General features: G+C 40.7%; 3 protein-coding genes across 6 annotated transcripts in view; 2 read left to right on the plus strand and 1 right to left on the minus strand.

The window, feature by feature from the left end:
• TTC26 (tetratricopeptide repeat domain 26) overlaps positions 1–5,880 on the minus strand; it is a 53,775-nt gene extending 47,895 nt beyond the window's left edge. For all 4 annotated transcript variants that reach the window (XM_027896749.1, XM_027896748.1, XM_027896747.1 and 1 more), the window contains exons 1-3: positions 5,817–5,880; positions 5,559–5,696; positions 5,126–5,218 (exon numbers count right to left, since the gene is read on the minus strand). In XM_027896749.1, the coding sequence (XP_027752550.1) occupies positions 5,126–5,218; positions 5,559–5,696; positions 5,817–5,819 (234 nt within the window). In that variant the 5' untranslated portion in view covers positions 5,820–5,880. The remainder of the gene's footprint in view (positions 1–5,125; positions 5,219–5,558; positions 5,697–5,816) is intronic.
• A 7,803-nt stretch (positions 5,881–13,683) lies between these two features.
• On the plus strand, positions 13,684–57,719 carry GUCY2C (guanylate cyclase 2C). The gene is made up of 27 exons (XM_027896751.1): positions 13,684–13,936; positions 14,802–14,914; positions 16,641–16,708; positions 18,177–18,392; positions 20,758–20,879; positions 21,756–21,852; positions 24,526–24,655; positions 25,871–26,006; positions 27,583–27,668; positions 28,103–28,214; positions 32,179–32,260; positions 34,537–34,642; positions 35,158–35,220; positions 35,780–35,851; positions 36,781–36,885; positions 38,056–38,142; positions 42,192–42,324; positions 44,119–44,256; positions 47,778–47,866; positions 48,600–48,691; positions 50,273–50,431; positions 51,828–52,020; positions 52,406–52,580; positions 53,495–53,593; positions 54,371–54,465; positions 55,108–55,184; positions 56,880–57,719. Exons 1-27 carry the CDS (start codon positions 13,726–13,728, stop codon positions 57,052–57,054), a joined length of 3,231 nt encoding a protein of 1,076 aa, XP_027752552.1. The 5' UTR covers positions 13,684–13,725; the 3' UTR covers positions 57,055–57,719.
• A 3,344-nt stretch (positions 57,720–61,063) lies between these two features.
• Positions 61,064–71,834, plus strand: part of PLBD1 (phospholipase B domain containing 1) — a 38,566-nt gene continuing 27,795 nt past the window's right edge. Inside the window, exons 1-2 of the mRNA XM_027896752.1 lie at positions 61,064–61,259; positions 68,154–68,373. Of these exons, the coding sequence (XP_027752553.1) occupies positions 61,181–61,259; positions 68,154–68,373 (299 nt within the window). The 5' untranslated portion in view covers positions 61,064–61,180. The remainder of the gene's footprint in view (positions 61,260–68,153; positions 68,374–71,834) is intronic.

The following is a 71,834-nucleotide window of genomic DNA, read 5'->3' on the forward strand; positions in this document are numbered from 1 at the left end:
GTCTCTTTCAGCTAGGGCTTCAGGCAGATTAATTAGAAAAGACAAAGTGCATAAACACAAATCAAGTTCTGGCTTGGCCATTCAAAGCAAGCAGTAACTAAAGAGTGCTTGAGCTGTACCAACATGGATCTATAGAAACACAGGAAATAAAAATTAGGACCATTAGTGCTCCTTATCCTGTAGTTCTGAGCCTTGTGTCCAGACTCTCTGCTCTTGTCCCTTTCCTCACTGAAATGCATTCAACATCAGTGGTTCAAAGACTACTTCACAAGGGCTTTTCCCGCTCCTCTCCAAATTAACCAACAAAACCAAACAAACTAAATACTCTGAAACCCTTCCTAACAGTCAGCCTTGTGGCATCCTTTTGCCATCCAGGAGTACAACTTCTTGCTATTCACCCTGCTCCACCTCATCCCCCTATCATGAACACATGCGGTTTTCCTCAAAAGCAGCCTGCCAGGATGATTGCCTACAACTACAGACACAATGCTGAGGCCATCTCAGTGCCCTCATCACTTGTCTGGATTCTCCAACTCTATAAACACAGATCCCGAAAAGCCAATAAACAGGCCAGCTATACAGCTGCCCCACAAGTGCTCAAAGGAGGTGTGGAGATACCCATCATAACCTGGCTAGAGTAATAACAGAGAAGCCTAGAAAACTCCCACAGCTAAAAATCCATCTTCTAATTTGAGCTTCAGCTGTCAGTAACTTGAACGTACCTGTATTATAACACTTCCCACAGAACTACTCAAGCAAGACCAGATACTACTCATGGATAAATCATTACCCTAGTACTGTCCTAGTCCTTCCATGAGTTACTATCTAAAATTATCGTTAGCAAAGTCAGGGTGGCAATAGGTCTTGTACATTGAAAAGGTGGAATGGTTCCTCTCCTAGAAGGGAGATGGCAGACTGGAGAGTCTGTCTGCATGTAGTTTGTGAGATTTTGACAGAAACAATGCATTAAAGGCTCTGGCCCAGGGATCATGCTTTGCTCTCATGTGTGCAGCTGAGGGGCCAAAATGGCATTACCATGTCTAACAGCTGTACCATGATAGAATCCTGTGTGCTTAAAGCCCAGTCAGAGGGTGCAGACTGCAAATGTGAAATTTGTTCTTGAATCCAACCAAGCAGTGCACCTGCCCATCCCAATTCCTCTCCTAAATTTTAAATACCTCAAATATATGTATAATATTATATAGATATAATAATACCCTCCCTTTCCTCAGCCCCAGCTGCTTCAATTTACCAGATCAGGCAGCTTAGAAACAGAATCATTGGACTGATGTTCTGATTCTGGTCCTTGGGTGACAGGGAGAAATTTTTCAGGAAAGGTTTAAGATTAGAGCTATGAACAAGTCAAGGCAGAAAGACAGGTGAGTTTTTCTCCATTAGGGACAATAGATGTGGAAGACTCCAGAAAACTAGGGAAGCTCTGGTTGCCATATGATGCCAGGAAGACACAAGCCACTTAGTGTTAGTAAAAATAAGTTTGTCAGAGAAGAAAGTGAGTCAGTCCCCAGAGAAGGGCTGCACTGTGACTGCTGGAAGAGTCGAGCCCAGCGCAATACCATTTGTAAACTGGTGTACGGCGGTAGGAATGATCCTATCAGACCAGTGTCAGTGGCATAATCTTTCAGAAAGGCATCTACTACTAAGGAGGGGAAAGCATGACCCTCATGAAGCTGAGGTTAGTGCTCTACTTAGAGCATCCTTGACTGTTTTTTGTGTGCCTGTGGTAAGAGAATGTGAATTCTCTCACACGAATGTGACAGAGATTTTGCTGTCACACTTTCTGGAAATATTCTTGGAACTGAAGGTCTGTGTGTTTTTCACTTTTTCCCCATTTCTCCCAGTGATGGATGATGGTCACCTCACCCCAATTCCCAAGCTTGTCCAAAAGTTGCTGTGCAACCAACACTGCGAAAGTATCATTATAAATGAAAGGATCGAACAGCATAATTTCTGAAGACCCTCATAGGTACCCCATAGATATATGGACTACAAACCATGAACTGTGAATGTAGTGACACAGACTATGTGTTGTCACCAGAAGGCACACATAGGCGAGTGAATCATTTAGATTGTGTGCAATGTCATTCTGGAGAATTCTGCAGAATCTTCGACCCACAGTATTTTATTTACAGTGCTCTTGGCACTCCCTAAAGAACGCTCCAAGATCTCAAGTGTTAAGATAATCAAGGAATTTGCCCTTGAGAATACAGCAACAGTGCCTTTGTAAGGCAGCAGAGGAGATGCAGCATTATACTTCAACCGTGAAGCTGATAAGTGAAAGGCAGTTCTGTCTGCACAGTCAGTGGAGTGATTCCCTCAGGCTTAGGAATTACAACTACAGTGTTCAGTCTCCAAAGAAACTAGGCTGAGATGCACCGGCTCATTTCCCACACGTGACCACAAAAATAAGAGACCTATCAGGACTCGTCACTGTGCCAAAAATCAATCTTAAATCTGAAAAGATAGGCCCTGTGATTTCTCGCTTAAAACACCCATATCCACAAACTTAAAACAATCCACAAACCATTGAGACAAACCTTTTATTGTCCCTACTTGGGCAGAGGAACGGGAAAAATGGGAAAAAGACGACAACTTTGCAGTTTTTAAAAGCCTGAATCAACAGCATCACCTAGTGGTCAATCAATCACCACATGCAAAAACCAACTAAAAATAATTTTAAAAAAAGCTGTTGCTTTCTCATTGAAGGAAACATATAAAATCTACTCTGGCTCTAAAAGCATCTAAAACGCATTTCAAAGAGCAGAATTTATTTCAAAATTTATTTTCATTTTATTTCTAAGAAATTGCAAGCTATTTTTCTTTGTATACAAATATTTTTCTTGTTTAAAAAACTTTCACTCCCTATTAACACCTAGTGCCTAAATATAAATTAACTACACCAACTGATTGTTACATTCACAATCTTTAAATTCCACAAATTTAAACATGAATATTAATTTACCATTAGGTCCTGTACTTCTATTCTACATTCTATACTGTCAATTTAATTCACTGAGCATCTCTAACATCTTGAATGGATGTTTCCTCTTCAGTTTTTAAAGGGCAGAGTGCCTTGTGAACTTACTCGGAAGCTTTAGAGTTTTCACCTCATGTATGCATCTTGTGCACATGACCACATATTACTATAGTTACACACTTCATTTTATCTAAGAGTAAATATCATCATTGTTCTATAATCTATTTATTTTCTTTTATTTTCCTTTTTTAATACTCTAAATTATCATCTGTTTTTCCTATTTTTTCAGGGTGAAGCAAATTAAAAGTCTGCAGAACCAGTTATTCTTCACTTATACTTCAGTGACTTGTGATGGAGACATCCCCCAGCTGACCCTGACAGAAACCAATAAGCCCCTAAACAGTGCAATACAGCATTGTATGGACCCAAAAATTCACACCTCTAGCAACAGCGCAACAGAGACAAACAATACTCAGGCAGACTGAGTTGTTTTCAAATCTTCACTAGTTATATGCAGCTTTGTGGATATCACCACACCACTCTCTGTTTTGGTGTGCACACCAATCCCAGCCCTCAGAGGTACAGAGCAAGGCAGACAACAAAAATTCATTAATATTTCTACAGAGAAATTTGCTGGGACTGCTAAGAAGATAAAGGGATCCCAGGGACACTGGAAACAAACTAACTGGCAACGGATTGAGTTTCATGGGAGACATAAAAGGAAGAAGAGAAAGAAAGAACTGCTTACGGACTCATACACTGAAAGAGACATGGCAGAATTGTATTACGCAAATATTAAAATGCACGCATATTTGAACAGTCAACATGTATTTTAGTGACATAGCTTTTGGAGAATAAGAACATCTCATTTACTTCTCTAATGCAAGAAAACATAAAGCAGAGCAATAAAGTACATTATAGAATCACAGAATCAAATAGGTTGGAAGGGACCTCTGAGATCATCGAGTCCAACCTACGACCAAACACCACCATGTCAACTAGACCATGGCACTCAGTGCCACATTCAATCTTTTCTTAAACACCTCCAGGGACCGTGACTCCACCACATCCCTGGGCAGCTCATTCCAATGCTCAGTCACTCTTTCTGAGAAGAAATTCTTCCTGAAGTCCAACCTAAACCTCCCCTGGTGCAGCTAAAGACCGTATCCTCTTGTCTTACTGCTCGTTGCCTGGGAGAAGAGAATGACCCCCATCTGGCTACAATCTCCTTTCAGGTAGTTGAAGAGAGTGATGAGGTCTTCCCTGAGCCTCCTCTTCTCCAGACTAAACAACCCCAGCTCCCTCAGCCTCTCCTCATAGAACATGTGCTCCAGACCCTTTACTAGCCTTGATGCCCTTCTTTGGACTCACTCCAGCATCTCAGTGTCCTTCCTGAACTGAGGGGCCCAGAACTGGACACAGTACTCAAAGTGTGGCCTCTCCAGTGCTGAGCACAGGGGAAGAATCACTTCCCTGGTCCTGCTGGCCACACTGTTCCTGATGCAGGCCAGGATGTCATTGGCCTTCTTGGCCACCTGGGCACACTGCTGGCTCATGTTCAGCTTCCTGTCAATCCAAACTCCCTTTCTGCCTGGCTGCTCTCCAGCCACTCTCTGCCCAGCCTGCAGCGCTGCATGGGGATGCTGTGGCCAAAGTGCAGGACTCGGCACTTGGCCTTGTTGAACCTCACACCATTTAACGGCCAGGGGCATCAACCTCTCAAGAAAGAATTTTATCACACGTTACACAAATAAGCTTCACAATGAAGACAAAATCATAAGTAAATGTAAAAAAAAAAAAAATAAAAAACTGAGGAAATCTAGCTGCAAAAGAGATGGAAGAATGCAAGACTTAGGACATGAACTACGACATACAGAAGGGCAAACTAGGCTACTGAGCCTAGTATTAAATCACATAGTACATACCTTTAAAAAAGTTCTATTTTCATAGTTAAATATATATTTTTCTCAATCCAAACTGCTTTTCACAGCATCTGCATCATTACTGTACATTTGTACCTTAACTGGCTGGCAGAGCTGTTCCCTATTACAGACCATCTTCCTCCTGTTGTCATCGCTTTATCACTACATTCCAATTTCCAACCTTGGTGAGCAGGACTTCCCCACTTACCTCCAGAGCTCTCTTGTAGTCACCCAAATGAAATGCACAGTATCCAATCCAAAGGCTGGCATCCTCCTCCTGCTCACCCACTTGCTGTTTAAACTTTGTAGAGAATAAAGAATGTAAGAATTTTGTCAGCTGCCACACAGTTTCTACAGCCCCACAGACAACCAAAGCAATAGCAGGCTATCATATATCGCGGGTGGTTTGAGAGCTGTGGATGCTACTTGGGTGCAGCTGCTTTCACATTTCTGAAGGCAGCAGCAGGTAGCCCTCTCAGGCCAAACCTGGCTCTGCGAAGCGAGGGGCCACAGCTGCCGCGGTAGGGCCCGAAGGGTGCGGGAGGAGGCGAGGGGGACGCGAGGCAGGGGAAGGGCTCCCCTCGCCCCGCAGCCCTGCAAGCATCGGCCTCGCAACGACGGTACCGCTCGGAGACCGTCACCTCCAGCAAGGCGATCGCGCCGGTAAAGTCCCTCTGGGCCAAGAGTTCTTCCAGCTGCGGCACCTCCTTCCCTTTCTTCCTCCGTCTGTCTCCCGGCGGCGGGGTACCCCCCACGGCCGGCTTGGCCCGGGAGAGCATCTGGGCAAAGAGCAGAGCGGAGCCGGGTCAGAGCGGGCCCTCGCTCGGCGGCGCTCCTCGCTCCCCGCCCCTCGCCGCCCCCCTCTGCCTCCCGCCCCGCACCCTCCCGCCGCCCCTCACCATCTTGCGGCCGGGCCCGCACTCCGCGCTCCCACGGCGGCGGCGTCGCCGGGGTAACGGCGGGGCGGCGGAAGGCGGCGGCGAACAGGCGCCGGCTGCCCACCGGGTCCGCCCCCAGGGTTCCGCCTCTGCTGCGGCGGGTGGGCGGCCGTCCGGCAGCGCCCGTGGCACTGAGGGGCGGCCCCGCGGTCAGAATCGCGCTGGTTCCTCCCCAGGACTCCTAGGCTCTTCCTCTCCCTTCCTTTGGTCCTTCTCTTGAACATCCGGGTCTCGCATTTGTGCTACAAGAGAGCAATGCAACGCTACGGGCTTGGGGCAGAGCGGCTGGAAAGCCACTGGAGGTTTAGATCGGTTATTAGGAAAAAATTCTTCACTGGAAGGGTTGGTCAGACATTGGAATAGGTTCTCCAGGGGAGTGGTGGAATCACCATTCCTGGAGTGTTCTAAAGACATGTAGATGTGGCACTTAGGGACATGGGTAACTGAGGGACCTGGCAGTGTTAGGTTTATGGTTGGACTCGATGACCTTAGAGGTCTTTTCCAACCTTAATGATTCTATGACTGAAATTACAGGAAGGCCAATACTTTAAACTACTGCTGACAACTCAGCTAACCATAACACATGTCTATGGGCAAGACTAATGAGGTGTCCTTCCTTGAGAAGAAAATGTTTTTTAATGTTTGTATTAATAAATATGTCATCATACTGCAATCATCTGTAACATAGACCAGCAGTAAAGAACGGTGTGCTGCTGCTTCGGAGAGTGGATTCCATATTCACTGTCTCACAATCACTTCAACACGGCTCGACCCAGGGATGATGCACCCAGCTTGCAACAGTCTCCGAGAGGAGAGCTGGAGCCACTGGAGCCACGGGAGCACACCACCACCATGATGGTGCCCCTTGTTCATATATGTGCTTTCATACCACAGGCCATGAAAAAGGAAGGCAAATAATCCACTCGCCTACAAAGGATATCTCTGCAAGAAATTAAATTTTGGTTTGTCAGTCAAAGTGATAAAGAATGTGTGACAGTGATTTGGTCTCCTTTTATTAGCTCTTCTCTATTACTTAAGGTATTATTTCTGTCATGAGAAAACAAGCAAGCAGACAGTACAATTAGGCATGATTATTTTCTTTTTTTAAAGAAAAAGTAACTGAAAATATAATTTCACTACATCACTTTCTTACTTTTTTTTTTTGGTGTTTTCGTTTTGTTTTGTTTTAATATAGATTCTTTCACAAGATCCTGCTGTTCTAAGAATCAACAGCTAAAATATTAAATCAAATGGAAGAAAGCTCTCAGCTGCTCCACTGATTTCTCCCATTTCCCAGTGGCTCCCAAATTTGTTTGTAGTTGATCCAAAGCTAGGGAATGCATGAGAACTACCAGATGTGCAGTGCTACTGGCTTAGCTGTGGACACTGTGGACACTGTCAACAGAGATAAAAAATGATAGCAGATAAAAAGTGAAGTTGGCCAGAATATTTTTGGCATGTGTGGTGTAGAAATTATTATTTCTACACTAAAATAGGTGATGTTATAATCTTTTCCTTATATGAAACACTAAGATGACAATTAATAAATTAAAGACATGTCAAGAAGTTTGGCCACTCTATTATAATATTGGAAAACTGCTGCAGCTCTAACCTTCACCAGTGCCATTATCTTCAAGGCTGTGAGCTGTAAAATGATTAATGATCATGTTTATTTCCACAGAGAATTGCTGGGAGAATGGGAATTGACTTACACCGATGGCAGCGAAAGGGAAGTCATGCACCCATGACTAAACACCAAGATAAGCATCAGAGAGTGCAGTCAGTGTTTAAATAGAACATCAGAGAGTGGGAAGTGAGGTCTAAGAAAAGGTGAGAAAGGAGGGGAAGGAAATAAAAAAAGGGAGAGAAAGGAAAATCAGAAAGTGGAACAAAATTCATCATATAACCAAAGCAAGAGGTTATGACATGAGCTTTACATCAGCAACAGTCATGTGCTTCAATTTCAATAATGTCTGGGTAAGTTCATGTAAATTCAGTAATGATGCTTCACCATGTTCTGCGTCTTGTACCTGTGAAAATGCATTTGACAACATTTCAAGATAAATGATATGTAAAAGTGAGAGCAATTAAATGCTCCCCTGCTAAAGGTACAAAGGCAATTCCTTGAGATGAGAAAATGGGAAATAATACCTTTAAAAACAAAGAACTGGAAGAATATTTGCCTCTTTTTTTATGGTGTTAGCAACTTCTGAGGCTTATTCTACCCTAGACCACCCATGAGGAGAGAAGGTGAAATGCATAAGTTGATAAATCATGCGCACCTTTAATGCTTTTGCCTGATCTCTATGGCCCAGCTTAAGACAGCAAAGAGCACCCATATTGGGTAAAGACCTCCAAATAGTGAGATAAAGATTCGCAATTTTTATCTGTATTTTGGAAAGCGAAACTCTTTAGTTTTCACTGGTGTTTATGTCTGCGATTTCATGGATCTGTGGGAACTGCACCTTTAGAATTTTTCTGATACTTCCAGCACCCAACCTGTCATAACGATTCAGTCAAATTAATAAAAGTAACATAAAAGCTGTCCTCGTATTTGATTTCAGCATCACAGTTAGTTAAATTTTTAGAAGTTTATTAGTGTAGAATCAAGGGAGGGGTGGCAAGACAATCTACTGATCCAGCACAAGTCAGTGTCAGAACAGAAAATGCAATGCCTGGTTAGCTGGATCCACACAAACTTATCCTAGGCAGCAAGGCACATCACTGCAAGTGCCACATCCCAGAGAATGACGTTCTACTGGTTCAGGATGCGTGCTGATATATTTACACAGTATTCCACTGATTTACGGGATCAAGTGTGCACTAGCGTAAAGATCTCATAACTCCATCCCATCACATAGTATAAACATGTATTGTGTTTAATAAAAAAGAGTTTAGGAAAACTGAAGTATACATCCAAGACATAAATTCTTACACACTCAAGCCATTTACCTTTGTAAAGAAAAACAGAAAAAATGTTTGCACATTATGGGTAGCTTATATTTGTCGCTTGACAGAGCTGTATCCTTCTGAGTCTAGAACAGAGGCAAGTCCTTATGCTGAAAGGAAAAATGTCTTGTCCCTCTGGAAACAAAGTCCTTTACGAAAAGAAAACAGTAGTTAAGAGGAAAGACTTCTTACTATTTATTTTGGTAGTATAGAAGTTACTTGGATGAATAATGCATCACAATGTGTATGTGTTGGGAAAGGGTTAAAAGGAAGAAGGCTTTCTTAATTGAGCTAGATATTGATGACGCACCGCATACTTAGCTTCATCTTCTGATATGTGCCAACATAGATCAATGGGAGGATGGGGCCACCGCCCAAGCTGCTGGGAGTATGATGCAATTCCAATTACAACTTTTCTTATCCTTGTGTGTAGTTTTCCTTTTACTAGATTGTTAACTTCTAATGAGAACAGTCAGTCCTTTGCAGTGTAATTTCATTGTAATCTGTGTCAGCAACTAAACTGTGGCAGCTAATTATGGCAGCAGTCTAAACTCTCAATAACGCATGGGAATAGCAATATTATCAGGATCAGGGCTGTACTATCAGGATCATGCATCACATGACCCACGTGTTTATAAGCCTTGTTGCTAATCAGTAGATGGTTCCAGTCCCAAAGAATAATGCTTTCAAAATATTTCTTTATATTCTTGTGTAGTAAATGAGAAAAAAAAAGATCAGTTCCGAAAAATCCACATAGCTGCTATGCAGCTGCTATACATGTATACTATATCCATGTATACAGCTGTTATATATGTGTATGTATATTATACAGTTAAATTCATAATAATTTACATTACTGTCTTCTAAATCTGGATTGTAGAAGTATTGGAAAAATATTTTAAAAGACAGAAAAACATTATTTCATGTCCTTGATCTTCTCTCTAATACTGAAAATTAAAGAAGACATCTTTATACTCTCCAGTTAGTTAGTACTATTGGTACCAATTACTACAAGTAGCAGGCTGACTGACTGGGACATCTTATACCTTCACCTAATTCTTTGGCTTCTTTGAGTTTTCTGGAATTTTCATTCCGTATCTTCTATTTTCTTTTCTATGAGTGGCCAAGTGGAAATAATGAATTGTAATTAAGTACAAAATAGATCAGGGTGCATGCCGGTAAAAAGATCCTAGAAATGAATGTGGTAAAAGACAACGCATCATACAGTTGCAGTTTTACAATATGAACGGTATAGGCAAAGGAACTCTCTGGTGCCCAGGCTGGTCTATCATTCCCATTCTTCAAGAGTTTCAGACTCTGCACAAAAAAGGAGAAGCCACTGAAATGAGGAAAGCCCTGTCACATCCACCCTTAAAAAAAGAGCTGGAAAATGTTCTGTAAAGCACTATCTTACACAGGCCAAAAGACTTAGAGGAACAAATCTTTGGAATTTTTTGCTCTTCTTTTTCCCTATCTGAGCGTCCTTGAATATTCCAGAAGACTGAGAGAATTTGTAGTTTTAGGTCAGGAAGTCAGTGCTGGTTATCAGTTTCAAATGATATCTCATTGTTTATTATCCAATAAAAGAGAAAGCAGAACAAACACAGTGCTTTAAAGTGCTGTAGAACCAGATACTAAAAGTCACTTTTCACTAAAACCGATGTTAAAGTTCTCTGGTGAGTTGAGTTGGTATTTCTAATCCAACTCAGATTGTAAGAACACCCACAGAGAACTATTACAGTGTTTTGTACCTATGCAATGTGTGCCCAAGTAATGTTGTTGGTGGTGAGGGACTGCATTTTGTCTTCAGAGAAATAAATACAGGGCCTGCCTATCTGAATTTTTGTTGTCCCCGTGCTTCTGAAGGCAAAATAAGTGATAAACTACAGGGTTTGTATTCAGTGATTCAAGGGGAGACCTCCATCAGCTGTTGGAGTTGTTGAACTCAGCTGATGTTCATTTAAGATCTGACTTTTTGGATAGACACTTGCACAGATAGTAAAAATGTGTAATGGGATCTTTTTCACCTTTCTGACAAGATAATAATAACAGTAGCTGATGCCTAGAAACCACAGATAGAAAGGATGCACGGGGGATGCCAGATGCAGTCTCTTAGCACCTTATTCCTTAGGTGGTGATTAAGCCCTGCCACTTTTAAGAGAGAATAAGTAGTTCTAGAAGATGTGCTTTAAAGATGTTTTTGGGATAAACTTTGTGGGTTGTCAGGAGAGGTTACCTTAGGCAGGATATTGCTGGTGTTTGAATCTCTTGCTCTGCTTCTCCATGTCATCACATTCTTTGACAGGAAGGCAGAGTTATTTGCATTTGCCTTCAGGAAGCTTCCATTACCTGTAGTTCTGTTGTAAGCCAGTATTTCTAGTTAAAGCTGCAGTTGCCCATAGGAGTCAAAAACATAGTTTTGACTATTTGACTTATTTGACTTAATATAAAGACATAATTTGACTTTTGGGTTTCTGAACTGTATCCTTCACTGACTAATCTTTGAAGTGTGAGAGCTAGCTCACAGTTGGAGAAAAGTTACTGAGATAGTGGAGGCAGTGCCTTGGAGAGATATGGAAAATTTTTTGGGGTATCTGTCTGGTGTGTATCACTGGTAACCTCTTGGGTTTATAGACGGATAGATTAGACATTATGAAAGAATTAGAGGAAGTTGTCTGGGGTCCTTGGGGACCTGTTCTGCAGACAGAACACTATGAATGGACTGGCACTGCTGTCTGGCACAGGCAGCAACAAACACAAACATACAGAATCTTTTGTTTTGCTTGTGGCAGGTCCATCAAATTTTGTGCTTTACACATCTGACTCATTCATTTACTTTTTCTTCTCTCCACCCTCACGATCATCTATAATATCAGTAACTCTCCTGTTTACAGTACAGCGCCACAGCTTTTCTTTGTCTCTCTTATCCCATGAAGCAGATGTTACTGATCAGTCTGCCAGGCAACTGTGTTTGATGTCCAAAGCCCCAAGGTACACGGGACAGTTCGGCAGGTTTCAGGGAGAGCTTGCTTCATCCCACCTGCTGCCTTGTGCCGCACCCCCTTCTGCTCCACGTCACTGGATGCTCAAGGCGTGCTCCCATCTTGGGACTTGGCATTGAGAGACTATACACACCAGAAAATTAGAAAGTTGAGAAGTCAAAAATTAATTCATACCATGTTCTGTCTGGGGACTCCCTGGGGCACTGTGAAGGGATGGGGTAAGGGAGAGAGTAAAAAGAAATGCTGTGCTAAGGCTATGGTCGATTCCACCTTTTGTTTTTAAAGGACAGTTTTAAGCTGCTGTGAAAACCAAATAAATACATTAGTAGATACAAAGCCAGGGAGACCTCAGTGCCATTACGTACTCCCTGTGTGACCAGGAAACTCAGTTCTAGTTGCATTATCCATGCTGTATGTTTCTCTCAGATAGGCTATAAAGAGTATAAAAATGCAAATCCTGCTCTGCTGAAGTTGATGACAAATCTTTTATTGACTTATATGGCATAAGTTTCAAGGACTTTGGAAATACCTATAAAACAGGCCAGTGATGAGCAGATGATCTCTGCTAGAAAAGCTATATTCTATTCTCAGTCTGTGGCTCTAGCCAGCCATACTAGTCCAGATGTTTACATGGCAGGCTGCTAATTTAGAATTAAAGTATTACTAATTACAAATACTAGATTAGATATGCTGAGGTGTTCAGGATCTACTTTTAAATGCTGAATCACGATCTTCTCTGGATATAAGAAAGATTCGAGAAATAATAATTCAGTATTAAAATGGAATCATAGAAAAAGATCTGTGCAAATATATTTGAAGTGTATTCAGCACCTTTTAAATATAGGCTTTGAAAGAAATAATAAAATTGGTATTGTTGTTTTGGTTTCGGTCTTCCTTTCATTCTACCCACCTTTCCTGAGACCATTCTCAGGAAAACTACTCAGGAAAGCCCTACCTGGGAACAACACTCTGGTGCCCTTTAATGTGTGCCTTTTAGGGATGCCATTTAAAATTTAGTTTGGTCACACAGGCCTGAGATGCAACCTTCACCTTTGCCAATCCTTACCTGATGCAAGAGGTTCATCACATAAAGTATGAATATTTTGGCCCCCCATTTGAGGAGCCATCTGATAAGGTGGGAATAGGCAACGAGAGCCATGCTGCCTGGGAGCAACACATCTGGGGCAGACCTGGGGCACTTTGGTGCGCGGTGGTGGGAGAGTATGAGTGGACAAGCTTTGTGCTGAGCCTGTAAGTAGAAATGAAGGCTTTGGTCTGAAGGACTGCAAGTTGGACATTTTTACCAACATAAAAAGTACTTCAATATTATAAGCTAAAGGAATGAAATTGGTAACTTATCACAGAAGAAAATCCCTTGATTTATGAGTTCAACCTGCAGAGATGTTGTGGCCATGTAATCAGAGATGTAGGACAATGCAAACGTGAAGTAACTATCTGTTTTCCTCTAGGCTTTAACAGACCTTATATTTTATTTCCATTTTAAAGAGTTGTCTTTACAGTCCATTAGTCCCCTCCTCTTTCTCAGATTATCCCTGTGGTGAAGAGTTAGTGCACTTATCAGGCAAGGTTTCTGGTAATGTTTCAGTTTTATAGCCTCAGCCTTTCCATGAGCAAACATTCACAGCAACCTTTAGCCTCTCTCCTTTCCTGAGTTTTCCTGTTGCTAGTTTTTCACCTTCAAGTGCCATCTAGTACACCAGAGGAGCGGGCATAGGTGAAAGCAGGGAAGTGGATAGGGAAGTGCCAAAGAGAAGGATCCTACAATCTTTGAATCTATGGAGTGGAGGTCTCTTTCATTCTATCTCTGAACAAAACCAGTGTAGATTATCTGAAAGAAAGAGAGTTGGAAGAGAAAAAGAAATGAGAGGGAACTCACAATGGGTCTAAACTGAGCAATAATGAAGCAACGGATTTTGGTTCTGGCCATTTGGCCTTTGTTTTCCTCACTCCATCTGCTGCAGCAAGTTGGTTCAAATCGGTGTAGCAACAACAATTATACAATCAATGTGATGCTCATGAATTACTCAGACTTTCCATCAAGTACTGAAAGTTTGAAAGAAGCTGTGAAACAAGCCTTGGAATGGGTACAAAATGAATTCCAGACAGCAGGTAAGACAACGGGTTTGGTTACCCCTCTCTTGCTATAGTTTCTTGTTACACTTGTGTCACAGCATCTGACCTTCAGCAAGCTGTTCCTCGGACAGGCTCCTTGCCTGTCTGTTCATCTTACAGAGATCTTACAGAAATAATGACCTCTCTCTGTAAAAGTAGAAGTGCTGTACAGATGGGCAGAGCCATATAAGTTTTCATGGTGTTTTGGGAGACCCTGCATGCTTTTCTGCAGATGTTCAGTTGGATTTGGGAATATGGGAATTGCTGAACTGGATCAAAGACCAGTGATCAGTCTAGTTCAGTAACTGGGATGCCCTTGCTTCCTCTCCTGACTGGATTAGTCTCTACTTTCTGAAAAGAATTTTCCTCTTGATCCCATGTTTTGATCACATCATGACCTGAAGTGTGAGAAATCTACAGTCCACGTGTTTTTCCTTCATTTAGAGTCATGATGCTTTTATTTATTTTGATATCTTAGCTCTCCTTGCAATATCATCAATCTACTGTCACCCTCTAGAACACTATGGGGAAAAAGAGTTTTCAAAGAAATATTATTTCCCGCAGAGCCTTGAAAAATATCTCTAGCAATGGCCAAGACTAAAAGTACTTTGTACTGAAAGTATTAACATTCATCAGAAGTCACTCATCAGAAGTCAGCAGTCCACACTGGAGCAAATTTTCTGTGTGATGGACTCACACCCATAGTAGTAGGGGTTAGGTCTTAGGTGGACTTTGTAGAACCTTTCTGCTGGGAGATCACCAGCAGTAAGACTGCTCAGACCTGCGGCAGAAGAAGTGGGATAATAGCATATTAGTTGTTTTATGCAACTCATGACACTGTTTATTTTTATGTTTGCATCAGGAGAAAATGTTACAGTTAATGCCACCTTCCACACCTTTGCCTCATCACTCTATGTCTCACAAGGCTGTCGTACTAGCACCTGTGAAGGTGTGGAACTCATGAAGACATTTTATGTGAGTAGGAAATTTCTTTTGTTCTGTGTGTGTGTGCATGTATGTCTCTGCCTTTCCTTATTAACTTTTCATTCTCTTGTTCAGTTCCAAACAAATCTGACAGAGAAATGAAGTTTTCAAAGAGAAAAAGTTTCCTGTATGTTTTGTGAAAGGAAGTAGGTAAATACTGCAGAGAGATTCTATGAATGCTTCAGCTTCAGGCTCCTTTTCCTATGCTTAAGTTATCCTCTTTTTTATATCTGCACAGCTCTTTGTGTGGAGACACAGCCAAAGCAATCCATTAAAAACCATCAAAAACTAAAAAAAAAAACAACCAAAAAAACCCACCCCCAAACCAACCCAAACACTCAAACAGCCCAAGCAGAGCAAAAAGGTCCATTTCCAATTGTATCAGAGCCTGATCTGGTTCACCGTGTGTTTACATAATACACAAAAGAAAGAGCTGTGGTGAAGATGGGAACATGTGAGCAGAGAAATCATTAAGCTGGCACTGTTACCCATGAAAGGGGTATGGAACTTTGTCCAAAGGGCAAAGATGAAGTGCTTGCTTCTCACTAAGAGATCACAGAAATCACATGAGAGAAACTATGTGAATACCTTAATATAAGGAAAAGCTTCAGTTGGAATTGGTGCATTTCAGGAAGCTGTGTTTCACTGGATTTTCTCACCTTTGAGTGAAACTTTGTCAATCCCATGTGAATTCTCAAGTCTACCAATCCATGAGCACATACTATACCTTTGCTAAGAAACTGTCCCTCATGACTGTAGTGGGTTGATCTCGGCTGATGCCAGGTACCCACTAAAGCCACTTTCTCACTCTCCCTCTGGACAACTGGACAGAGGAGAGAGAAAAAAAGCAGCTAAGGATTCATGAGTTGAGATAACAGCTGGGAGAGGTCACTTACTGATTACCTTCATGGCCAAAACAGACTCAAAGTGGGGGTATTATTTAAATTTATTACTAACAGGATAAGAGCTGAAGAGTGAGAAATAAAACAGTCTCAACACCTTCCTCCCGTCCCTCCCTCCTCCCCCCCAGTGGTGCAGGGGGATGGGGAATGGGGGTTACGGTCAGTTGTTGTTTCTGCTGCTGCTCAGGAGAGGAGTCCTTCCCCTGTTCCCCTGTTCCCATGGGGTCCTTGATGGACCTCTCCAGTGTGAGTCCATCCCTCAGGCAGCAGTTCTTCCCAAACTGCTATCCCATGGGGCACTCCTCCATGGGGTGCAGTCCTTCACAGATGAGCTGTACTCAGCCACAGAAAGCCACTACAATGACACATAAAGATACTGGTCAGGCCTTATTTGGTGGTCAGGAAAGGGTTTTTGGTTTTTTTTAATACTAGCTTTATATGCATGTAAGTAATAATTTTTCTGATACACAGTACCTTGTAATTCCAGCACCCTGTCTTCTGCAAATGCAAACACTGCTGGAGTTTGTAATTTCAAATGTGCAATTATAACAACATTTCAATCGTAACTCACTGTCTATCTCTTAATGAAGGTCTTACTCACAGAAGCTATTTTGTCCTCTGCCTTTTTTTGGGTTTCTGTGATTTCTTCCTTCTCTACTCTTTTAAACTTTCTGTAGCTCCTTCCCTACTCTTTTCTGGCTTTTTCTAGATATATTCTGTGACTACTCAAATCCTAAAATTTTCTTCATTCTCCTATCCTCCTCTTTCTGCCAGTTCTCTGCACTGTCCCCAAATGACCTTTTGATCCCTTGCAGAACACTGACAAACTTGGCTGTGCTGTCATAGGGCCCGCTTGCACTTATGCCACCTTCCAAATGGTCTCGTAAGTACCACCTCTTCCCCCTAATGTTGTGATGTTAAAGATATCAGTTTCTGAGCAAAGTTGCTTTGTGAACAACAAACCTGCAGAGATATTGGGGTTTAGAATACTTGGGACACCTCGAAGTCTACAGTCAAGGCAGTAAGACTCTTATGCATAGCCACTATGTTTGGTAGGGTGAAGAAAATCCCCTTCCAAAGGCCACCGATGAAATCCCAGTGATAGCAGGAAACTTATAATTCCTCACAGTATCGATTGATGAGGATTCAAAAGGTGTAACTCTTTAGCAGCTGCAGCAGATAAGGGTTGTAAGCTTGAGGCATGTAGACATTGCAGTACTGCAGCAACAGGGCTCCTTTTGGGTGGGTGTTCAGTCATTGAGAGGGGCCTGAGTTATATGTGCCAAGAGAAGATCCAAAAACCCTAACTATCTTCAGTAAAGAGTGTTTGGATAGGAAGCAGACAGTTCCATCCAAACTCTTCTGCCTGAGCAAGCATTCCTGAAGAATGAATCTCTACTATTGTCTTAGATGTGAACATGTATGGTATATTATATTATACCACACATTAATATGTTCATTCTCAGATATTAGCAAAAGTGTATGGACATTTACAAATGAAATAGTCTACTCTATTCTGTTCTATTCTAAGTCTGGCAGAAAAATGTCTGTTTATTTAGTGAAATACCCTCCTGGCACTACTTATTACATCATCTCTGTCTGTTTCTGTTGCAACAAGTATAAACCCTGTAATTTGGTAAATGCACTTCACCTGGAAAATAAAGTTTTGTCACAATAATGCCAGTAACTCCGTGACATTTTCTGTGACATAAAAAAACACCATACAAGAACTGAAATATTTTGAGCCTAGTCTGATCAGATCGCAGCATCCAGGAAAATACTTTTATCTTTAAAAGCTTATTGTTTCTGTGTATAAAAATATCTTTCTTTCACAAGTTTCTTGTCAGCAGAGGGTTGTGTTTTTTCTCCCTGACTGCTGATGTTGTACAGCTCCTAAAATATGCCATAGTGAAATGAAAGAATTTTTCCTTTGAGTTGTAGGAGTAAAGCTTTTTTGATGGAAAAAAGCTGTCACCCTGCAGCACTGTCCCAATAATGAGATTAAATCCATCCCATGTTAATGGCAGCCAGGGAGCAGAAGCAGATAGTTTCTTGAGCCTTTGGACTCCTGTCACAACCCTTGGGACTGAAATGGTGCATGGTACTCAAAAGGGCATGGGTAGTTGGAGACAGTGAGAGAAGATGCCTGGACCAGTTCAACAGGGCTTTTTGGTACCAGTACAGACTTGAAATCTGTTTGTGTTTTTGAGGAGCGTTCTGTTTCAGGTTCAAATTGCTGTTAAGCTAATGCAGGGAACAAGAGGAGAGGGACTTGAGGATGGACATCAGGTGGCAACTGCCTTAGTGCAACAGCAATCTGTTCAGACTTGTCCTCTTATCTCTTCCTTCAGACTTGAAACATTAGTGAACCCGCCTCTGATCTCTGTAGGGAGTTTTGGACTGTCCTGTGACTACAAAGTAAACCTAACCCGCCTTCTGACTCCAGCCAGGAAAGTGATCGATTTCTTCTATTATTTTTGGAAAGATTCTCAGCTGCCGTTCAAAACCACGACCTGGGAATCTGTCTACATTTACAAGAGGACTGAAGCCTCAGAGGCATGCCTCTGGTAAGATCTGGATCCACCTCTGACCCAACTGTTGATAAACGCTGTCTCCACCCTCGGACATGGTTCTTATGAGCTGTTCTTTGAGTCCTACACTTGGGAGGTGCCTTACAACTACCAGAGAATGAGAGAAGGAAAAGATGAATTATACCCTTTAGCTGTAGTGCATATCTGAAGGTTTCAATTAGTTTTTTTTAAATATTCTCAAGCCTTGACTTTTCCTGTGGACAGCATTGCCCACATGTTCTCTCTGATGGAAATACCTGTTTATGGCCTCTTTGATATAAAAAATGTGTCATGAGAGGCTCCTCCATCAGGTTCTCCATAGATGTCTTTTTAGGTCAGGGGTCTTACCAAGCTCTTACAATGTTTCTCCACATTAATGGCTTCAATCTATGGCACAATTGTTACTCTAAAACATTGTCAGTGTTCAAACTATATCTTTCTTCAGACAAAGTAACCTGAGTGATTGCAGAGATGTGCTCTCACCAGTTTGGAGCAAAGGAGACAGTTTTCACTTTGTGACCCAAAACAGCAGCCTGTGTTTGATTCTCAAGAATGCTGGGATTTCTCCTTGCCTGAAAACAAAGGCTGGTTTTAGACAAATAGACTCTTTAATATGCTGATATTTATAATTACTTTTCTATTATTGAGTCTTATTGAAGCTCATGTGACTGTTTCTATGCTTCTTTGATTTTTTCCACCAATTTTGAGATATTAAATACTGATTAATTAAAAAAAAAAAATCTAATTTTTCCTACTAGTTCTATAAATGTAGCTCAAAGGCAGCAAAAAATTAATGGAAATAACTGTTACATATATTTCTAATTAATAACCTTAGGAACTTGCAGAATTTTAAGTAAAATTTATTACTCTATTGGCTTCAGAGTGATATAAGGATATATTTATGGAATACTTTGGATACAGTATTTAAAATATTTTTTTTCTGAATTAAAGGACCTAAAAAGTGATCTCCATTTCACTCCTTTGTAGGTATTTAGGGACTTTTATTGTTTCCTTCTTTCTTAGTATAGATAGCAACTTGATCACATGATGTAATTGCCACGATTACCTTTCTTTGATGTTTTGAAATATCAGTGCACTTCACTTATCTCTTACTACAATCCCTATTCCTCCATGTTTGCAGCTATAATTGCCAACACACTACACACACTAGCTAAATCCCTTTAATCCTGCAGGTTTCATACTTTTCAGGGAAGTAATTGTATGTGTTATTTCTTATCTCTCCAAGCATTTCTTATCTTGCCTTTATTACTAATTCTGTTCAAGACCTTCTTTATGACTTCAGAATTGTTCAGACTCCTTTATTGCTGAATTAACAAAAAGAATTTAAAATTAATTTTGTATCTCTGCCCATTTTTCATGCTAATTTAATCGTAAAAATGCATCTCATTCTCCTTTAGTAGAAACTGTAAACTTGAGGGGTTTTGAACAGTCTAATTTAAAAAGAACCCTTTTGCCTAAAGCACAGGTTACACTGTGTGGGCTAATTGTTTTTCCCATAGATGTATAAAAACAAGTGAATACCCACAGTGATAGTAAAATCAGTTTATGTTTCAACTGTGCATATGTTCCTGTAAATTAATGGTTAATGATTCTGTTCCTGGAAAAAAAATTAAATAAAAAGGGAAGCAAAAGATATTTAGTAGTTCTTAGGACTAGGATCTCAGTGCTGGTTGGTCAAAAGTTACACAGTTTAAAAACACAGAAAGTTCTCTTCATTTTCCCTCTGCAGTAACTTTATTTCAGACAGAATTTTTCTTCTCAGACACAATATGTTGAAGAAAGAATAGAATTTAGGAGTTGAGTGTTTTTCCTTAATCTTTTAGCAAGCTTTTACTCACTTGGTTGCTTTTTTTGCTGTGGTCATTTTTCCCTTAAAGTTTTATCTGACTCTGTATAGGCTTTTTTGTTACTACGTTCCTTCCTTTGCTTCTCTCACAATCAGGGTACATGTGTGCTTTTTATCTTTGCTCTCTCTGCAGTTCCTATCTACTCAGTTGAACCTTCACATGTGTCTTCTAAGATGACGACTTCCTGGCTCTGCTTCCCTGTTAGTTTGACTTACTGTAATTTCCCCATATCTCTGGGTTTTTTCCTTAATTGTTAATGTCTCGTTACATCATTTGTGTACGAGGCTCAAATACCTCTGGTTGACTTTCCAAGCACTTCCGCGTCTTTCATGTCATGTATGGATTTTCTTGCTTTTATTGCTGCAGAAAAGGTTTCATGCCAGCTTATAAACACTCTTGTGTGCTGTAAATCAGCCTATCTTGCACTGTGGCTGATTTAGGAGAATGTGAGAAGTTAGCAATTTTCTTAAAATATCTTTGCTCCCTTGTGTCAGGTACATGAATGCTTTAGAGGCTGGAATCACAGAGTTCTCCAAAAAACTGAAGTTCAAGGACATTTTAAGGACTCCAGAGCAGCTGAAAAGTACTGTGAAAAATCCAAAGCGGAAAAGCAATGGTAAGGAGGGGCTGAGGGTGCACTGTCCTTGCAAGTAGGTTACTTCTCCCAGGAAATCATACCTACCCCTTAGTTAGGTTTTAGGAGTAGCCTGTCACCAGGCACGGTGGAAACACCAATATACCATTTCACATGGATATAAACATAAAATGGCACAGCATTCTAGATTCCTCTCTCCACCCCCATAAAATATGGGGGAATATCGTGGTTCCAGAGAGCTTCTGGGGTGAATTATCCCATTTAGGCACAAGCCCCTTTTTGTGAAAAATTCAGAAATCCAGGAATCACAACTTCTTCTAAGAAGGGCTTTAAATACTAGAGGAATATAGATACTATAAGCTCTCTATCATTCATGTGTTTGTAGCCCTGGTACATATGGGCCTCATTTTGCTATCAAGGGGCACTTATGCTGGAAATGACTCATCTAAACTAGGAAAAATGGATAAATAAATACCTCATCTTCTCTTAAGACTAAGCGCCTGGCATCAGCAGGCCAAGTGAGTGTGAGAGTAAACAAGCTAATTGTAAACCATTACTTGAATGCCATTTAACCTAGAAATGTTCATATTCAGTAGTCCATATTGCATCAGAACTGCTAATGCTTATTTGAGTGAGATAATGGTAATGCTCTGGTGCAGTCAGACAGAAAATGATGCAGGTGTTCAGGCGCCTTTTACTACTTACCCTCAAATATCCTGGTCTTACTGCAGAGAGGCCGTAGCTCTGTGCCTGGGTCCCAGCATAGCACAAGACAGATAATGTGCCTTAGCCCAGAATTGCTCTACTGCCTGCTACTCAAACATGGGGGAGCAGGCAAATATCCTCTCCTTGTCTGTACCTCTCACCAATCTGTCTCCATTTTTTCCCAATCTGTAGTGATCATCATGTGTGGCTCTCCAGAGGATGTCAGGAAAGACCTAGGGACGGGGAAAGTGGATAATGACATTGTTATCATCCTGATAGATCTCTTCAAGTAAAGTATCACCTTTGCTTTTCCTCTTTTCTCTGCAGTTTGCTGATGGATACAGATAACGGAAATAGTCTGAGTAGAACTGTTTTGTTGAAGAAATGCTCTTTCACAAATTGTGCTCTATTGCCACATTTCCTCATGTCTTGCCATTTATCTAAGCTGCTTAGTATTTAATTCGTGGCACATCCTCTACAACATTCCCTGTATTTCATGGAATATTTTTCTAAGGCAGTGACAGAGCAGCTTGGGGTAATTCCTCAGTGTAGGAAGCCAGGAGAGAAGCACAGAACCCAAAGTCAGAATGGTGATGAGCTGTTTATATGAGATATCGTACATTTTTCATACACTCTGCCCAACCAGACAACTATGAAAATGTGATTTACAGATTCCTCTAGGCTCCATTTGTTCCATTTTTAAATTATTGAAAAGAGTGATACAACTGTTTTTCCACTCTATAACTCTTGCACTTTATAACTATCTCTTCAACATCTTTATAAGTACCTAAATCTAACTTTTCAGAGAAGTTTCTTAGTATACAACCTAAGTTTTCTGTTGTTTAATTTCCTCTTTTGCTAATCACAGAAATTTTTTTAGATGAGGATTGACATAAACTGGCCTTATCAATGGTAGCCTCAAAAGCTTTGGCTGTATATGAGGACCAAGAGCTGATCTTTGGCCCTAAGCCTAAGACACAGCACAGCTCACATCTGTATGGCTGTGTGTAGATGTCCAAACTGGGTGTTTTGGATATGCCTCCAGTTGCCATAGCAAGTCACGGTCTAGGAGAAAGTTAACTGGCTAAAAACATGCCTGGGACTGTGCTGGCAGCATAATGGATGGATGATGACAAGGCAACTGTATGTGCCCATGTCTTGATTTTACTTATTTCACTGTCGGTGTAGCAAAAAGAATCCATGAACTTCTAGGGCCTGTGGAACTTCCCAGCCCTCATGTCTAAAGCTGACCTTGTCAAGTCAGCGCTGAGGAACTTTGGATTAATGACTTCAGATATTTAAGCTTTGGGTCCAAACTGGATCCTGTGGTTCAGGTTCTAACAGGATCTTCTCTGTCCTGTACACTTTCAGGTTCACCATATATATTTTTCAGAAGGACCTCTAAGAGCTTTAGGCATTCCACCCTTTTATCCAGGCTCTAGGAATCCCCAGTTGCTTTTTCTGAGTCAGGTGGCCACAGTTCCTGTTTCTTTGCAAATGCACAATGAGGACTCTGTATGTGGGTGCTTTAACTTACTGGTGTTGCATGTATAATTGTTACATTAGGTCAGGGTGATTAGGGCCTGCTCTGCTGTGATATGCATCTTTCTGAGACTACCCAGTCACATCAGCCTGTTTTATACGCTGCCCTCCTTTAATTTGCTACATACCCCTGATTTTGCTGATATCTCAAATCATGTTATTTTTCTTAAAACAAACAAAATACAGACAAGTGTTAGATGAAAACTCAAGCTATAGGTGAGAGAGTAGACAAAGTCCTGTGCTTCTCCAGGAGTGAAGTCCCTCCAACAAAGTGACAGATTTAAATTTTCTTCAGCTGTGAGCCATCTAGCAGCCAGGACACAAACATAGTCTTTAAGCTGCCCTCGGGAAAGGTGGGATGGTGTAGGATTATCCGGCCTGGCGAAGTCTAATGAAGTGTCCTTTTCAGCTGGCTAGTTCAGTCCAAGCCTGGATGAAAACCACTTTGAAATTCTTTAGGGTGAAAAGTGCAATGTAAAACTCAGAAAGTTCATAGAAAGGCAGGCTCTGGTGTCAGAATCCCTTTAGATGACCTTGGAGCAGAGTCTGTGGTCTCCAGAAAGTCTTAATACAGTACTGACTGAGAAAATAAAAGGATGATCAAACATGAATAATGAGAGAAGGCTCATACAATTATTTTCTTTTTATGGATCTAGCTATAGCAATGACAGTTGTTGCCACTTGACACTAATATCTATTGCTAAATTCCTCTTTAATATGTGAGTCCAGTGGTGGCCAGTTTGTGAAGCACTTCCAGATGGCCTGACAGGGTGATGAAACAAAAGATACCTGAAAGCTACAACATCTTCTGCTTGTTCTAGCATAGTTTTCAAGCTCACACAGTCTCCTCTGATTTTCCTATCTCACTGAATTAAACAAATAAATCAGTAAGCTGCTCTATGCACCTCTCTGATTGTTTCATGCCCTCCTGTTAAATGCTTTAAGTGCAAATCCTGCTGTGCTCAGTTCTAGCAGAAAATACCAGAATTAGAGGAACATGCAAAAGAGTGCAGAAGAGGTCAGAAACAGGCATAATAACATGAAGAAACTATGATTGCAGTATTGTGGATTCCAAGAAGAGATTGATTTTTAATAAATATAAATTCTGCTTGAAAAAAAAAAAAGAGGAAATAGACAGGGCAGAAAACAAACAGTTACAATAATAACACTAATTTGCTGCAACCCTTGAGAGTCAGATTGCCAGTTCTCCTTAATATTACCTTTTAATATATTTAAGCACAAAAGCTGGCATCAGGGAACAAACAATATAGAGTTGTATGCATGATGAACTCTTATTTTTAGAATTACTGTTTTAACCTGTTAAACAACAGTGCCATTGGGAAGAGGCGAGTGATTCTGTTGTGGATACCACTGGCCCTGTTGTTGAGTGTTTGCGGTGTTCTTGTGCTTTGCTTTGCAGTAACACGTACTTCAGGATGAACAGCTCAGCTGACTACATGCGGAATGTCCTTGTCCTGACTCTGCCACCAGCTAATTACAGCTCCAATACTATAACTAGAGACTACATAGAGAGAGAGGATGACATCCTGGTAACTACACTGTTTTATATGTGATTATTGCATTCAGTTCGTTCATGTTCATGCACTAGGAAATGAAACCTAAAAATTCCCTGTCACGCTTCCATGCTGGTATCGCAGATTGACATTTTGTCCCGATGTTATGTTGTAAAAATATAGTATTGCAAGGCAAACATGCAGGCTGTCATATTTCTACTTTGTGAAGTTCAACTCAAGCTTTTTATTTGGTCAAGTGCCATATTCACAGGGCATGAGGGAGACTTATAGGTACATGGCTTTCTGACTCCACTTCTGAGTGACTGACAATCTTACAGGCATCACTCAAGAAAGTTCTTTATATGTAATTGAGATGTGAGCATGGAAAGTTCAGAACTAGGAACTGTTCACTGATTTCTTTGTGCAGGTATGTCGAAGAGGTGACAACCACTGCAGTTTCTGTCCAGGGGCTTTCCAGATAAACTTCATAACCAGGAACCTTTTTTTTTTTTCTGTTGGAAATATGTAATTTTTTTTTTATTTCCAGAAAAGCAGGAACTATAGAAATGCTGTATCTGTTTAGTGAAACTGATACTCCTGCCACCTGCGTAGGAACCAGGCCCTTCATGAAGAGTTCCTCACAGGATTTGTGGCTTTGAGCTCCAGCTCTCCAGCAGGCAGCCTGAAGCTTCTGGCTGGATTTACAGGGCTTCTAGATCCCCCAGCCTGGGCTCAAATGCTTTTTGGGTGCCAGCTCTACGGCAGGCTGCTGGAAATCTGGCACAGCTCCTTGCCCCTTAGCTGTGGCCATCTGGAAGCCCAGACTTGCTGGCACTGCACCAAATTATCTGCACAGAAAGCCTAAATCCAAAGCCAAGGTCTTTGGGACACACTGAGCAGAGCAGACCTGTCAAGAACTTAGAGTGTAGGATTTCTTGAATCCTTTGCACCAGGATCAGCATGCCAGAACTTTATGTTGGTCTCTTATAACATCACCTCCCTGTCTTTACACACCAAACATATATTTTGTTTACCTTTATTTTTATATATATATATTTTGTTTTACCTTTATATTTACCTTTATTTTTCCAAGTGAGAACACTGATGTGGCATTGGTCATCTACTCAGTTTCAGCAGATTCTTGTCTTCCATGCTGGAGTTTCTGCCAAACACAGACAGCCAAAGTTATTGTAGCTTTAAGGCAGAATCATGAACTCTCAAACTGCCGTTTTTCTTTTTCTTTTGTTCTAGATGGACGATGACTTTCTTGCTGGCTATTTTAATGCAGTCTTGATGTTTGGGCATACTCTCAAGAAACTTATTGTCTCCCAGAGCCAAGTGTCACCTCTCAGTTTAATCAAAGGATTCCGAAATACCACTTTTGAAGGTACAGTAAGTGCAAGGTTCACTAAACTGATGAGGGGAAAGAAAGTTGGGTTTAAAAACTCTTAGGACAAGTCACTTCTCCACTAAACAAGTCCAAACCCTTCAATGGGTTTTTTTCTTTTTTATATAATTTTTACAAGGATGTTATCTTCAGTATTTGATGTTCAAAATTACTTGGAAGTCACTTAGCTGAGCTTTAATGAAGTAGTTTCGACCTTTTGCAGTTTACAAAGCCATGTAGGCCTGGGTGCCTGCATGTGAGTGTAGGCCAGCTGACAGTGGGTTGGCTCTTCTTAGTCAAGTTTCTTATTCCTCTCACAGGTTGTCTAGCACCAGTGGGCTTTTATTTTGTAGGCCATGGGCTTAAAATCACAGAATTCAATTATTAGGAAAAGGCAGAGGCAAGACTTACACAAAGAAGTGAGAACACTACCTCTCTGGGAGTATAGTTCCAGCTATTGCTTCACATCAGAGATCTGTACCAAATAACAACTCAAAGTTTTGTGTTTATGTCTCACCTGCGTTCAGCAAACACATGTGTAGAAGTTTCCCAAATTTTTCTAAGAGGGCCTAACAGGTTTTGGGCTTATCTTCGCTTTAACCATGGTATCCCATACCTAGCAAAATATGGTTTACTAACTCCTCCTGGAGACAGCATCCCTTTTTGAGTATCAGCAAACTCATCTCTTCAGTTAACACTGTGATGCTCCTCATTATTTTTTGGTTTAGTTTAAAAAAAAAATCCTAAAAGTGAGAGGTATTGGATCACCTTCATTCTTTCTTGTGATGGAGGCTGATACAGTAGTGATTTCATACAATAATTATTTTGATATTAAGAAGGTGGACCATGAAAAACTTAGCATCAGTTGTTGAGGTGAAAAGGGAGAAGGTAATTCCTAAACTAAAATAATAATGACACTCAACTTCAGGAAAAATAAAAAAGTCATCATCAATAGCAGCAAAAGAGCAATCTGAAGCTGATCAAAAAGACATTCCTGTAAAAAAGAAGGGGGAAAATGAAGATGAGACTTTCAGGACTGGTGGGTATTGGCTATGCTTGTGCTCTTGTTGAGACAACCAACTTCATGGGAGCAAAATCAAGCTGTGCTGAGACACTTGGGAACCTGGTTAAAACAGTATTATTAGAGCCAAGCAGGTAGTTTTCAAAAGACTTAGGGGAATGAAAGTGTCCTTGTACTTCCTTTCTTGCTGATAGATTCAAACTGCAGGTGGAAACAGACTATTTCCCTTCTTGCTTCTAAAATGGTCCCTTCAAGGGAGGTTAGTCCAACATTCTTGTTATGCTGAAGAAACCTGACAGATACATTTTCCTATAGCTAGAGGGAGACTTTCCTCTTCAGTGCAGTCAGTTCAACACATTTTATTGCATTTTGTAAAGAAAATGTACCGTGGTATTAACAGAGAAGTAGTGCCACACTGAGTTGACACATATTCTAGCATATATATATGAAGAAGAAAAATATCTTGAATATCAGAAATCCTTTTTATCCCATTCCCCCTGCTCCATTTGTGTTTCTGAGAACACAAGCTCTCTGACTAATTCCTTGTGTCTGCAGGTGTACTGGGCCCTGTGACTCTAGATAAATTTGGAGACGTTGATAACAATCTGACCCTGCTGTACACATCACTGACTGCAAAGCATGTACGTATGTCCAGGGAGCAACTGTTTGACCTTATATATCAAAAGAGAAACAAAAATGTCATGTACCGTTGCATAAGAATGATGAAAATAACTACAGCAGGAGTGGTGGAGTGCCAAGGCATGCTGTGCATGCCAGAAGGGGGTCATGTGAGATGTGCTGGAGACTGACAGGATTGATGTCATCTGGTGACTCAGTAAGTGAAGTGCAGCTGGTATTTTCTGGGATTGGTAGATTTATTTTCAGAGAGAGGGGAGGAATGAGGAAGAATATGGTAGCCGAACATATGGCTATGGTGAGAAATGCACCACTCTAGCAGAAAGAGCAAGAATTGCTTTGAGTTTGGGCAATACATTTATCAAGGGTAGTCTGAAGCAAGGGACAAAAGAGGGAGAGCACAGCTGCTGACTGCATTTCTTCTCTCCTACATCCATAGTTCAAACCTCTTCTGTATTTCAACACACACAACAACAAGACACGCAAGGCGACTAACAGTCCGGATTTTATCTGGAAGAACCACAAGCTGCCCAGTGATACTCCAGGCACTGGTGAGAAACCCATTAAATCTGCCTCTTCTTTGAAGACAAGTCCTAAGATCCACCTGCTGTGCAATCCAGCATGTTACCTTCACACTAGCACCAGACAGTGATGCCAGGAGATGGGTGCAGAACATCATCTTTCCTTCTCCTGCCCCATCATTTCATGTTCTCTGCATCCAGCCCAGTTCTAAACCTTCCTTTCTGTTTAGGCACTGCTACTAAGTCTCTTGTAGATTCCTCGCTGTTCCAGTGATTGTGGGGAATACCATGGGATGTTTCAGAAGAGGTCACCCCTGAGCAAATAATCTTCACTAGAAGATGGTGGTGGTGTGAATTGCTTGAAAGATTGTTGGGGAAAGGCAGCAGAGTTAAGGTCATGATGAGTTATCTGACTCTGCATTTCTGTATCAGAGCAGAGCATGGTGGCTTCTGCTTGCCCCTTTATCCTTGCTGTAGGGAGCTGGGGAGAGGACACAGCACTGTGCAAATTCAGGGTGTTTCTCTGGAGGAGTCTCTGAGAAGAGCTGACTCATTGCAGAAAGACAGTGGGAAACTAGGTTATCATAGAATCATGGCTCTATCTACACCCAAACTTTAAATCTGAAATCCCAGAAATCGCCACTTCCTTTTCTTTTGCGTTTTTGGTGACCCTTGAATAGAATGGTTGAAGCCCCTTGTTATTCAGCACAGTAGGGTACAGCCTTATCAGTCTGATCAGACTGAGATTTTTTCCCCTTTAAGACTGCTGCCACATGGTGATTGGCAATGGAAGGGCATATGCTTCAGAGTATGATATGCAGAATAAAAATTATTGCAGTGGCAGTGGTTGCAAGGGTTAGTGCACAGGGGGTTAGCGTTCACCTGAGTCATTTGCATCAGTGAGAATCTAAAGATGCTGCTGTTAAAGGTCTCTGCTAAAGGCCTCCCATTATTTTGCTGTCCCGCATACCTTCATTAGGGAATAGGCAAAGCATAACGGGAGAAACAAACACCTGCTAACTGTAAGACTCCATTCACAGTAAAGTGGCAAATGGATTTAAACACTTTTATTCCTCAGTAAAGTAAATCAGATGCTCTCAAATTAGGTCTTACCTCTTCTGAGAGAAGCAGGAGTAGCGTTGTATTGGCAGGGATGCATGGGAGCTGCCAGGAGAAGGCAGCAACTCTGATAAAACTCCAGTTAGGCAGTTCTGGGAAGAGCAAAGTGAGTTCACTGGAGCTTTCATTTTTCATCTCTGGTCAAATCTCTGGTCGCTCTTGGTATGGCCATGAGACCTGCCTGGGCAGAGATAGCAACACTGCACAAGTCAGCTACAGGGTCTCCCTGCACCAGCTCCCTGAGACATGGGTTTCCAGGCTCCAGTCCTATTCCCATGCATCCCTCGGGGCCCACAGCGTGATGTCTTGTCAGTGGATTTTCGTATCTTTCAATTATTTTCTTCAGTATGTTCTTGTTTGAAGCTGCTGCATAAGGACAAAAAAAACCACAACAAAAAGCCAAACAAAAAAACAAAACCAAACCAAAACAAAACAAAAAAACAAAACCAAAACAAAACAAAACAAAAAAACCTGCCTCCCACTGGCACTTGATTATTTTGTTTTCACATTTTATAAAATAAACCTTTTTTCAGTGTGATTCTGAAGAAATATATTCCCCCAAAAGAAGATGGCCAAAGTTTAAGTAATCACCATGCCTTGCCAAAGCCAGTCTAAACTTTCCAATCAGAAATGTGTTTTTTCCTCTAGGGAGGTGAATAGACAGAGCAACCAGAGCCCTGATCCTACCCAAGCTGTAACTGAGAACAGATGAACTACTTCTGCTGCCCACCTTCCTTCTGGTATCCCATGATAAACAAAGGAGCTTCATCCACGTTTTCCCATTATAGAGAGAGTTTTAGCCCTCACTCTGAACTTGGATAAGATTAGTCTTGAATACACAAACGTTTCTGGTTTCAGAAGACCAGGTAATGTGTGACGCACTCTCTGTCTGCATGTTGTAATACTAAGAACCAGGAGGTGGTAGCAGAGCCTCGGGAAAGGCAAATTACAGTCCCGTAGCATTTTGATGGGAAACTACAACCTACTCATTGTTAAGCTGCAAGCCACGATTCACAAACCTTAAGTTTTTAGAGAATTCATATAAAATGGCTTTGCACATTCCCATGTATCTGTCGTTTTACAGTGGTGACTTAACGCCCTTCCTTGCAAAGTAAAAGAGTAGTACTGATGGTTTTCAACAGAGAGGATCAGACTAATACTAAATTCCTAGGAGGCCCTGAGACTGATGCTGGGATGAACACACAGGAGCTGGGTCCAAAATCCAGAGAAGTTCATAAACTGAATTCTGTGTCAGATGCAGACACCTAAATTGGTAGGTTGAAAATCCTTCCTCAGTTGCTGTCTGATTCTGAAGGCAGCTAGTGTATGTAATTTTGCTTTTTATTTATTTATTAATTTTTACGTGTGCTTTTATTTCTGTTTCTGGCCACAGACAGAACCGTGTTAGCCTCAGTAAGGCTGAGTAACTCGCTCTTTTACTATCCATAACCAATGTGGCAATCTGCGAAACAGGATCCCGCTCTGCCTTATTTACCTGAGAGAGATGCTCAGTAGAGTAGGTACACTCTAAACGTGTGACCAGCTCCAAGAACAGACAAAAGACAGGCTTCAGCTCACTTTTATACATGAAGACAATCAAAATTACAACCTTAAAAAGGCAGTTCCCAACCTTGTTTGTCTTCCCTGCTTGCTCAGGATTAGAACCCTCATGTGCTCTGTGGTTTTTGGGTCTAAGTCCTCAGATTCTTGGACAACAGGATTTTCAAATTGTTTGGCACCTGGCAGCTTCCAAGGACACTTGAAAAGCTCTGTGCTGCTACCAGATTAATTTTCCTCTATACCATATTAATCTCCTACTGAAGACTACATTGCTCAGCAGCACTTTGTCATCCCAGAAGTGTCTACAGAAGGGTTCAGAAATGAGTCCATAGTCTCCAAAGCTCTGTCTACAACTACAGAATTACTTTAAACAACTGGATCAAAAAGGGGAAAACCCAGATGTGAAATGTCTAAAAAATCTGAGTATATTAAAGGCTGTATCATGATTTCCTTCCTTACCTCTTCTTGGATAACAAGTTCTTGTGAGAAATGCCTTTCAAATCTGTAAGTGGCTGTACTCTATATCAGCTGAAATTCTGCATGGAAGCTTCAGATGTATCCCATCCTGAAGGGATGAAGGCTCTGGGTGATGAAGGTATGGGTAGTAGTGAAAAATTCACTGCCAATAGTTCATTGGTTGGGTACCCAGCAGGACTGAAACAGAAAGTCATCAGTAAACAACCAGGATAAAAGGATCAAACCCTTGTTCCCCATTTCAGAGAAAGCCTTGTTCAAAGGAGTCAGTGAGGACCCCGTTTTGTATTAAGCCCTGGGTATGCTGGAGAAAAACAATGACTGATTTCAAATAGCCATCTGCTTAGCCCATCTACATCTCTATCTCCCAGAGAGTTGTACACAAGGGTTGCCTCCACCATCCACTCTTACAAAGTTATTAAAAGGAGAATTTTGGTGGTTTCATTTTTAAAAATGTGGTTACTAGGAAAAGTCAGCTTTATTTTTGGACTGCCCTAGTTTGTTTTTAAACAGGAGGACACCCGGAAACTGCTGCTGAGCAGATGTGAGATTTAGCATTGTTGAATTCACCTCCTGCCTGGGTGTCCCTACAGAGTGCCCATGCCTCAGATGAGGATGTAAGACTGCACTGCTCTGGGTCATGCTTCATCCTGCACTGAAAGAGGTAGATGCATGCCACCTCTGGGCAGTGCTGGACTTTACCAAAGCCTCTCAATTTGAATGTGACCAGAAATTATCCCTGGTCAGCTACATGTGTGAGTGAGGGTAATTTCTTAAACACAATATTGTTTTTCATTATCCTCTGTCAAGTTGTTTAATTTTCATTTTTTCTTTTCTGCAGGCCCCCACATCTTGACTATTGCTGTCTTTACACTCACAGGAATTGTGATTCTGGTTCTGATCATCTCTTTGGTGATTTTAAGGTACCAACCCCTTTGTCTTTCTGTTTGTTTGTCCTTGAACAGTTTTCCTCCTAGGGCAATGCCTTTGATCTCTCCTCGAAGAGCCATTCATTAGCTTACCTTACATACCTGCGTGGTTGCCCTCAGTGTGAACTCTTTAGTATATGCCAAGTAGTGCTTGCATCTGTAGCATTGTTGTGACAGGTTAGTAATGAAGGGAGAAGGTGCAGCAAGGCTCAGTGTTCTTGCATCTGCTAAAAAGCTCTGATTCCTATACACAGAAATGTCTCAAACCAGTCTTCAGACTTTTTCTACTTTACTGTCTCATCTTTAGCTCTATTGGGGTTCACTGTGTTTCTTTATCCTATTGGTGACATTAAAGTTCAGTCTAGAAGGAAGTATTTCTTTTGAGTCACTGTAGAAGTCAAAACACTGTGAGGTTTTGGTGTTTTCATTGCATGGATCTATTCCTTTGACTTAGCCCAACTCCTTGCATAACAATTCTTCTCACAGCTTGGATTTTCATGAATATAACACAGCCCAGCTTTATCATGATGGGAAAAGCAGAAATAGAAATCAATGATGTCTCCTTTTGATGGAAGAAATCCCACCCTATTTCCAAAGTATATGGGGTTTTTTAAGCTTTAAAAAATTGTATTATCTGTGCATCTGTTGTCAGTCTATGTCTTTGTTATATATCAGAGAACTTCAGAAAAAGCAAGAAAATCAGGTCTTAAGGAAACTTGATTAGAAGCAGATGCTACCCACGCTCTCTTGTTTTGAGTAGACCAATCTGTCTTGCTAACTAAAGCAAGGAAAAAATCAAAGATGAAGATATATAACTCTTACACATCCAATTTTACTCAAGAAATGAAGGAGCTAATCATTGCCACATCTAAGCACTAACACTCTAAACAGGTAAAGTTTGGAACGGCTATGAAAATAAATAAACATTTGTCTTGACAATATGGACTTATAAAAGATTCTGTACTTTACCACATTTGCAGATGCATAAAATCTAAAGATTGTTTAGATGATTAGATTATTATTGTACATACATCACTGTAATATTCCCAGGCATCAAATGTAGAAGATTTCTGGGAATTTTTTAGAATAATGCTTTTCCTCTTAGTGTCAAAACAATAGTCAACTTCTCAACTATAACTGCTACCAAATACTGTCCCCTAAAAAGCAAAGGAGAAGAGAAACTCAGCAATGAAAATTAGCAAAATGCCTCATTAGTCTTTCTTTATCTCCCAATTTTCTAGGACACTTGAACTATCCCACAATTACCTGTGCAGTTCTGACGGAAAAATAAAAAAGCAAAGTCCTGAGGAACATATAAGTAAATATTAGGTCTAGTAGATTTTAATTCAGTTTTGTATGTTCTGAATCACCAGCTGACACCAGTTTGAATTGCAGAGCATCCTGGTGACACACACATCTTACAAGACAGAACTGAGAAATTATTGGTCTTTTTCTTATGCATATATGCTAAAAAAGATATTGAAAAAGGGAGTGTTATTAGTCAACAGTATGGGTCCTCCCATTTGGAGCATTTGCCAATTGTCATCAGTGCATTGGGATTCCTCTGCAGACTCTCCAGTCAGTTCTTGGGTTTTTTTAGTAGAGAAGGGACTTGCACAAGTAAATGGGTAATTTGAAGAGCACTACTATTCTTGCAGCTTTTCTCTACTTCTCTAAGAAAAGACAGTGCCTGCTCTGAATTTCTGCAGGGAGGACAGCAGTTTCTTTCTGCCTATTCCAAGGGCTCTTCCCTCATTTTTACAAAATGTGCAGAATACAGGGGCCATCCTCAAAAAGGTATCTCAACACCATTGTTACTTCCTCTCCTGGTATTGTATTCACACAAGTTCTTACTATCCACTGTTGATGGCAGGACTGCCTTTGGCTTGCATTTGTTTGTGAGACCTCTCTTCCAAGTGCATTCAATAACATGGAGGAGAAAACTATATAAAATCCAGATGGCCCTTTGTGCTTTAAATTGTTCTGACCGCCCCTGAGACTGGCAATTGCAGCAATTGTTCTGCTAAAATCTGTTCTGTTCTTCTGCTACAGAATGGAGTGAGCATTTAGGCTTTCCCAAAGCTAGGGGAATTAAGATTATCCTCAAACTGGAAAACTGTGTGAGAGCCAGAGGGCTTGTGCTCAAGTCTTGTCAACCTGACAAACCATTCCTATGTCACCATGACATTAGAAGCTTCTCTGTCCTAGTCTCCTGTTATGGGTTTTGGTTCACTGGGAGGACATTCTGAAAGACTTCCCTGTTTTTTTAGGAAGTACAGGAGAGATAACGAGCGCCGGTGGAAGAAATGGTCCCATATACCACCTGAGGAAATCTTGCCTCTGGAGACCAGTGAGACAAGTCATGTTAGTCTGAAGGTAAGAGAAGCACAGTGCCCAAGGCTGGATCTTGGATTCTGTCTTCTAGAGACCATCAGTGCTGGGGTATTTAGAAGCTCTGACTACAGTGCACATTCCAGCTCTGGTAGAACTACGATCTGTTAATTTTTTTTTCTTCAACCTTCACTTGCTACATTGAAGAAAAAGATTATTCCCCATTTATTGCTCCCTGATAGAATATACCTGGTGCTGTCAGTAAAGGTCATTTTGTTATGGGGGAGTGGGCTGGGTATTGATTTCCTGTCTCTCTCTGTTACAAATTATTTCCCTGTGCTTTGTTATGCCTCTGTAATGTCCAAGAGCATGAAAGGAGCAGGCAGAAGGCCTGGGAGTGGCATGGATGTCCAACACTTTCTGTGGCATGTAGTGGACCTCCCTAGAGAGAGAGGCTCATGCTTCTCTGTGTGGCACACACAGACATTAATAATCTCTCTGGATCTGTCAAGTGGGGAGTAGGTGATAATTGCAAGTTAATTATTCTTCTTTGTTCTCAGATCGATGACGATAAGAGACGTGACTCCGCCCAGAGACTGCGCCAGGGCAAATATGACAAGAAGGTAACCTGACTACTGTGTCCACGCTCGCTTCCTCGCCCTTAGGAGGGCTCTTGCTGGGAGGAGGTTGTTCCACCTCCCCTGACCTTGCAAAATGGCTTGATCTTATAGAAGGAATAAGCCATTTATTCCCTAGCAGGTGGTTTGTATTTTGCTTATTGACAGGAGGCAAAATACTAGACTCCATGAACCCCCAGTCCAGGAGCACAGAAGCAGAAACACAAGGACCAGAAACCTGATACATTTTGGTACTGAGGAGATGAATAGATTAAGGGAGGACAAGCCATTTACATAGCAATTCTTGTGCATTCAGTAGAGCTGTCTGCCTGACTGAGGTATATTCATGTTGAGTTAAAATCTGCATAATTGACAGTTCTAAATAGTAAATCCTTTGAAGAAAATATAACTCATTTATTAGCTGATAAACTGAAACTTCAACAGTGAAGCAGTAGGCAGGTGTTTCTGAAGTATTTCTTTGTATGGACATTTCTCGGAAAGGAAGGATGGATTGCTGTTGTACTAAACCTATGATTTTTTTTCCCCACTGGTATTTTTCCTTCAGGTGGTGATCCTAAAAGATCTCAAAAATACTGATGGTAATTTCTCAGAGAAGCAAAAAATGGAACTGAACAAGGTAACTTGCATGTAGCAACTGGACACAGCAGGGTGGGATGGACCCTATGAGTGAAGTCATTACTTTCCACTGTCAACTCCAACAGCCATTTGCTTGTGCATGTTTGTGAGGTGGATGGGTAATGAGTTCCTCAAAGGATATTGTCTGAGGAACTTTCTCTTTGTATGTGTGATCTCATTGCCAGTTTAGACTCTGAATTGTATGCCAATGAAGCTGAAGATGAATGAAGTAATTCATCCACTGTCATATGGCCTTACTAAATACATTTTTATAGCTGATTCTAAAAGGCAATGCACTCTTTGAGCTCATATCATGCTAAGTCATCAATAGCAGAATGTTGTAGTTAAATCTCATTATTGAATGCCAAGTGCAGCTCTTTAAATATAAGTAATACTCTGCTGGCTTGTGCATACAGACTCTTCCAACATGGGAGATGAATTTGGCTGCAGTACTGCATCTTTTTTTGAATGGTTTTCTTTTCACACAACACAGATACACTGTGAATTCAATAAGCTCTAAAAATATCTGAAAGTAAACTATAGCTGTCTATTTAAATGGACAAAGTCCATAATATCATGCAGGGTAATCAAATTTTTATTACTTTCTCATTTACTGAGTGATCCACAACATTCTGTCACTGTCAGCTGGGAGGTTTGAGTAGAAAGGCAATAATGGATACTACAGGGGGCTCTGGAATTGACTTGCAGTATCCAACAGCAGCCACTTTTATCTCCCTAATCCAGAAGGCTCTGGAATAACAAACATCTTCAAGTACTTCACTCAGTGCCTTAGTACACACTGGTGTAAGAGAAACTCATACATCTTATCAGGGTCTGAAATAAAAAGTCATGTCACACAAGTATCTGTGACCTGTGTTTCTGTATTAACAATTATTGCTTTTAAAAAGAGATGAAATGTTTCTGCTCTAGCTCCTACAGGTTGATTATTACAACCTGACCAAGTTCTATGGCACTGTGAAGATAGACACCATGATCTTTGGGGTGATTGAGTACTGCGAAAGAGGTTCTCTGCGGGTAAAGAATTTTGAAGGTCTCCTTAAACCCCCAAATTACCAAATTTCAAAGTAAGAAAAAAAATCTTCACCTCTATATATCTGGCCCTCATGCAGCAGCCATGGACTGAGCAAGTGGTGGCAGGTTTCAGACTCCTAAATTTTTTATCCCTTGCTTGGTTGTCTCCAGCCTTCCGCAGGTGTTGCTGTGTCAATTTGATGGTTCTCAAGCAGGGAGAGGATGAGGTGAGGTGGAGGCAAGGAGAAGTACAGGCAGAGCTCTGCCCAGGCACAGCAACAACATTTGTATTGTGTCCCCAACTGGAAGCATATAGGATATAACTTTATCTTCATTTTCCAAGTTGTAGCTGTTGTCTCTGCTGATGCCCTTGTGGACCCCAAAGTGCCTCCAGGGTGTGCAAGGACAGTGAAAAGAATATATCCATATTAATAAGGGACAACTATGGCAAATTCTGTGTTGTAATGGACAACAACACCTAATTTTTGTTTATAAAAAGAATTGGTAAATTGATGCCTGGCAAAATTTATGGAAGAGTTGTGACTTATTATTACCAATATTATTTCAGTGCTAATCATGAAGTGATGGGGACATCAGTTCTTCTGCGGGCATATATTATCTCTGCTTCTGCATTCATAAAAAGACTCTCCTGTAGCAGCCAGGTCTCTGGAACAAACTCACAGCCAGGCAGCAAAATAACAGCTGTCTCTCTGAGTCCTTTTCTTGTAAACTGGCATACTCATGGAAGTTTACTTTTAGCAGTGGCTGTCACAGTGTGACTGGCAGGTTAAGATAAAGAAACAGTCTACTTTGAACTTATAAGACCATGAGTAAATTGGTAGGAAATGGACTGTGAGCATAAAACATGAAAAATGCTCTCCCTTCCTCTTGCACACCTTGACCATTTGTGTCTCAGTTATTCTGTGTTCCTTAAGACTTAGCTTTAAGAACAATTTCACAATTTATCTTTAATTGCACAATACCCTCTTTTCTGGACTCTCCACTTTTCTAGTGTAAACTTAAACTATATTTCATATTCCCTATTTTTTTAATCAACTTCTAGTGCATGTACTCCCTGTAAAAAAATGAAGTTGCTGGTTAAAAGGCGTGCAATTTGGATACTCATATCTCATCTTCTGTTTTCTCCCTGAAAAACTTTTCTCCTCTTGACAGGATGTTTTAAATGATAAAATCTCCTATCCTGATGGCACCTTCATGGACTGGGAATTTAAAATCTCCGTCATGTATGATATTGCCAAGGTGAGTGGGTTGCTGACAGTGGCATGGGAATCAACCAGTCCTGTCTTGCAAAACTGATCATCTGAGAAGCGTAGCTCTCAAGGTCTTCTCCTTCTTGGCTAGAGCTACATGTCCTTCCACTCTTTTCTATTCTGGGGACAAGTATATGAAGCAGGAGATGCTGGTGGCTCTCAGACTGAAGGAGGAAATAGGGGTCAGAGTTGGCTTTGGGCTATTTATAAATAAACAAATAAAGTATGTCCCAAAGAAATGTGACCCAAAGATCAGAGGGTTACAATCTGTTGACCAGTGGCTCTGATTAGTAGGGCTTAGGCAGTCACAAGAGCTGCAAAACACACTACTTTCTGGCCTCAGGTAAAGCATACAAAGCGAAACTGTATTTTTTCAAATGATAGAAGTATTCTAATTTGTATCCAGAGATGGGATCAACTTTTTCTAAACAAACTATGTACCATCCTGACTTTCTCACTAAAGTGAGACACTAGTTTCTCACTACAGCTATCCATTTCAAGCAGTTTGAGAGGGAAGAAATTTACCTTGTACAGAAATCAAGGCTATTTTTCAGTAGCTTTCAACAGATCTTTGCACTTTAGGTCCCTGTTCTAGAAAGAAGGTATGCATGGTAAAGGAATTCTATTCTACACTGGAGACTTGTAACTTTTTAGCTGGTAGTTAAGAAGCCTTTGTAATTCACAGTTATAATAATTCATTATACCTCTGCAGATAAATGAAAATAATCACTTCTGTCCTTTGGCTAGTGCTCAACTACTCTTCTCTCTCTACTGCTGATTTGCAGTTGGACAGTCCTTCTGTTTCCCTACATCCATCAGTTCAGATTTGGTCTCCGAGATGAATGGCTCCACTGCGTCTGTTCTAAAGAGATATTGAAAATCTTGTACTTTATTAAAGCCCCCTTAATCCAAATGGTCACAGTTTGTTGGCCTTGTTAATGACTTTCAAGTTCAGTTAATGTTCAGCATTAAGTTTCACTCCACAGCAGTGGAGTTTCCCTTCCTCCTTACAGCATATCAAAACCCAGGGTATTTTAAACCCTTTACAGTTCACCTTCAGATATTTCCTTAGAAAATAGAGACTACTACTGTCTCAGTTTACGAGGAGAGAGAAAACACAGTCCCTCTGAAGGAAGTGACCAAATGCCAGTGACTGCACTGGTACCAAGACTTCACAACCAGTCATTTGCTTCACCATTGGTGAAGGGGACACGGCACCTGAAGATGGATTGGTACACTGCATCCGTTCTCTGGAATGGCTCCTGATCATTGTTAGCTATGTTAGTAGAGACGGTTTGCAAAATCTCCTGAAAAGTTGTATGTACCCAGGAATATCTGGAAAATTACTGTTGTTTGGATGATCTGCCAACCTCTCCTATTCCTAGACCTGATACTGTGGTGAAGCTCCTGGGACCTAGACGTTTCCATGAAATTCTTGTATTGCTTTTCCCAAACCACAGCTCCAGGTACCCTGTCTATTTTTACTTGAATGGCTTCTCTCTTTACAGAAGTCACTTTATGGCTTTTCAGCTCTGGTTCCTCTCATCTCAGTCTCCATCCTCTTCAAGTCTAGCCCCAGCTCTCCACATTGTTAAAATCCCTGTGACTAGCTCCTGTGGTTCCTTTGCCTTCTTTTTTATATACTTCTTCCTCTCCACACTCTTTCCTACTCCTTACCACTTTCCTACACTCTGCTTTTACCAAACAGTCCTAGAGTAGTTTGCCTGGTCTTCATCTGGCACAGAAGTGCTGCATCTGTTTCTGAACAAAGGCTGGATTACTTGTATTCCCTGGTACAACTAGCCAAGTAATGACTGTTCCTAGAGCACTCCCTAGGTCACTAGAAAAGGTGGTGGGGGCAACGGAGAGGGCCTGAATCTACTCCATTTACTTCCACCCCTCCTTTTTTTTTTTCCTCCTGTCTTAGATGTCTCTAGGATTGATGGCATCACCTGTAGCTACATGGATTTGGCTACATGTGACCAAAGAGCTCTGATGAAAGGTCTGCCAAGAAGGAATTGCAGTAATCAAACCTTGTAGTTATTAGCGCATACACTTGTCATTGCAACACTATTTATTAAATAAGGGGCTGCTGCAGGATATTGTGCAAAGGATTATAATATTGTTGCATTGTGTCAGGAAAAGAGTTCTCAGTCAGAATTAAAGCTTCAGAGGCCCAGAGCAGAGGTTACAAGAATGCTTTGATACAAGATTACAAGAATGTTTTCAGGTAGGTGCATAGGATAGTGGCAAGGAAAGAGAAAAATTTTATCAGGTACATCTATAAGACTTCTGCCTCCAGAAATTTTTAACAAGAAAGCCTTGGGATAAGGAAATCGAAATTACTTTTGCCTGTCATTGATGCTGAGACTGATTGAGAATTCTGCTGTAGCAGTGGGTACATTTCCTGGCTGATGAAACCAGGAGCTGGAAGAAGGCACAGCTGGAGGAAATAGGGCCTAAATCAGGCAAAACATCCTGGGCAATATCATCAGGGCTGCATGCTAAAAGCTGCTTAATCAAGAAACATGTTCCTTGGGTATAGTGTGCACACAATCTCTGTAAATTTGGCATGGTCTAGATAGGTCCAGGATAACCAGTCCAACAACATTCTCCAGGGATTGCATCTTTTACAGGCTGCTTGTGTCTCAAACATACATCTGCTGTGCCCAAAACTCAGCTCATGTCTCGGTGATCTGTTGTAACATTTGCTGATCCATTCCCAATTATGCGTAGCCAGTACTTGAAAAGAAAACGCAGCATGTCATACAGTGTATTCATGACCACATGAGCTATGCAACCCTGATTAAATTCTATCTTTCATTCATACAAAAGGATGAGCTATACATGTAGTAGTCTAAATGGAAGATCATTTAGAGAATAAGCTAAACAGATATGACATACCTGCTCTGGCTTCCATAGGATATAGACTGTGCTTCATATACTGAGCACAAAGGAAAGAGGACTATAGGAAGAAAAACAACCATCAATAGACTATAAGTAGGTGTGAGTGTAAGTAGTTCAGAAGAGAGAGATGAAACAGTATAAATAATAGCAAGAGGGTGCAAATTAGCATACCTACTCCCTTCTTCAGTCTACGCCCACTTAATAATGTTCTTTTCCCGCTGTGCCTCAGTGCTAGCCCCTTCGCATGTACTGCACCCTATTTGAGTGTCTTAGACTAAATGAGACAATTTCAGATGCGATGAGTAAAAAGAGGTAAACTCCATACCTTTGTATGCCTGTGTGTGTTGTGAGTCAAGAGCCTGAATCTCAGGAAATAAAGATGAAACTGCACTGGCCAGTCCTCATGATGCTCACTTTGGAGTTTAGCTCATGGGTAGCTGATATGTATTGACCTGTACAGGGAAAACCATAATCAGTCAGGTCAGAAGAGACCTTTATGATTTACTAGTCTGATTCTCTATGTGATGCAAGCCCTAGTGCATCATCCAACACTCTGCATTGAGCTGTCTTTAGCCCTCTGATTTGCAGAAGTGGATCTGCTGCAATGTTTTGAATGAAGTCTCTAGTGTGTGATAATCTTCCAAGACATTTATAGATATAAGGAGCAATTTGTCTCACACCTATGGATGTCCATTGGATGAAGATAGTTGGAAGCACTTTTTTTGTGTGACATTCCAATAAATCTGTAATAAATTTACCAGAAAAACATTCATTTCAAGTGAAATGAAAACTTCTGTGGGAGGAAATGAATTTCTCTAATTGCTTAATTGTGTTCTAATATTGTCAAACTCCAAGATGTTATGTCAGAGTATTGTTAATGAAGAAAAAGGGTGGCCTTCCATGACATGGTCTATTTCATCACTTCTTAACATTGACTGTTCCTATTATCTTGGAAAGTCTCCTCTGTAAAATAGTATGAAAGGGAATTGTGATTTATGCATATCCATTGCAGATGAAGGCCACTTAATTACTTGGACAGATATTAGCATATTCACATTCTTGTTAAGTTTGGTAACAGCTGAGTGTCTCACATGTAGTTGTGCTTTCCTCCTCTTTTATTGTCAATCACAGGGGATGTCTTACCTGCACTCAAGCAAAACTGAAGTCCATGGTCGACTCAAATCCACAAACTGTGTAGTAGACAATCGCATGGTAGTGAAGATCACTGATTTTGGCTGCAATTCAATTCTGCCTCCAAGGAGAGGTAAAAACAGTGCCTAATTGGACTCTCCCTCATGGTTTCCAACCCAATGGAATTTTCCTAACTTCATAGACCACTAGGGCCTAATTATATCTTGTACACCGTACAAAACGTACAATCTGATTTTAATTCATGTAGCAGTCATTATACAAATGATATCTGAAAATACTGTCTTAAACCCAATGAAAGAAAATTATTAGCAGGTAGAGAAAGAAAATCGTGTAAGTGAGAAGGAAAGGAAGGATGAATATTCAACTTCTGGTTTAGAAAACAGAGATTTCACATCTGAGATGCAAGAAACATTTTCAGCATCCAAGTCCTTCATGCAGACAGCTCTCTTCAGCAGTAATGTTGAACTCATGTGAATTAAAAAAGGAGTTATGTACAGGTAATCTTGTCATTGATTAGATCCATGTGTTACCACAGTGCTCTGTGATATCATTTAAACATTAACAGTCATGACTCTGATAATCCTTAAAAAAATCTGTAATGATATGCAATGATAACTTCGTTTTTCATTCCTTAGGTAGGAAACCAGCAATATTTGTGCAACCAGATTGGAATAATTTTAATAGTTTTTCTGTACATTTTCTATTCACCTCACAATCATAGAACAATTATCTAAAATAGAGCACTCCTTTCTACTCATCTTTTTTTTCTTACTTGATCTGGAGTGAAAAGATGAGCCCATCTGAAATTATGTCATACAAATCTGACACAAAGTAGAGCTTGAGGTGTAATAAGCACAGCACTTTGCTGTAACTGCAGCATGTGACCTGAGAAGAAACTGTGGTTGCAACCAGGTTGAAGGGGATTTTTACATTCAGACATAAACATGCTCAAAAGTAGCAATAAGTTCATAAAAAAAGAGTAAGCAAAGTGCACGAAAGGAAAATGCTCTATTCATTCTTCATTTTACAAATTTTGTATTTAAATTTACATTATTATTACATTTTAATATATCTATCTTCTTTCATTGTTCCTAAGCAACCTCAAAAAATTTCTGGCTACTAGATCTCTTTCCTTGAAGAAAACCTACTGTTTCACAAGAGATCAGCAGATTCATTGAGGCTGGATGTTGCAGCCTGATATCATAACTCTGTTTTCAGTGTTACTGTGTTCAGGTCACTGTTATGAAACATCACCAGCATGTCACAACAAACTGTTGTACTATGGCAGCATTCTGGTTTTGAGGTACAATAGTGCTCATTGCATTAGAAATACAGATTAATAAAATCTATAGAAAGAAAGTGGTTATGAGCAGGTAATATCATGTCAGGTTCAAAAGCACTTGTGAATTATTTCAATAGCTCCATGGTATCAAAGCTATTGGGAAATACTGCAGTCTTCTCATCTGACAGCTTGTATAACAAACTCCTTGCATCTAGCTCAATAATTTATGTCTCAGGGTTTTTTTATTATAGCACTGGCTTATACAAATGCACAGGCTATTTCTAAGAAGCTCGTGAAAGGTAGCCAAGAAAAGCAAGTTCATTGCCAGTAACCACAACTTCTCTGAAGGTGTGAGGGTCTGCATCTACAATGGAAAGTAGTAGGGTCAGCAAATTCCAAACAGTTGAAAACCACCACATCAGAGGTTTATCTAACTGTACTGATGTCAGCTTCTCAAGAAAAATTGCTAAAGGAAGAAATAAATAGCACCCATGGGCTCTGGGTTGGATATGGAAAGAGTAAAAGAAAATATCATTATAGCCAGTGGATGCTCTGAGAAGGATCACCCTTTTTTCAATTACTTCTCTCCCTTCCCCCTTTCCCTGTTGCTATCTGGATCTTCAGACTTGTGGACAGCTCCTGAGCATCTCCGTCATGCTGATGTATCTCAGAAGGGTGATGTATACAGCTATGGGATCATTGCCCAAGAAATCATCCTACGCAGAGAGACGTTCTACACTGGACAATGCCGGGACAACAGAGGTAAAGCCACAACTTTCTCTTTCACTGCAGCCTTCTGGGATGGTGTAGCTCTCACTGGCCCACTCTCCATGTTTTGTGAAAGGCACTGTCTCTGATAACTGCTTGAACTGCTGCTTCTTTCACTGTGTGATGAATGAAAAACCTGTTTGAAGAATCTCACCGGGGAGGGCAAGTGTCCTTATTTTTTCTGTAAATAAAATCTGCATTGAGTTTTCTTGCCCTTTCTCTTCCCTCCTCACCTAGGCTATAGCATTACAGAAGTTAACATTATACAGTGCTATCCAGACTTACTGTAACATTTAAAGGCCACATGGGTCGTTCTATTATGACTTGTGCACAAAATATAATATGTCACTCATTTTAAGTGGCACAAATCAGCAATGTCAACACAGAACAAGAAAAACTCAGCAGCATGACACAAAAACAGTTGACATTTAAAAACTGGCAATCCATATTTTATTCAAGCCTGTTATAATTAACTTTAGCAATTTAACTTCTGTCAGAAAAATCATCTCCTCCTGTAATGCATCCATTAAACCACAGATTGTGCATTTTGTGACATTGTTTTTGAGTGGCTAACAGCCAAGTCAATCCCAATTCCCAGAATCCAGGCATTATTATATACTAGAACTGACATAAAAACATGTGTGGGTTTGGGATTTTCCTAGTGACAGTTACTAACAACAAATTTAGACACTGCCTTACCTCTGAGTCATTCTGTTAGATCCGCCTCACATTTGTTAAAATATCTAGAGCAGCAGCTCGACAGCCTAATAGCTCTTTTCATGAGTTACATTTGAGAATAATTTCTAGGGCATGCTCATCATCCTATGTTATCTCAAATCTATACTCATATTTGGGGAAACACAGTATTTTACATCATTAGCTCTTTAATATAAATGTAGATCTAAAAGATTAGAAATGCCTGTTCCCCATAAAGCAAACTCTTCAGGATTCCATGCTTAATATAAGGTAGAGAAAATAAAAGGTTTTTTTATTCCTTTTTTCTTGGGAAGAGGCAGGCACAATCCTCCTGAATGCAAGATTTTACAAGTATCGCCAGCGTCGGTGGAGAAAGTGCAATGCCCTTCCTTCCTCATTTTAACTTGTAAAGCAAATCCACTGCAAAATATATTCTTTTAACCACTTGTTGAGTAGGTATAGGGTTTCTGTGCTGTGTTAGTGATTATTAAATTAGCCTCAGACACAGTGTTTCTTGGCTCTTCTGAGATGTGGTGTCATCCTCACTGCTCTGTATTTGACCCTGTCTGTCACAGTCAGAACCTGGTTCCCTGTTTTATCTTTGACCTGTTTCTTAAAGCTGCGTTTTGTCCTTTTGGAAAGACTGTCCCTTTCAAATAGCATTAGGTTAATTCATCCAACTGAAAGAATTTTTAGCACCTAAGCTAGGTACCTACCAGCACCGAAGTGCTATAGCTGGAGATGGTCACATATCCACATGTTGGGTAAGACAGCAATAACCTCACTGGCCATGAAGCCTGTTTGGTAAGTCTGGATCCACTGTAACTTAAAAAAAATAATCTGCTTTGTAAATTTCAGTTGAAATTTTAAGTTTTCTATTCAGTGAGGAGGTTGTTTTTTCCACAAAGCTTTTTTTCCTTAAAAACATTAGTAGACGTGTAAGATATATATTGCTGATCTAATGGCTTCTGGTATTATTCTTGACTTTTGATTATGCAATTTCAGTAAATGTGTTCATCAGGTCATCAAATTTCATGTAAAAGAAATAAGTTTTATTATGTATTGCTGAAGTGGCTCCTCATTTAAATGCCTGGATTAATTCATTAGTCGAGATGTGCAAGACAGTGAACAATACTTACTCAAACACTTCTGAATTTTGTTTGTGGCATCTTCTAACTTTGGAAGACAGTAGCTTAAACTTGGGGTGACCATTAATTTACAAATTTCTAAGATAAAAAGAGAAAAGAACACCAAATTAAGAGTCAATGGTAATGGACAAGGAAATGTCCCAGTTGCATGTTTGATTCATTTGGTTTTTAAGTCACCTGGAGAAAGTCTTTCAGTGGCTAGGCTCTCAGAAGTTAATTTCTGCAAGTTAGAAGACATGATACTAGGCTTTATCCACCAACTTCCAAGTACTCAGTGAGCCAATTTTCTCAACCTGAAAATATGCATCAATCAACTTAATGTGCAATAATTTTGCTACTAATGAAAGAAAACAAGTCCCACAGGATGACAGGTATACAAAACTGGACTTCTAATGTATAGAAGTAACTAGGTCATAGTCCTCTTCACTGATGTCTTTGTGAGACAGCTGTTCCCCATCTGGTTGCTCCACTCTTGTGCAGAAACACCTCATTCACTGCTCAAGACTGAAATCTTGTCACGTACAAACGCTCAATTCAAGCTGCCTCCTTGTTCCACTACGTTCTGCCTCTGGCTAATTGCAGTGCTGCTAATAGCTGCTGTTACTTCCTCTCTCAGGTGTGCGTGCAGCATGGAAATCCAGCACATTCCTCTTGCATACAAGAGCCCTATACAGACTTTCCCGTCTCTTAGCCCACAGAAGATTTCTTTGCAGCCTCTCCATTCTATAGCATTTGGGAGACTTAAATTTCCTGCTCCTTCTCTAGTCTGTAATTTCTGTACCAAAAAGCTGGAAGCTGCTGCGTCATTTTAGGGTGATCATGCATACTTAAGCATCCCTAGCTGCTCTAGACTTGCACTTACCATCATGATTACAAACCTTCCTCGTGTCATTATATGCTTCCTTCAGTAAAATCATATCACAAATATAATCAGTCATTATTAATAAACATGTTTCATGCTTGTTCACAGATCCCTTTCAATTTCCCTTTACTCCAGAGTTAAAAAATTACTTCTGTTTTTAATCCCCCCCCCTCCCCATCTTGAACTCTTGAAATCTTCTGAAGAAAGACAGAGATGTTTCTGCTTTAGCTCTCATTTACTGGGCTTAAGTTGAGAAGTGCAAATGCAGCCTGATTTTTAATCCAGGTCAGAATCCAAATAACTTTCATAGAATGGATTTCACGACTAAGAGTACAAATGAGCTAACAATGCAATGCTTTTAACCCATATATATTAATATCTTAGTTTTAAGAAAGTTGAGCACCTGCAGGATGATTTGTACTGCTCTGATGGAGTTGCACGTCTCAACACTCTTGATCAAGTTGCAATGGGCTTTTCACATTGTTTTTTACTATAAGTGTACTTCATGCTGAGAGGCACACTAATAATGCCCGACATTCATTTGGGAAGATGCCATAACCATGTCTACCGTGACCAATAAATACTGATGTTCATTTCTATTCATTTTGTTTTCAGGGGCCTTCAAACCAGCCTCTTTTGATCTTATGCCATTTATTTAGAAAAGATCCAAAGTTGAAATTCACATCAAAATGAGGGAACTGTCTTCAAGACCTGTGTTTGTACAGTAGCTTGTAACCACAGAATTCTATCCACAAGCAATGTCCTTCTTATGGTTTTTCGTTTAAAACTTTGATCTTTTCCTGTGTTAGAGAAACTTTACAGAGTGGAGAGTGGCAAAGGAGTGAAGCCTTTCCGACCAGATCTGACCTTGGAAACAGTGGGAGAAAGACAGACGGAAGTAAGCTAATAATTAACTAGGCCATTTTCTGGGTGAAGGGTGGAAGTCCTGGCTAAACTAGAGCCCATGATCATGGGAAGGTGAAAGCCATGTATTTTATGCCATATACCCCAACCTCGTGGAAAGAAATGGCATTCCATGGTTGTTACCAGCAAAGTGGAATATAACTCGTGGAAATGATTTCACTAGAAAGAAATAGCCACTTATATGGTGCCACTCTTTTGACCTATTTTAGATATCTTTGATATGGGATGAATGACACCTCGAGTATACCTCTCTACACTGATTTGACAGTCCCTAATGCTTCTTGCTTAGATGGAAATGTCTGCATTGTAAACATCCACATATTCAGCAATGAACCCCATTCTTTTTGACTAAATCACTAGTTTCAGAAAAATCCCAAACTCAGGGTATTGGAAATACAATTACCACAGCATTTACCTCCGTGTCAATAACTGTACCTGACTCCAGCTGCAAGACTGGATCCATTTACTTGCCTTTTATTCATGTACTGCAAATTCAAGTTAAGATCATGTCACTAGTCATCACAGAGTTAAGTTTAAGATGCATGCAATGAGTGTTCTAACCATAGGTTCAAGACAGTTAGTCACACAATTTAATAGGCTGCCAGTCAAGAGTAACCAGAAATTCCCTAATGAACTAGTGCTGTTTAGCACTACTTTCTGTCTATATTCATAACTCAGGTGGACTTTCCTTAAATTTTTGTTTGAAGGTGTATACACTAGTGAAGAGCTGCTGGGAGGAAGATCCAGAGAAAAGGCCGGACTTTAAGAAAATTGAGAGTACTCTGGCTAAAATATTCAGGTGAGCAGCAGGGCCTCTATTTTAAGATGCTCCAAACTCCTCCTAAGTATTAGAAAGCTCATATTTTTAAGTGTGTAAACTGATGTGATTATGATTCAGTCAGTGGAAAAATCTAATGTTGTTCACTTATATCCTTCTTTATTCTTCAGCAGAAAAGTAGGCGAGCATGTGCATGTGTAGACATACACTTGTGTGCAATGTACTAGCTGAGTGAGGGTAAGGTGATCACCATACCTCAAATTGGTTCATTGAGAAAGTAGCAAGCTGGATAATTAGAGAGTTAAACTATTCAAGTAATTCACTCCCTGCCTCTAGTCAAGAGTTGGATAGTGACTCACGTCGTCTAAGTTTCGGGAAATGAACGCACGTAGATGTTTGGAGGATGATTTGAAAGTTTGGATGGTCCCGAATTAAGCTGACTAGAAATATTGGGTCGTAACTCACAAGAAGTATTAATTACAAGGCTTTGATGATACAAACTTGTGGGAAAATAATAAGGGCCATAGCTGGATAAACCCTATGGGGTTATACAGGCCTTTCACCTGGACAATGCTGCACTGTTCCTACAGAGTTTGGTATGAGTTAATTATTTCGATGACCAAACAGTGAGCTTTTAATCACTTCTCTTGGGCTCCCCAGTTTTTAAAGCTGTCCCCATCAACAAACTCCAACAGTACTTGCATCATTTTTCCTTTTTTCATGGGTAGAAGGGCAACTGTACTCTACATAACTGAATGTATCAGTTGAATAACCTTACTGCAGCTGAATAGAAAGGCCTCCTAGTTCATCTCCCAAGCCTCCATCCTACAAAAGCAAAGGGGTTGCCTCTTGCCACACTCAATATGATGTTCTCTTCATGGGAGTCTAAGATGCTGCATTGCTGACATAAAATTTGTTTAAAGTAAGAGTGATTTTAAAGTCCAATTGGACACAACACTAATCTGACTCTTCCATTCAGCCTGGTCCCATCTACTTTCAGACTGCTTTGGCAAGTGCAGGCTGCCCAGACAAACAGGGGTTTGAGCGGCTCATATTACCATACTTCTGCATCCAGGGGTTGTTAATAGGCTGGAGTCTGCAGGATCTTATGAGTAAGACTAGCCCAGGGGCTGCTCTTTGTTCTACTGTATTGTTCTGTTTTCAGAACAGACAGCCCCAAATTGTCTTAATCTTTCTGGCTGAAGCCCCATCTAAACACTATATGCAATATTCTACCTACTATTTTTAGCTTCCTCTCAGAATTTGAGCTTCTCAGTTACTTTATACGAATGAATGTTCATGGATTACCCAAGGTAATCTGGAATTGACAATATTATCAGGGCTAGGTGATGGATGATGGGTGCTTCAGGAATTACCACTTGCAACTGACAAGCATGGATCACTGACTTTCAATCCATGTACATAAGCCCTCCAAGCAAGTAAAAGGATGGTGCACTTGAGGCATTTTGCATTCTAACTGCGTGGAAGTCAAACACTGGAGAAGTTTTTTATTGCTCCTTTCTTGCCTCTTTTTAGCTGCTCTAAACATTGAATGCCTATCAATCTTTCTTCTTGACTCCTGTGTAATTCTGTTACTTGCAGTAACTTCCATGGCCAGACCAATGAAAGCTACATGGATACCCTGATCCGGCGTCTACAGCTGTACTCGCGGAACTTGGAACACCTGGTGGAGGAAAGGACAGAGCTATACAAAGCAGAGCGAGACAGAGCAGACAGGCTTAATTTCATGTTACTTCCAAGGTAACTGGCTGGGAGGATTTTCTCTGGCATTTTATTTACATATATCACCTGATTCTTGCAGAGCAGGAGATGAGATTAATATTAATGTTCTATTTCCCTCCCCTCTAATCTAATCCTGCTTGGAAGGAAAGAAGCAGCAACTGTCCCTATTCTCTCCACCCCATGGTAGAGTTTCATGTCAAGATAGTACTGGGACCCATTATCTTCCTCAACATTTCTTCATGCACAGGATCCCCCTTTCCAGCACAAGCCTGTTTTTCACGTCTTTCCTTGGAACACATAGATCTACAGTGATGTCACATCACAGAGCTCTGTTCTGCTCCAGCACCTTGCTAGGTAGAGGGAGTGTCTCCAGCTGGATAGCAGGACTGCAATCCGATTTCAGGCTGGGGTTTAGCAATGCAACAAAGGGGCTGAGGTTGGCTGGGCCATACTGGGCTAGATGGATTCTTCAGAGAATGAAGAATACTTATCCTATGGTATAGGATAAGTATTATTGATATTCTAATATTGGTAATGCCAGTAATTTTGGTATTGCATACATTTGCAATGGGAAAAGTACCCTGTTATGTCATTACTATTTTCAAGGTTATCTTAAAAAAAGATAAAATTTTTTTTAGTGACTCATCTTTAAAAAAAAAAAGTTCGTTCAATCCAGTTTTGGGGAAATTTGAAATGATCTGGCTGTATAGACAGTGCAACAAGGAATCCATTCCACTCTTTGTTGGTCCTACCACCCTGTTATTGTCTCAGTGTAGATGGAAAACAACATTGTGCAAACCCTATCATTTTCTGCATATTTTTCAGTTATTCTCTTCTAGTATCTCCACTAGGAACAGATATTTTCCTGGATTTAGAATTGCAGGAAAATGAAGGTCTCTCTGAATAGATATTGACTGTTATGGTATTGAATTTTTTTCCATGAAATTATCAGACTATGATACCTCATCTGAAATCAGGATTAGGTGATGTAATTATCAGAACGAAATTTCTTCTACACTGGGAAAACAGAAAAATATGTTTGTTCTTACTTATTGTATGGGTAGAATATAGGTCTACATGTCAGAAATTTTAGAATTTCAGTTTTAAATTTGACTCAATATCCCTGTTTCTGACCTTAACCAAGAAGCTCAGTTGCCTGTGTCTCAGTTTTCTCAAGGCTCTTAACACACTTAGATTTTGTAAGGCTGTAGCACATTAATTACCATTAGTAAATGCTTTGAGGTTCCTGGCTGAAAGGCATTATGGGCATTTAAAATGCGATTACAGTGGCAGTTTTCAGCAAACTATTTGATGTTTCCTAAACAGAAAGCAATGATGTGGTTGGGTTGCATGAAAAAATACCTTTAATAGAAAATACTACTCATCTGTCTTCCTGCCTTCTCTATTTCCACAGGCCAGTAGTAAAGTCTTTGAAGGAGACTGGCCTGGTAGAGCCAGAGTTCTTTGAAGAAGTCACTATCTACTTCAGTGACATCGTTGGCTTCACCACACTCTGCAAATACAGCACCCCTATGGAGGTGGTAGATATGCTGAATGATATCTACAAGAACTTTGACCACATTCTTGACCATCATGATGTTTACAAGGTGATTAGCTCTGCACTTTTGCTCAGTTAACAACCAGGGGACACACAAATCAAATTGCATAATGTGGTGGATTTGGGAATCTGCCTTCTAAGCAAAGACAAAAGAGAGAAAAACAGGTCAGGATTACCTCATTTCAGTGTGCTTTCAGTGTGCCTGCTTGTACCAAATTTTCTATACTATGTGCTCACAGATTTGTTAACAGGAATGCAGGGTATAAACACTCATATTCCCAAATGGTGTCAGCTACCTTAAACTAATCAATTCTGCTCTCCAGGGAAGAAATGTTTAATCATGAGCAAGAGGATCTGATAAAACCTTTCTGCTTTTAACTAAGTATGTACTTTTCTGAGTCTGCAGATAGTGAGTTTTAATTTTGTTTCCACAGGTGGAGACCATTGGTGATGCCTACATGGTGGTGAGTGGTTTACCAAAGAGGAATGGCAACCGGCATGCAGTAGACATCTCCATGATGGCTCTGGACATCCTCAGCTTCATGGGATCTTTTGAACTGAGACATCTGCCGGGTCTGCCTGTGTGGATTCGCATTGGAATTCACTCTGGTACACAGCAGTGCTACATAAACAATGACAATGTTGTTGCCTTGTTTTTGAAAAGAACCGACTCCCATATGAGGTCTGGTCGTACATCATACATGATTGCTCTCCTCATGGGGAATCAGGTTGAAAAAAAATGTACCTAGAGGAAGAGCAACAGAAATAAAATGTCACTGGTTTGCTCCCCTGTAGTGAAATAACCCCCACCCATTCTTTCACAGCTGAAGTCAGTATCTAGGATGAGCAACTGCCATTGTTCCTGGTGTGATTAAAGCAGTTGTATCAAATAAGTCTTCATAGATTGTTCCTCCCTGACAAAAGCAGAGATCAGTCATGGGCAACTATGCTTATCTAAACAAAAAGTGCAGGCCTCTATTTTATGATTTTGGAAGCAAAATTCTGACAAGCCTATGCAGGAATTAATGTTTTGATTTATCTATAAAATGCTTCTTATTAAAGGGGAACACCAGATAGTTCAACAACTTTGGGAAATTCATCAACCACCTGAACCCCAGCTGCCAAGGGAGGAACATATCAGAGAAAGTGTCTGAGGCACTGGGAAACTGCTTGAGGCTCCACTATGCACCCTTCCATAATGAAGCTTATTCTATTTTTCTCTTGCTTCCAAACTTGACAGTTAAAAACTGTTTTTTTCTGCATAGAAATTGTGCTTTAATACAATTAACACTGTGCAGCTATGTCCTTTTTATGCTCTTACTAGATTATGCAAGACTAACAAAGCTAGGCTTGGTTTGGAGTGGGAGACCACAAGATATTATGGGAAGTGAGGTACAGAGTATTGCCATTGGTAAGGAATGCAGAGCTCCAGCAGGCACTGCACTGCTCTGCAATAGTGAGACACCTCCCAAACAAATAGTCTCTTGATCCACCTTTTGTAATGCTCTGCATCTCATTTCTAGGTCCATGTGCAGCTGGTGTGGTTGGAATAAAAATGCCTCGTTACTGTTTGTTTGGAGATACAGTGAACACAGCTTCGCGGATGGAATCCACAGGCTTGCGTAAGGATTTAATTTTAGCTGTCAGTGTAACGGGACCAAAGGCTATTGCTTAGTTTGTGACCAAAGTGTCTGTTTTCAGCTGAGAACAATTTATTATCAGCTTGCAGAAGTTTTAGAGATAAAGAAGCCCTATTTGTTTTGATTACCAATTATTTAACTGTCCAAAGTGACAGTGGGCAATGAAGAGTTATTCCTTGTTCATGCTTCAGTGCTGGTAACAGGGAGTTTGTAGACTGTTTCACTTCCTGAATTCCTCTGGAAGATATGATACTCATGTACCTGGATTAATTTTACTCTATGAAGTGTAGATTTTAGTTTGCCCTAGAATTGTATCACAGCTTGGTTGAGTAAATATACTGACTGTGGATTTGAAGTTGAAGCAATTATGTCTTCAACTTCAGCATTAGGGAACTGTGCCAAGAGACAGTTTTTTTTTCCTTCTGCCCAGTGTTTTCCCATGACCATTCTCTGTACAGATCACTAACAATTATTCTTTTCCCTTTTGGCATCTAAATACTACAGATATCATTGTTACCTGTATTTCAGATCAATGGCTGTACCAGCTCCCTAGATATACCATGTCGTGGAGTCAGTTTTTTCATACAGCAATTGCTTCTCTTTTAATTCTCTTAAATTGTTTCTCTTTAATTTAACTCTCAGAATTTATGTTGATAACAATTGAAGAAACTTCTGCTATAGCACCAGTTTTCACATATACTTAATGTGATTACGTGGTAAGTTTCCAGGTTGAGCTTTCATTGTCTCTTTATTTTTTAGCTCTAAGGATTCACGTAAGTGGTTCCACTATTAACATCCTGAAAAGAACAGACTGCCAATTCCAGTATGAAGTGAGAGGAGAAACGTACTTGAAGGTAACCTTTACCATGCACATGCAGGAATACAGAGAAGAGGGATAGTAAAAAAGTATTATACAGCTGGGAGTACCACAAAGTTAATTAACAGCTGGGGGAAAAGGGTTACAGATCAATTGGTATCACAGTCTCTAGTGGTTGAAGAGACTTCTATAAAGACAATGCAGGCAATGAAGAGCTCCCGAAGGTATAAATAAAATTACAACATAAAGATGTGGAGAATAAATGAAACATACCACTTGGAACAGAAAATTGCGGAGTGAACTCATCTGATGAAAGGGAAGCTGAATCTATTGTTAATTTGCTTATGCTCCGATATCTGACTGTCCCTCTACAATCCATTTATTTCAGTCTATTACACTTATCTGTCCTTGGGAGCTGATGGAAGGCAGCACAGCTCACCTCTCCCATGGTGTGTATTTCAGGTCATGGAACAAGGAAGTGGGTGTGCAGCTGCATCTCCCCCCATTATTCTTCTTCTCACATCTGATTTTTAATCCTTTGCCGTCAGAACCAGTTACTGAAAACAAGCAGAGGCAAACGCGGCAATGTGCAATACAGTATTATTTAAGAAAATTAACTACAGGGAATTCCATTCTAATCCTAAGGTTGTGCTTTCTTTTCTTTGTCATACATATTTAGGGCAGAGGAACAGAGATTACCTACTGGTTGACGGGTACTGAGGACAAGAAATACAATCTTCCAACACCTCCTTCTGTGTAAGATGGTCTTTATATGTGAAAAGGGAAGAGAAATTCCCATTGTTTGTGCTTTAGCCTTCACTGTTGCTCCCTGGCACTTGTTGTGGATTTTTTATGCTATTGAATTTATCTTCAGTAGTTAAAGGCTTAACAGTGTATATACATATAAATATGTAAATATTCATGACGTGGGACTATGTGTGTACCGAAGGTTATTTGTCTATATGAGCATTTAGCAGGTTCATTTCCTTGGAAGGGAAGTAAGTCTTACAGGACAAGTTGCTGATGTAATTGCAAAAGATGGACAGAAAAATGAAAAACATCAATATTCCCAAAAATTTAGTCCTAGTGGCACCTGTGTGTCATAGTACGGGAAGAGGATAACCACAACTGAATGTGCAGCTCTCTCTAATACCAGAAAAGAGCCTGTGAGCTTTTGTAGGGAAATTTGTAGAAGGAATGAAACTTGCAGGATTTCAAGCAGTATTCTGCTACAAGAGGTGAACAAAGTTACTGTAGTACTACACAGGAATAAAGTCTTTAAAAACTGAACAAGAGCTTACCTTCTAACACATAAGAGAGAAGTTACCAGGAAAAAATATGAGGTTGATGTCCCGGAACTGAGCCATCATTTTACATTAGAATTGAATAAAATACAGCAATAGTGGAAGGGTTGTTTTTGAGAAACTATGCAAAACTGAAGTCAGGATAACTTGTTGCATTTATTTAGTATGTATTTTGCATACGAGTACTGCATTATTTTCTGCTCACTCAATAATTGTGGAAGTTCCTCACTTTAAAGGCATAAGTAAATGTTACAGATTACTTCTGCTACAAAATTTTTGAGTCTTACACAATGTGTCCATGGCATGAATAAAATTCTTTGCCTATTTATTCCAAGTACATTAGAGAAAAGAGGAGGCTAACTGAAAGATGAGGGTTTTATCAGGGCATTAGCAAAAAAGAAATAATCAAGTTTTTAATCTAGTATGGAATCTCATGAACTTTGTTACTTTTTTAATGGAAAATATAAATGTTTGAGCTGAGCGGGAAATACTATCAAGACTACTTCTATGGTACATCTCTTTCATAAACTCAGACCTCCTTTTTTAAAATTAATATGATCTGTTTTGAGACTATCGGTATTACCAAATTGCAAATTCTTCTGGAATTCAACTAGTGAAAGTATCTCTTGAGCTGGATCACAGGGATGTTTTTGTTTTAACTTCCTCATATAGGACTGCCCCTTAAAAATTGTTATATGTGTGGTACTCCAGCAAAAGCCAGATATACCGAAGAAATTTCTGAAAAGATGGCAACTGTTACTAAAGGCCACCTGAAGCTGAATAGTGGAAGTGCTGGTGCCAGTAATGGTGTTGAGAGCCAGAACCTATTTTGATTGGGATTTAATCTAATTCGTGTCTTCCTTTTCATTCAAATGATCATGATTTTTTTGGAAGGTCAGTAATGACACAGCAGCAGATCTCCTGTGCAAAGACACTGCTCCATATTACCTGGAAAACTCACATGGAAATCCTGCCTTCTATTCCCAAATTCAGAAGCTGAATTTGGTCCTGTCCACTATTTTTATCAGTAGCGTGTGAATGTCATTAAGACAGATGTGGGATAGAAACATCTTAAAAACAGTGGGGACCTGGCGATCACTATAAACATGTGACTCACTGAATTTTTTTTCCATCCTGTTGTTTTCAGGGAGAATCAGCAGCGGTTACAAGATGACTTAGCAGAGATGATAACCAATAGTCTTCAGAAAAGGGAAAATGAAGGCTCCAAGGCGCGGGAGCTTTCACGGGTAGCCAGCTACCGATCAGGTACTCTGGAATACCTGCAACTGGTCAGCGCAGAGAATTTTACCACATATGTTTAAAACTGAATGTCTAGTATGACTCAAGAAGCTGCAGCAACTCTCTGGAGAACTTCATGTGAAGGCTGAAGGCTTACACTTTCAGCTAGAGGAGAAACAAAGTACCTTTCCAAGCATCCTTTCCACCGTCTGACCTGACATCAGTAAATCAAACCTCTCTTCACCGTAACATTGAAATTGTTGGATGACTTCAGCAGGACACAAGCAGCCTGATTTGAGGTAAATGAAAACATCTGAAACTTGAGTCTGGAAAATAGTAAGGTTTTTTTGTTGAGTTAGTTTTTTTTTAAACTGTGATAGTCTGTTCAATAATCCACTTCTGAAAATATTCACAGTAAAACCTTAATTTGTCATGATTTTTAAATGTATTTAATTTGTAACTTTTAATCGAAGAAAGATTTGCTGTAATATATTTGAAAATAACACCAAATATAACATATGTAAACCCTGGATATGTTGCTATTTTGCTTCTTCTGTTGTTTTCCCTGTGTCTCACATGTTTTGTTTAATTAAGCTGACTTTGTTCAAGAGGCAACACTTCTGTTATTTACATTGGGATGTTACTCCAGAAATATGGCTTCTAAAGCTTATCTGAATCTCCTGGGCCTGAAAAATGAAACTTTCTTTCAAAATGAGACACTTTCATATCTCTTCACCACTTCTGCTTCTGCCCCCAAACCAGAAGTGAAACAGAAATTAAGGAAATAAAATTATCTGAACTTCTCAACCTCAGAATCTTTCAATTCAGTTTTTGGATGCAGTTTCAAAAACCAGCAGGTTTTACTTATTAACTGACACCTTGGCATTTATATTAATAAACAGCTTTAAAAAGCAACAAAAGCACAGGGGACACATGCAAAAGAAAATCAGCATTCATATGAAGTAATAACATCTACCGAGTGAACCTTTGGCGAGGGCCTTTTTGTGCATTGGTGGCTTTCAAAGCATAGCTAATTCTTCCACCGTTGTCCAGTATCGCTCAGTATTCAAACGATAAAACTGGTGCAAAATCATTGGTTTTAAACAGCATTTTTTTCAAGTAAACATAACATTTTAAAAGAGCACGCCAATTCCTGCATTTCTTCTTTGTCAATATAAATTGGCTTTGTAAGAACACACACACAAAAAGAACAACGTAGATGTAAATAGTTACCGAGTGCAAAGATTCCTGGAAAAATTAAATAATGAGGTGCTGAAGGGCTTGTACTCTTGTCTAATGAATGTAAATTCCTACACCCAAGAACATGATAGAGAGAAAGAGCAGAAAATGTGTAACCAACAGCCACAGTTTTCACATTATATGTAACCAATTTTAAACTCAAACTGGCACTACTACCACACTGTCTGCTGTCTGTGATCTAATGGAAGCATTCATTTGAAGGAGGATAGAAAAAAATTATTGGTATTCTAAAACTGGTATGCATTAGAAAGAATATCAGCACAGTAAAAAAGTATTGTGGTGCCAGTCAACAAGCTTTGTCTATTCTTGGGTTTGAGGGCTCTGCTACTGGGCACCACTGGGCTACTGCTGAATCTGATATGCTAAGCAAGTGTAGCTGTAAGGCAGTGACAAGTGTTGGACTCATCAAGCCTGAAGAAGCCCACTGCTGCTACTATCTCAAGCAGAGCTGTTCTGATCTTTGAAGTGACATAAGTCAATTTTTAAAGAGGAGTTTTACGGGATCCATCCTTGACACCTCTGAAATACAAATTATTTTAGAGCAAATAACTCAGCAATGAGTTGATGGACTATCTTCTGATAGGTTTGTTTTCCCCATGGTTCTGTCCCTGCACATATCTGTTACCTATACATCACAATAAAATCAATTTTGACTACTCTTTTAAAAAAATTATTCCTGATTTCAGGTTTGAATCGTCTTAAGATGCAATGTCATATCATTGCATTTTATTATCAAATATTAGATCAAAAAGTGCTCTACCATCAGAAATCTGTCACTGAAGGTCCAGTCATCCACTTCTCCTGGTTGTTTTTTATTCAAGCAATGAAGTGTTATATGAAAAACCTAGTGTGAGATATAATTTTGTTCTCCAAGTGCAAAGGATTTTGACTTCATCACCGTTCATTTGGACTTAACTAACACACACACACAAAAGGTTTTCTGAGAATCCCTGGTCCGGGAGCATTTGGAAGAGAATCTTTCCAAACACCCAACATGACTTTTGTAGCTTTGGGTCGTATTCAGATTCGCTCCTACTTCATTTTTATCATACATAGAATCATAGAATAGTTTGGGTTGGCAGGGACCTTTAGGTACTGGAAGGTGCTAAAAGGAGCCTTCTGTTCTCCAGGTTGAACAACCCCAGCTATCTCAGCCTGTTTTCACAGGAGGGATGCTCCAGTCCTCTGATTGTCTTCAGGGCCCTCCTCTGGACTCGCTCCAACGGGTCCATGTCTGTCTTATGTTTGGGGCTATACAGGCAGGTGTGTTCTCATGAGAGTGGAGTAGAGGGGCAGAATCACTTCCCTTGACCTGCTGGCCATGCTGCTTTTGATGCATGGTTGGCTTTTCTGGACTGCAAATGCACATTGCTGGCTCTTGTTGAGCTTCTTGTCGGCCAAGACCCTAAGTCTCTCTCTAGGCCTGCTCTCAATCCATTCTCTGCTCAGCTTGTACTTGTCCTTGGGATTGCCCTGTCCCATATCTAGGGTCTGCAGGTGGACTTGTTGAACTTAAAGAGATTCACATAGACCCACCTCTCAAGCCTGTCAAGGCCCCTCTGGATATGTCATCCCTTCCTTCCAGCATGTTGACTGCACCACAGCTTGATGAAGGTGCACTCAAGCTAAGTCCATACTGCCAACAAAGATGGTAAACAGCACCTGTCCCCATACCGATTCCTGAGGAACATCACTTGTCACTCATCCACACTCACCTCCTGTTTCAGCATCATGTATTTGTGCTCTCTATCCTAGTTCTCACATGCCTCCAACTCCTGTTTTAAATATCTTTTTTTCTCCCATTATAATCCTATACAGAGAATTCTATGGAAAATATAATTGTCTGTTTTACTTCACCAGCATAGTCAAACTGAGAGAAGCATGTGACAGAGGTGAGTTTCTCATTTGGAAAAAACTTTGAAAAATATTCCTCCAAAGCAAACACACAATCCATTCATGATTAGACACTTAAGAGTTAATTTTCACTGGGGAGGTAAAAAAAAAAAAAAAAAAGTGACAGCACTGTGTTTTATGCTTATCTCTAAGAGCAGTTCAGAACAAAGCAGTGATGGGTATGGAACAATCCCTGCAGCCAGCAGTGGTGTTTCAGTGCTCTTACCCTGGGCTTGAGGCCAAGGCTTGCTACTTGGCCTGAACTGGTTGGCATGCGACCTTGTTATATGAGGCTATTACAGGCACCGGTATCAAATTTGAACTGTCTTAAACAATTACTGAAACACAAAGTCCAAATAAATAGCTCTTTTAGGATAGCGGTAGAATATCCAACACTGGGAGAAACAAAACGATAGTGCCAAAAAAATTATCTCAACCAACGGGGTTCAGACAACAACAGTGCACAGTGCCTAAAAATGATCTGAACCAATGGGGTTCAAGGGAAAACCCCATGAAAAGTTGTTTCTACGTGGAAAACCTAGGAAAAGGTCTCATTTTTTCTGCTGGGACACACAGGACAGTTGCTGTTCCCAACAGGGCCGAAAGCTGCTCTTCCTGTGATGCAAAACGTGTAGTTTGACAAGGCACCACCCTACTCCTGCTGCTTTTCGGAGGCCCTTCCTGATAAACCTTCGCCTCTTTTTGGTTAATCACCACGGAGAAGCCCAGCGGCGCCGTAGGCGCTCGCCTGGGGCCCTCCCCTCAGTGTCTTGCGAGGTCGGACCTCGGCCGGGAGTGACCCCGGCACCAGCCAACCCTTGGGGGCTCCGAACAACTACTGGGTCAAGAAAGATGCCGGCCGCTCCCGGGCACATCCCCACGCACATCCCGGCAGCCGGCGCGGGGAAAAACCGTCGCCCCGCCAGGGCCACCTCCAGCACGGGACACCGCGGCCGGGGCGGGCGCCGGAGGAGGCGGGGGCAGCGCCGAGACCTGCCCTGAACGAGAGAACTTCTTAAAGTCCCGCCGCCTCCCGGCGCTCGCAGGAGCGGCAGGATGGCCCGGCCGGGCGGCGGCGTGTGCCGCTACTGCTGGGGGCTCGTCCTGCTGTGGGTGGCAGCGGGCGGCCGCGCAGGTGAGGCGAGCGGGCGTCGTGGGGGCGGCCGGCACGAAGCCCCCTCGCTGGGGTGGGCGGGACGGAGGGAGAGAGCCGGGCTGCCCGAGCCCCGCGAGTGCCCGCCCCCGTCCCGAGGGTGCCCGGCGGCCGGGAAGGGTAGCCCGGCCCGGGCTGTGCCGCGGCTCCGGCGGAGGCAGCGCGGCTCGCCCAGGGGACCCTTCGGGCTCCGCGCCCCGCCTGGTGCGGCCGCTCCTCGCCGCGCCTCCGCCCGTGCTGCCTGGGACGCGGGTGCGAGGACCCTCGGTCCGGGCGGGGTCTGGTGCCTCACGCCCTGCTCCGGCAGCACCTCGTGCCCCCGCGGCCGGGCAGGGGCGGCCCGGCTGCCTCGTGGGTATTCGGTGCTGGCGCTTCCAAAACATCTTCCCAGTTCCCAAACTAAGGAATCCAACAGATGGGAAGTTACCTTGAGCGCCCACCAGTGCTGGCTTTCAGTGTCATATGCAGGCATGGGAATCATTTAGGATGGACGCTTTGCAGTGGTGCTGTGGCCTATAGCAGTGACTTGAGACTGGAGTGCTGGCTTGTTGGGTACAGGTCTGTGTTTTGGATGTCTTAGGGAATCACATAATGGTTTGGGTTGGAAGGGATGTTAAAGGGATCACCTTGTTCCAACAGTCCTGCTATGGGCAGGGACACAACATCTCCCTCTTCTGCTGCCTTCAGTGAAGGTCTTAAGGGCTGGATTAAGTGCTTATCGTCTGGGAATTTCCGAGTTAATTTATTAATTGCCACAAAACAAGGAGAAATTCAGTTAACAGTTGTTTCAGTGTTTGTGAAATGTTACATGTATGTAATTTTGTGGACTGTCCTACCTCATCTCGCAGACCTAGTTTTCAAATTTTACCTGGGTTGGCAAACACTTCAGTACTACATCAGTAGGATAAAAAGGTCAGCTGTGAATCATGCAAAGGAAGTGAAAGTTAGTTTCGGGTATGAAGTAGAAATCAGTTGGGTATTAGCTGAAACTAACATCATAATTGAAGTACTGGTAGAAAACTAAGGAGCAAATAGAAATGTCTTTAGGCTATTTAATGGAGTAAACATAGCTTTCAATATTGTGAATCGTCTAGATGCCTTATTGTGTTTGTTTTTTGTTTTTTTTTTTAAAATTGGTTCATTGTTCTTTAGCATTTTGAATGCCTTGAAGATTCTTCATTATACAGTTTGGGAACTGTTTCTAGATAATTTTCTCTAATAAAAATGGCTTAAATTGAGGTACTCTGATGTAGTGAAGCTACTTGTTGAATGATTATTTTTGTTTCCTTGGTGGATGACCTGTACTGGGGACCTATAACTGTTTTGGCAAATCTGCTGTGTTAGCTAAGCTTTTCTAGTAAGTATCCTTGTGAACATGAAAACCATACGAGACTGAAACTCTTAATTGATAGTTCACATTTGAATATTGCTTTTCTGTGATGTAAGCACAAATCAGGGGATTAGACTTCAAATAATGACAGGCTTGTTGGAAGCAAATTGAAAAATTACTTAGACCTGAAACGCATGAGGAAATAGGATGAATTAAGGCCAGTAGAATAGGAAACACAAATAGCTTATATTCAAGCAGATCAGAAAGCATTTACTCCTTTATTTGAAAATTACTGGGCTTTGTGTTAATTTCTTGTGTGATTTAACCTAATCTCTAAAGAAGCCCTGAAGTACTTGATATTTGTTTTGTAATGGATTCCAAGCATAACTCTATTTTGCAATTTTACTTGTTCTTTAGACATATACAGCCTTCTTTAAATAGTTAAAAGGATGGTTCTTAAAAAAAAAAAAAAAAAAAAAAGACATGGACCTGTTAGAGCAGGACAAGAGGAAGCCACAAAGATGATCAGAGGGCTGGAGCACCTCTCCTATGAAGATGGGCTGAGAGCTGGGGTAGTTCAGCCTGGAGAAAAGGAGGCTTTTAGGGAGACCTCGCTGTGGCCTTCCAGTACCTGAAGGGGGCTTTTGAAAAGAAGAGAGAGGGACTGTTTACAAGGGTGTGTAGGGACAGTAGTTTCGAATTGAAAAGAGGGCGGGTTTAGATTAGATGTTAGGAAGAAGTTTTTTACTGTGAGGGTGGTGAGGCACTGGAACAGGTTGCCCAGAGAAGCTGTGGATGCCCCATCCCTGGACGTGTTCAAGGCCAGGCTGGATGAGACCCTGAACGACCTGGTCTAATGGAAGGAGTCTCTGCCCATGGCATGGGGTTTGGAACTAGATGATCTTCAATGTCCTTTTCAACCCCAGCCATTCTGTGATTCTGTAAAATTTTTTATGGGAAAATAGGCCAAGCTCTATCAAATAACAGAATTAAACAGAAACATCTTTACTTCAGGTTGACCTGAAACATTTAAATGCTATACTGTGAGAATATAATCTTTACTACTGATTCTGTAGCTGTAGGAGAGGATATAATGAAAATAGATGTGCAAATTTGTTCTAGTTTTTTTTTTTTTTTTGTATTTCAAAGTGATGCAAAACTAGTTTTCAGTGAAACAGGAGAGTGAAATCTTCCTTATTTAGTGGAAAGTTTATAGATGGAATCTATGAGGAACAGTTCTACAAAAAACTTCACTTTTCATAGAATCATAGAATCATAGAATAGATTGGGTTGGAAAAGACCTCCAAGATCATCAAGTCCAACCCCTGATCCAACTCCAATTACTATATCATGGCACTAAGGGCCACATCCAATCTCTGCTTAAAAACCTCCAGGGATGGTGAATCCACCACCTCTCTGGGTAGGCTGTTCCAATGCTTGATTACCCTCTCTGTAAAGAATTTTTTGTAAAGCTATGGGTGAAAATATAGATTAAAATTCATAGTTAAGGAAGCTAGTAGTTTTCATATTCATAGGAGATGCTTGTAGTTGTTAATTTAGCTTGTTACATGTGACCTAACCTGTGTTTCATTGCTTGTGAGTTGGCTTGTTTCTCAGTGTAAGGAAAAATAGGAGTATTATTTCTCACCCCTTGACCTTTTACTTTTTTCATCTTCAAGGAAAAGAGTTCTACTCATTCCTCCAATTAGAAAGTCCAGTAGCCTAACCAGATACATGTATGTTTTGAAAACACCTTATGGCTGGGAAAACATAAGAAAAAACAGCCTTTTCTGGCATTCTTAAGCCATGTCAAGTGTTATTTTTTTAGGTATAATTTATTTAATAAATATTAGTGAGAGTTATCAAGTAGTGTGTGTGTTGGATGGTCTTGGGCCATCTCTGTACTGCTTTTCTTTCATTCTTTGTCTTTTCTGTCAATTCTGTTCTTTCATGTCCTGCTCAGCATTTCCTCTTGTGTTTCATCTTGCCTCAGTCCTCTTGCTTAGTATTTCCTTTAATTGCTTTCTCCATATTCTCACAAACATTTATGTATTTCCACTTTGCTGCTGCCACCAAGTAAAAGACAATCTCCAGTTTTTAAATAATGTTGGAAATGCCCGTATTGACCCAAAAAGGCAGAGAACAGATTTGGCATTGCAGCCTAAAAACCAAGGGGACTACCACCACCTCCTAGTCATGGGTGATATATGCTCCTTTTTCCATTATGTAGGGAATAATCTTGACAAAAGACAGGTACTTCTTCCTTGCTATAGAAATTTCATCACTCTCCTAACTGAAGTCCCTGTTTCTGGATATGTATTTAACAGAAGGGTTGATGTGTCTTTAAAAGCAGGCAGTTTGAGGAAGGATTTCCCTCAGTCCTTACTGACTGCAAGAGAGGAGAAGAAACTCCTATTTCCAAACTTGTTTTGTCATTGCACTTTTCCACTTCTCTTTCCTACCACAGAGTACATTGGTGGTTGTGCTAGAACTGTGTATTGCTGATGCTGTGCAGTTCTCCTGGCTGGCTCATTGCAGGGAGGGAAAGGATGATTCCACTGACCTACACTATCCCCTGGGGTTTTGACTCATTCATTGCAGTAAATAGTGTGTTCTTTGGTGTGTTATTTGTATTATTCCAAGCAACACTGTTATGGAATAGTCACACAGTATCACTTGTTTGTTTGTTTGTTTGGAGGTTGTTTGTTTTGGTTTTGTGGTTTTTTTTTGGTTTGTTTTTTTTTTTTTGTTTTGTTTTGTTTTGTAGGGGATTTTGTTTGTTTGTTTGTTCTTCAGAGCCCTAATGTCTTACCTTTGATAAAAGGATTATTTGTAGGTTCATGGAGACGTTGCATTTGATTTATATGCAAGAATTTACCAATACAATTGCTAGGATGAGAGATGCTAGGGCCTCAGCCTCCAAAAATAAATACAAGAATGCCAGTATTATTCAAGGGAAAGGCTCCTGTTGTTTCAGAACTCAAACAGGATTGTTTGGAAATGTGCAGTTGCTTCTTGCATGTCTGTATTCCATACTATACTTCAGTTCTGCGTCATACTTTTCTTCAGTTTTCTTGGCAAAGGCAGTCCTACTTGTTTAGATGAACACAACAAAATTGTAACAGACTAGGTGATAGTAAATGCTTTGATTACATTGAAGTGTAAGTGTATTTGAAGTGTACACAGATTTATAAGCTTGTCATTTTAACTCCAACTGCATCAAGGTGAGGTGGGATGATGAGTGACTGAAAAAAAGAGTCAGTAATGGGGAATAGTGTTTTCCAGCATTATCGTTAAACTACGTCCATGACAGCTACTTTGATGCTATTCCTCTGAGGGCCTCTCAAGGTTTGTTGCAAATTGTCCTGTAATGTAACATTTCCCCTTCTCTCCCATCCTCTTTGAGACCTAGTTTTCTTCAGTTTAAATTTGTCATGTAGTGAATTTGGGGCAGGGCAAACTCCAAGGGTAATGGAAAAGTTTGTTCTGACTTTTGAAAATAGCTCTGAATGTTCATGCTCTGGCAGAGCATAAAACAAAGCAAGCCAGCCTGCTGTGTTAGAGTACCTGTGTCAGATAGGTCTGTCTGGCATTGGCATCAAGTTTCTTTTACAAAAGAAAAGAACATCTATTTTCCTTTATGCAGAAGAAAGTTTTTCTGACATACCAATTTAGTTTGCGGGCACTAATAACAATACCCAGGTGCCCTGGTTCCTCTTGACTTCCTGCCACCTTTCCACAACCTCCTGAAGAAATGGGAAGATGATCATGCTTTGCCTTGCTTTGTTCTTGCTCTTTCTACCCATTCCTCAACACCTTTGTGTACTGGGCACATGGCCTGTCTCTCCTCTGCCCAGCAGTGGGCTTCTTGGTTGGAATCAGCCTTCCGGCTTGCTGCTGGACAGGCAAGTTGTGTTTTGCACTTTGCACCACTTCTTCACAGGACCTCCCTTTCTCTTGACTTTTTTGCTGTGTAAGCTTTAGCTTTGTAAGGTGGTCTTTGGCTCTCTCCAGTGATGAACCTTATCAACCTGCTCTTCTGCTCTTGTGCTCTTCTGCTCTTCTGCTTACAGATTTTTCAGTTTGAGTGATTCCCATGTTTACCCTTAACCTAAAAGTAGAAATTACTGCATGTATTATTAGAAGATAGTTAAGGAGACAACAGAAAACTAAGCACATAGCTGCTTGAAGAGTTCCCCGAAGTTTGTCATGTCTCAGTCCTTTAAATAGCCTCAGTACCTGGCAGATGAAAAACATGTTTCTAAACACTGTGTTCCAAGTCCCTGAAATGACTTAATCTCTAAATAGCCATGTAACAGCTTCTTTTTATAGAATGAGGGGAAAACCAAAAGTTTTTTCACTACTAAAATTCTGGTTCTGCTAATGTGTCTTCTGTTCCCATGAGAAGTGTCTCTAGTACATCACGAAGCCTGACCTAGTGTGCAGTGATACAAAGTCTGGCTGGAGACTGGTAACAAGTGGTATATGCCAGTGGTTGATACTATTCAGCATCTTCCTTAATGACCTCAGCAATGGGGCAGAGTGTACCCTCAGCAGTTTTGCTGATGATACACCAGAGCGCTGTACAGCCGTTCAGAGGGACTGTTTGTGAGTTTATCCCTTAAAGCTTTTCATATAATTCTGAGAACTCTGACTCATGAGTTTCGAACGTTTTTCACTTAAAATACTGTATGAGTGATTTGATCACTCTTGAATAAAGAGCTGATGTAATGTTCCATTTTAGGGAAGTTTCAATTAGAATTGCAGGGTGTGGGGTTTTGGGGGTTTTGTTTGTTTGTTGTTTTGGAAAGCAGTGTATCTTTCTCTTTGTTCTTCAGCTCAGCAGGATTAAAACATCAGTATGTTTCTTAAAACAGCAGTCCAAGTGGAACTCTGAGCAGTGTAGTGCCCTTAATTCCCGTTCATTTTACACTTGGGATCGATTCTATTCCAGATGGGTGATGGGCATTGTGTGTCTTAATAAAGGATTGCATATGTGTGGTGCTTTTGTCTTTAAGCCTGTGGTTCACTAAGTCCTAGTGCTTTGGTTATGCCATCTCCAGGATTAGTTGCCCAGAAAGTCAGTTTTGAAAACTTTTGCAACTTTTTGAATCTTTAGGCGAGAAAGAAAGCCAACAGTAGCTTATAATCCTTTGCAGTTCCTAGGGCATGCTGTCTTCCAAAGTTGTTTTCAGTAAGATTTGTATATATTGTCTTCTGGACCAGGTAAGGAAATTCTTTTCTGAATCTTATGTCGACACTCAGCTGTGTTGGAGCTCTACACTTAAAGAGTTGTAGATAATGTCCAGAAGAGTAACATGAGAATATTTAGCTGTAAGCTTGTTTTAAAACTCCAGTTGGTTCTCATGCCTTTTTTCAGTACATTAACATTATTGTTGATCTCCACAGTAGAACTAAACCTGATGGAGAGCTATAAAATTAACTTTTTTAAATTGCCAAAATATTGCCTTGACATTTCAGTATTGGTTAGGAAATACCTACTTATGTTTGTTTGTTTCCCTTGCCCCCTTTCTTCCCCACCATAGAAATCCGCTATGCAACTGTGTACTGGAATAAAGCTGAAAAAACACTTCAGGTCAGGAATACACTGGACAGGAGTGGAGACGCTTATGGTTTCTACAACAACAGTTTACAGACAACAGGTTGGGGAGTCCTGGAGATCAGAGCAGGCTATGGCAGCCAGACCTTAAGCAATGAAGATATCATGTATGCTGCTGGCTTCTTGGAAGGCTATCTCACAGCTCCGTAAGTATCTAAGGATGCAACTCAATTTATGGCACTTCAAGTGGATTTCTGTACTTGTGAGGTTTTTTTGTTTGTTTTAATTTCCCTAAATACCCATCCATTTAAACTAACCATACATTTTGCAGCTGTATGCTGTTCTTTTAATTAGTAGGAGGCATAAAGTATAGCTTCTTCATGAGGGGATCAGATGTGCACTTCTCATTCTGCAGGCTCTCCTAACACCTCGGTGAGATAGATGAGTACAGCATCTGTGTTACTGACTAACTAATGTAATCACAAAAAAGTGTATGTATGTGTAAGGAAGTGCATAAACCCTGTGTTGTAAATAATTGCAAAAGGGTTAGCAAAAAAAGTAGTTATTTCCACAGCCTGTAGTTAAGTGGCTGACCAATAGCAGACGAGACGGTTGAGAGCAGATCGGTCAGGGAGAAATGTTGCTAGCAAGGTCTGCGGGGCTTCCTTAAGGACCTTTTTCAGCAAACACTGTCAAGAAACTGCTGGGGAGCAGATACCAAAACTTCAGTGCATAGGAAGTTGTTTTGGCCAACTTAAAAAAAAAAAAAAAAGATATATATATATATATATACTGATAAGCCTGAAGGCAGTCTGACGTCAGCGTCAGGGTCAGCGTTCTCCTGAAAGCCCTAAGGGACCAAATTTCTCCCACTATGAAAACTGACTGAATTTTGTACTTGTTATGATTCCAGAGCAGGTGTTTTTTTTCCCTAAGATAAAACAAAAATAAATAAAAAATCCCCCTCAACACCAAATACATAACCCCAATCAACAGCCAACCAAAAAAAATAATCCCCAAACCATACCTTGTTCTTTTCTTGACTCAGCTGAAAGACAGAATGACACTATGAAATACTCACTGGCAGTAGATGACTGTGCTAGGTTGGACTTGATGATCTTGAAGATCTTTTCCAAACTAAATGATTCTGTATAGCTGGTGATGTAGATAAGAACATCATGCATGGCTTGTTCAACCAGCTCCATCTTTTCCTATGATTAAGTTGATAGAGGAAAAGAAAAATTCCAAAATTCTGGTGCTTGGATGGGGAATAGTTGGGAGAGGTTTGCAATGGCTGCAGTGACATGAATTCGGCTTCATCAGCTTTGCTTTCAGAACACTGAAATAAATACCCACAGCAAGGGAAGGTTATCTGAACATTTGTCAGATATGGCTTCTGGATAAGGTAATATAATTAAGAAGATATTTTAAGATCAGTTAATATTTATGGATAGTTCTCTGATCATACGATAGTGTCACTCTAGTAGGCTCTGCTGGTGAGGCACAGAAGTCTCTGGAAGCATACAAGGGAAATTCAATAAAGTAAAGTAAGACAAGTAAAACTTGTCAAAACCAGAACACTTCTGAGGGGAAGAGTAAAGGAATCCTAGAGTTTTGAGCGCACAACCTGTACTCCAGGCAGGAAACAAAATGAAATACATAAGAGATCCGATTGTATATTGTTGGATTATTTGGCTTGAGAGGTTCCTGTTTTGTGCTATTCAGTCAGTTTATGTCAAGGATGTCTGGATCTGGGTGATGCTAGCGTAACATTTAGAACATTGTTAAAATTGGATATGGCTCAACAGATTTTTTCATTAAGGCTTTACCTAGGTGTATTAATCTCCTAAATGATTAAGCTTAAGCTTTGTCATACTATAGGTAGCTCAGGCTATGCTAAGCCCGATTAGATGTCAGGTAGTGTTCTAATAGCAACAACTCATACCCTGTTCCTCTTCTGCCTCCAGAGTAGATTTATGTGTCTTCCTTTCTCTTAAACAAACATAACTATATGCCTGTTCCTTTAAATGTGATTTGAATGTGAAACAGTGTCTGCAGAGGCTTATTTGCTATCATAGTCTATGCTGAGTTCTAGACGAAGGAGATTTCCCCTTTGTTTGTTGTTTTTTTTTTTTCCCATGGGTGTTAAATGAAGATTCACAGAAGTGAAGTTATGCAAATTATTCCGCTCAAGACTTTCACCTTCCCCCGGTCAAGTGCTTACTGAGGTTGGTTCCTAGCCCTGGCTGTTGTTGCTGTAGGGCTACCAGCATTGGTTGGCCTTTTATGGAGAAATGAATATAGCAGAAATAGTAATGAACAGAGATCTTAAAGTCTGTGGAAGTGAAGCTGATGGTTTGTATCAATGTGGAAAAGTAGGGCTTGAGACTTTGGCTTTTAAACAAAATTGGAAATTTAACTGTTTTAAAGGAGATTAAGTGTGAGAGTGGGTTAAGATGCAAACCCAGAAGTAGCTAAAGCCTTTCTTTTCTAGGAAAACTTTTTGAGAAAATCCACAGAGAAATCCTCTGACAAGTGCAAGATCCAAAAATGCTTATCATCACTAAAATGACTATCAAATATGAATTTGGGTTTTTTGCTATGTATTTGCCCCATTGTACATCTCTAAATGCAGTGGAAGCATATTTCTCACTGGGGATGATGAACATAAGCTTTTTCTGTCAGGTCATGTAAAGCCATTTTGGATAAAGGAGGTTTTTCTGGAGACTAAGAATACTTTTTGAAAATGCTTCAACTAAAGAGTAGAGATGAATTAGTGATGTACTCTCTTGGCCTTTGAGAAGACAGAGAACCTATTACTTCAGGTTTCAGCTGCATGGCTTTGGTAGTTTTCTGTTTGGCAAACTGCAACTAATGAATCCTTTTATACACTGTTTGCAATTTCCTGAATTGCAAAAGAAGTGAGAAGTCTCTAAGTCTGCAGATGTTAAACTTGCTCTCAGAGCTCCATTTCTCCTTCATCTTGCCTATAAATTCACAGTATTGTAATTAACATGCAGGCAGAAGTTCTATCTTGGGGACAGTTAAAGTCCTCTGAAGTAACACCAGGAAACAGCCTATCTCAATCTCTAGCACTACTCCCATTGGACTGCTTGGCCCGTTCAGCCTGTCTTCAGGGAAACTCTCCAGCACCATCACAACTTCCCTTATGAGAAGGTGTCTCTAAACACTCTCTTTCCACTTTTGCACGCACCGATGCCCTCAGTAGCTGCACTCAGCTCAACCTTCCTTTTGAAGGACTTGGTAACAACAAGGGAGACTGTAAGTAGGTGTTTAGCTTTGGGAAGGCTCTGTGTGCATTGAGAGCCAGTTAGCTGCTGGAGAGAAGACTCTTGTGTCAGCTGCCTGTACAAGCACCTCAGGTGGCTCAGGCGCAGTCCTCCAATGTGAAAACATGGGGTATGCTCGGTAATTGAAGAGCCCTTTAGCACATGGCTACCTGCTGTCTTAACTGCGAGGTGTCCAGCTGTCTTGCATCCATAGGCGGTAATGACTCACCCTGAAATCCTGCTAGGAAGAGCTCTGATGAGATGCATTAGTAGGAGGGAAAGGTTGTGTGCTTGATCCCGGGTTGAAGCACAGGTTCCTGCAGAAGCTGTTGGGTGAGCAGGAGCTGCGGCTAGACAGTGCCTGCAATTTGGAGACC

Source organism: Empidonax traillii, unplaced genomic scaffold (assembly GCF_003031625.1).
Source record: "Empidonax traillii isolate 1590-97213 ecotype Southwest subspecies unplaced genomic scaffold, ASM303162v1 scaffold515:size447783, whole genome shotgun sequence".
In the NCBI taxonomy this organism is placed as follows: domain Eukaryota; kingdom Metazoa; phylum Chordata; class Aves; order Passeriformes; family Tyrannidae; genus Empidonax; species Empidonax traillii.

Bases quoted from the DNA above. Each gene is read 5' to 3' on its own strand.
- GUCY2C (XM_027896751.1), top strand. From the start codon at position 13,726: ATGAAGCAACGGATTTTGGTTCTGGCCATTTGGCCTTTGTTTTCCTCA. The intron at 26,007-27,582 runs GTACAGTAAGTG...TTGTGTCTGCAG, and splicing joins CCGAAATACCACTTTTGAAG to GTGTACTGGGCCCTGTGACT. The intron at 52,581-53,494 runs GTACACAGCAGT...TCTCATTTCTAG, and splicing joins TCGCATTGGAATTCACTCTG to GTCCATGTGCAGCTGGTGTG.